At 36.6% G+C, this 72,089-nt stretch overlaps 2 protein-coding genes across 3 annotated transcripts; both read right to left on the minus strand.

The window, feature by feature from the left end:
- Nucleotides 1-1,930: 1,930 nt before the first annotated feature.
- LOC120771258 (serine protease grass-like) lies at nucleotides 1,931-4,025 on the minus strand. Its single transcript, XM_040099175.1, has 6 exons — nucleotides 3,898-4,025; nucleotides 3,677-3,804; nucleotides 3,257-3,615; nucleotides 2,969-3,156; nucleotides 2,451-2,555; nucleotides 1,931-2,394 (listed from the first exon to the last, which is right to left on the minus strand). The coding sequence occupies exons 1-6, from the start codon at nucleotides 3,968-3,970 to the stop codon at nucleotides 1,997-1,999; spliced, it is 1,251 nt and encodes a 416-aa protein (XP_039955109.1). The 5' UTR covers nucleotides 3,971-4,025; the 3' UTR covers nucleotides 1,931-1,996.
- Nucleotides 4,026-13,182: 9,157 nt separating this feature from the next.
- Nucleotides 13,183-45,254, minus strand: LOC120771294 (tubulin beta-3 chain). Of its 2 annotated transcripts, none has more exons than XM_040099225.1 (4): nucleotides 45,156-45,254; nucleotides 16,675-16,783; nucleotides 15,167-15,411; nucleotides 13,183-15,087 (listed from the first exon to the last, which is right to left on the minus strand). In XM_040099225.1, exons 1-4 carry the CDS (start codon nucleotides 45,240-45,242, stop codon nucleotides 14,134-14,136), a joined length of 1,395 nt encoding a protein of 464 aa, XP_039955159.1. In that variant the 5' UTR covers nucleotides 45,243-45,254; the 3' UTR covers nucleotides 13,183-14,133. The 2 variants fall into 2 exon arrangements, with proteins under 2 accessions (XP_039955159.1, XP_039955160.1); XM_040099226.1 differs by lacking the exon at nucleotides 45,156-45,254 and adding an exon at nucleotides 29,631-30,014.
- Between the last annotated feature and the right edge of the window lie 26,835 nt (nucleotides 45,255-72,089).

Genomic DNA, 72,089 nt, shown 5'->3' on the forward strand with positions numbered 1-72,089 from the left:
TACTCTGAAAGCCAATATTAATTAAATCAAAATAGTGATAAAATCTGAAAGAAAAGAATAATTAAATAAAAATCATAATAATATCTGAAATAAAAGAATAATATTATCTAATTATTTAAAACATAAGGCAAACATTTGTTTTCACATACATATTATATTGGATTGTGCAGGCCGCCGTAAACGCATAAAATACATACTTATGTACATATGTATGTATATAATTATTTTTGCGTATTATGTTGAGCTGCGCAATCCAATTTCAAACAACACACACTTTTTCTCACATACTTACTTAACAATTTAAATTTGCTGCTTCTGATGATATTGCTGCAGCTGCTAATTCCATTGCTATAAAAACAAATGAAGTAATTATTTGCAAATTATTTAAAAAAAATCATTCACTTACCTTCTTGTTGTACGAGCCTCCTTTACGATAGTACGATCACGAATGACATGCGTCTTTCAATCGTTTTTTCATTACCCTTTTTGGGATTTTCTTTTGTCACTATTGACAATAATGTTTTCTCCTTCGCACTCATTCAAATAAATCAATAGATGAAAGAAACTTTTTTTCATCGCATTTAGGTAAACAAAAAATAACCCGAAAATGTGCGTTGGTGTTAGTGTATAGAGAAAAAATGTGTAGTTGTATTGGAATATTTGTCTCAAGCAGGTAGCCGTGGTTCGCAGGGTACTATTTTAGGAACCTCATCTTATATGTATATGTTGGTATGTATTGCAGCATATTCTCTGCCAACCAACCAACCTAACCGACTAACAAAAAACGTCAGAAACACTAAATTTTACGGAAGAAATGGCAGAAGGAAGCTGCACCTAGGTTTTTTTTTTAAATTGATAATGGGCGTGGCGTCGCCCACTTATGGACCAAAAACATATCTCGGGAACTACTCTACCGATTTCAATGAAATTCAGTATATAATATTTTCTTAACACCCTGATGACATGTACGAAATATGGGTGAAATCGGTTCACAACCACGCCTTCTTCCAATATAACGCTATTTTGAATTCCATCTGATGCCTTCTCTGTATAATATATACATTAGGAACCAATGATGATAGCGGAATGTAAATGACGGATAATGAAATCTCGATTATCACTTTATCATGCGAGAGTATAAAATGTTCGGTGACACCCGAACTTAGCCCTTTCTTACTTGTTAAACTGTAAATTTATGCGTTGCGTTTACCCATTTAGTTTACAATTCCTATATGCATTTTTATTATTATTGTATGACTAGAGTAGATGATATTTTAATGAACAAACTTTCAAAAACATTTGATGATATTCCCATATTGACGTTATCGGCTTTGATAAAGCTTTTAAATGAAAGTGGGAAAGGGCAGCATTCCGACGACTTTTTGTAAATCGACGAAATTGTGACTACAGAAGACAATAAAAATGACATTATCATTGTTGAAAATGTTACTGAGGAATTATCTGATAAAGAAACCGTAGACCTAAATAAAGTATGCACCCACGATACGGGTGATACACCGAAGCACTAAACCAACTTCACAGCTTTAAAAAATTCGTTAGTGATGACGTCACTGGATTTTAGTAGCTTAAAAATTTGGAAAGCCATTTTGAAAACTGGTTTATAAAACAGAAACAAGGAAAGTTGAGACAAACTACGGTAAAGGAATTTTTGAAAACATAAATAAATGTGTACAATTTACTATAACTATGAATCACAATAAAAATTATATATGCAAATAAAATGATCAAGAAATGTAATTTATCTAAGAAGTAGTGTGTGTATCAATTTTAGTAAAGTTTTGAATCGTCCACTCCTATAAGCGGACATCCCCCATAGGTTATAGAAGGTTTCACTGTATATGTACGTACTCACAAAAGAGACTAGAAATATGATTAATTATGCATTTACAAGATTTTACTCAAATTTTAATTAATCTTAATTCAATGCTAACTTTTACAATGTTGAAATAATACATTATTTGAATCCGTGTGAATATTAATAATGCATAAAATTAGAATAGAAATAGTGTTGAGCATTGTATGGATTTTCATTGTGAAAATGTGCTTTATAAAGACTGTGAGTTATCCAAGCCATGGAATCCGTTACGTTTTCATACATGAAAGGCTCGCTAGTTAAATCACCACATTCCTTGCCATAACCCAGAGATACCAAACCAATTTGTGTGTAATGTTTTTTGATGAAATTACCACTTAGGAAAGGGGTTTTCCAAAACAGTGGACCTCCAGAATCTCCACGACAAGACACCGTTTGGTTAGCACCAGCTTGAATACAAAGCTTCGAATTGTCAATCCTAAAACGTGGGTATAAGTTCTTGCAAATATCCAACCCTTTAAGTCTCAACTGACCTTTTTGAAGTACGTCAATAGAGCGATCTAAATGCATACATATATTTATAAATATTTAAGAATAGTAAATAAAATTAATTTACCGTGTTCTTGGAGGCCCCAGCCAGCTAATACTAAATTATCGTGTGGAGAAATATAAGAATCCGATGACTTCATGGGCAAGCAAATGGGTGCTATGTGCTGGTAACCTTAAAAGTGTATATAGTAGAAATATATTAATAACTTTGTGGAATGGATTAGACATTGCATTTATGTATATGTTTAAAGTTTTAAATTCAATGAAATTTGGAAATTTTTCGAACTTCAAATTTTTAGATTTGTAGACTGGTTTGCCGAAAATTTTAAACTGCTTGTTGCGAACGAATCATACATACATATCGGATTATCGAGTCTTCACTGTAAGACCCCAAATAATTTCAAAAAAATGTTCGCCGATTTTTGATATATAGTCGTCATTACTTTTATCAGCTTTGAGAATAAAATAGAAAAGAGAAACCATTATTTGAAGAACACAGAGTTTCTCCTTATTTGCTAATTCTAGTTAGTTGAGCCAATACATAAATCGTGAAATCGAATTTCCAGAGATCTCAGATGTACTTACGTCTAAAATCTATGTCCATGTTAAGCTTTATCAGAGCAATGTCCTTATGGTAATCTAACGACTTGTAATCGGGATGAATTATGGGTTTCTGGTGTGGATCGATTTCAAAGTCCACGTGAGTTTGGCAAATGTGGAGTATGCAGTCGTTTTTAGTGGATCTTCTGTGTTCGCCTAAGCGCACAGCTTGTCTGCGTATTTGAAAAAAGATTTAAAGCCAACGGTATTGTTTTCGAATAGATATACCATACACAAATTTGATTTAGTGCATTTTAATATTTAAACACTTACAAATCGTTCGAAATGCAATGGGCCGCTGTGAGGACAAAGCGTTCTGTTATGACCGAACCACCGCACAATGCACCCATCCGTGTATAAAGTAAAATGGCCATCCATGGAAACTCCCCTTGAGTAGCGCTAATACCATTGGCTACACGATCATCATTAATTTTACCGCAATTGGGCTTGTTTAGTAGCGCTAATCCTTCCGGATGAATATTTTTTAAATTCCCAATATTGGTTTCTTTATTAAACGCAATGTGCATATATCGCCGACTTGTCCTTTCTGTTGTAGTTGTCGTTGTTTTTGCTGGCCTTCTATTAGGCCGTTGTTGATGTCTCCTTCGTGGACAACAGATAACAGGACCACTCTGCGTAAGGATATCTAATGTGAGAACACACATTAACATAACATAAATTATTATTCCTTACTAGTATGGAGTGTCTACAATCCTTAGGGTTTAGCATGTCCTTCGTTAATGGAGTATCCTGTAGGGTCGGGCAGTTTTCATATAACTTACAATAGCCAAAATAGTCATTTTCTTTGCACGCATAATTACCTTTGAGAGTATTCCAATTAGTATTTCATATATACTTATGTAGATAGGTATGTATGCATGGTATATGTACATACATTTACTTTATCAACTCACCAGCTATAATGCTAAGATTGCAGTAGAAAGCCGCAGAAAGGCAAGCAAACAATTTAAAGCGAAGCTCGGGCATTGGAACAACCGTACGATTAAAGCTCGTAAGAGAGACTGCTTTCAGTTTAGAAAAGCAAATTATGCTTCTTACTAGAATATTATCAAATTTGGATTAAAGTGGAAAGCTAACGGAAAAGCTAGAAATTGTTATCGCATTAACTAGAATTAAAGAAGTTCCCATGAGTAAAGTTAAATTCTCTGTACCCAACATATATTTTAGTGAAATTAAACTTACAATTTTTCCTGCTAGCGTTCTCTTGAGGTTTGAGATTAAGGAAAAGCGCAATTTTGTCATTGTTTTCAAGGATTTGAGATACCGTGAATTTTTCTGATTGTGAACTCGTACGGCACCCACTTTGCATAGTGCTCTCGCTTACCAAATTATTTATCAACGACAATTTTAGAATCCTTAACATTTTTAGAGTACAACTATCGCGGATCTACTTATGAATTGCGATGTTATTTTCGGCACGTGGTTTAGGTTCATATAATTTGGTGTTAAAGTATACTGTGTCCAGGTTATGTCGAATAATATTTAATTATTCACTGGGGTGTAGCTATGAACCAAAGGCGTTTTAGCTTAACAAAACTCTTGGGTATAAATATAATTTTCAAGAATGTTTAGAATAGGGTATATTTGGAACGAAGTTTGTAACACCCAGAAGGTAACCCAATCAAGCTTATACATTTACTCGTATAATTGATCAACATAACAAGCTGAGTCGATTTAATCATGGCCGCGAAGCTGCTTTTAGCATATACATATGTAGCTGTTACAGAAACTTACTGATCACAACCAAGTTCACGTACAGAAAACTTTTTAGCTGACACGATATGTTTACGAAATTTAATATACCTTCTAGCATCTTCGAACGAATTGTTCAGATCGGACCACTAAAGTAAATAGAGAAAGAAAATATCAAACATCGTAGCTAGAAAGACCTAAGAAACTATTTTTCCATTGGTGTAAACCTTTGGGCATGTAGTTGTCGTTCACCTCTGAAGGGTATTAAAGTTACGGTGCAGCCGAAGTTAACGCTTTCTTCATCTTTATAATTATTATCAAATACTTTTGAAAACTTTCACTGAAACACATACTACACATGCTAATGTATGTATAATTCATAGAATTATTTATGTAAGTGTAGTATTTCCAAAGTATTATTACTATTGGTTTTAAAATTGCGAGTAATCACATAACAAAAAAAACAAAAGGTAATCAATAACTACATACTTACGTATGTACACGATTTGCGAATTTAAAAATTACGGCTTTGGTGATTCATATAAAAAACTAATGACTTTGGAATAATAAATGAGGTATCATTTTATTCAGGGACAGAAAATAAAAGTTACTGCAGAATTTTTGACTAAAAAATAATTATGAAGGAGGCGATCGGATATTACGGGTAATCCAAGTAGAAGTATTTTTTTTTAAATTCATTTTTATGACAGATCAAGTGAGTCGTATTAAGCTGTCGTTATGTTTGATCAGTGTTGTTTGTCATTTCGTCATGAAGAGACTTGCGCCTGAACAACGTTTACAAATCGTTCAACTTTATGACGAATATTTACATTCTGTAAAGAATATGTTTCGTCCGAGTTAGTTTTTATCAGAAGTAAAAATGAGTCAAAAGAATGTATTTTGAGCTGCACCGAAATGTGTACTCTTTATTTATACTCTTAAGACTGACTTATTAAATGGTTCTTGCTTCCATTTATACTACCTAGTATGTTTACTTATTACTAGTTGATAGCTTGTTTAGATACAGTTTATATTATTTATTTAGGTTTGTTTACATATACAGTAGCGGGGTTTTTAAAACACGATTGTAACCGACAAGTGTAATTTTCTGTCGAAAGGATTATTCTTTCAGATAAATTTGTGCTCTGTACACTTTTTATAACTTTTAATTTTTTTCAATAGTTTCGTGCTCGTGCTTCTTTAAAGCTTAAATATGCTAACATTTAAAAAAAAATTCCGAATAGCAAAAAAGTAATATTTTTATTTTTTTTGCAGCGACGGTATGTCCTATGTGAGAAGGAGAACTGGTGAGCGGTTCATGGACGAATGTGTTCAAAGAACTGTTAAGCAGGGAGGCAGCCGAATAGTCTGGGGTTGCTTTCCCTACTATGACCTTGAGCAACTAGCCCTAATAGAAGGAACCGGCAATGGGACTAAGTATCAGGAGTTACTTGAGACAAACTTAATACTTTCAATGGAAAACCATTTTTTACGAGCGGATGTTTTTATTTTTCAGGATGACTCTGCGCCCTGCCACATAGTGCCAAAATAGCCAAAATAGTAAGTATCAATTTTTTTGTACAACTAGAGTTTATTACTACAATTTTAATAACAAATTTTTTACTTGTCTTTTTTTCTTTCTTTAAGGTGAAGAATTATTTATCAAAAATCGGGGTCGCGACTTTGGAGTGGCCAGGTAACAGTACGGATCTCAATCCCATTGAGAACCTTTGGTTTATAATGAATTTAGTAGAATTGGATGAAATTCTAGAAGAAGCGTGGTATAATGGTATTTTAGTAGGAACAATAAAAACATGATAAATTCAATTCCCGAACGTATAAAGCCGTTATAAAAAGTGAAATAGGTTTGACAAAATACTAAAAAGGTGTTTTTGTATAGATAAATGTTAAATAAAAAAAAATTATCACTGTTTATAATGCTAGCTACCAAAATGATACAATAACTAAATAAAAATAATAAAAAAAATTTATAAGTGCAATTCACAATACTGACTTTTTTACGCTTAATACTAATGTACTAAATATATATTACTATTTTAAAATAAAAAATTTAAACATTCCTCTAAAATAAAAAGGAAAAACTATGATTTTTTAGTTGTCCGGATTTCACTGTCCGCTACTGTATATTGTTTGCGTAGAATCTAAGCCTTAGATACATATGCTTTATTTTAAGATAAGGTTGTTGTGGTATTCAAACTCAATGTTGCTTTGATACTTGTTTGTTGTTTTGTACATGGTAGTGTATTTCAATAGTTCCAACACAAGATTGTTTTGATATTTGTTACTATTATAAGGAATACGTTCCTTAACTCCCGCTTCGATCAGCTCATGGTCAACAAAATTGGTCTGCTGAGCATAATATTGGCAACACCATCACCCATCTTGAGACTCAGCATTCACTATTGGATAATATTCGACCGAATAGACCACGTCCAGCACGCAGTGAAGAAAATAAAACAGGAAGCTGAGAGTATACACGAAGACCGTGGAAAGTCGATTCGGCGCCGCTCGCAACAACTCAGACTCACGTATAAAACGACTTGGCGCATTTCAGGTGGAGATCTTAAATTAAAAAGTGAAGCCGTTTGACCTTCCTAAGCGACATCGCTTCGCTCTATTTGCTCTTGAAAAGTTCCAAGAAGATCCGACGTTTTCGAGCCAAATTTTGTTCAGAGATAAGGCCAGTTTCTGGTTCAATAGGTATGTAAACAAACAAAATTGCCCAATTTAGGACGAAGAAAAAAGTGTTTGGTATGGTTTGTAGGCCGGTGGAATCAGCGGCCGTTTTGAGCCGATCGATTGGCCACCAAGACCGTGTGACAGCACACCGCTAGCCTTTTTCCTTTGTGAATATGTAAAGTCTAAAGTCTATGTGGACCATCCCATTCCAAATGCTTGAACGAGTCATTAATAATTGGATTCAACAGGTGGACCATCTGAAGTGTAACCGCAATCCCGCCATTAAACAAAGTCTTAGCAACTACCGGTGCCGTCATGTTTGGTATTGGTAAAGCCTCTGGCCAAAGGGTGAATCTATCAATTATCGTAAGGCAATACCTATTGCCTTCCGACAACGGAAACGGGCCCACTATGTCAATGTGTAAGTGCCCGAAGCTTTGGCTGGGAAGTTCTCGATGCTGTAGTACATTCTTGTTGTGTTGAATGATTTTATTCCGTTGGCATGCAATGCAATTCTTCACAAACAACTTACTGTCACGTTGAATGCCGGGCCAAACAAATTGCTCGACCATCAGCTGTGTAGTAGAACGTATACCAGGATGCGAAAAATTTTGTGTTGCTTGCAGGAATGCTATGCGAAACTTCGATGTTACAAATGGACGTAGGCGACCTGTAGAGACATCGCAAAATACTCTCTTGGAACTGAAAGTAAAACAAATTTCTTTACCTTTAAAGAATGATGGATTACTTGACTTGATTCTCGGCTAACTCGTCGTAATTGGTTGCAGCAGCGGTCAGCGATTGTATTCGTGAAAAGAGATCAACGGCGACATTTTCTTCACCTTTGACATGACGTACATCGGTAGTAATCTGGGATATAAAGTCGAGCTGCCTGGCTTGTCGGTCTGTCGCCTTGTGTGACGACTGACGGAAAGCAGAAATGAGAGATTTATGATCATTATGTCAGCTCTCGATCATAAGTGCTGTACCGAGTTTCAGCAGGTGAAAATTTGCGTGAAAAGAAACCCAGTGGCTGAAGAGAACCGTCAACGATTTTTTTCTTAACAGAACCGGCTGCGAAGTCGGAAGCGTCTACCCAAAGTGATAGTTCTGCACTGGGCAGCGAATGAGCTAGCATAGCGCAATTTGCTAATTAAATTTGCAAGTTTCGAAGTGGCGTTTAGTTGTTTCGGTCCAATGAAGAGTGCTATTGTTGTTTTTTCGGTTCCCTTGGATCATGGCAAAAAGTGGTCCTTGATGTTCCAGCGCGTTTAGCAAGAATGGACGATAAAAGTTCAGCAAAGCTAAAAAACGTTTAAGTTCCTTGGCGACTGTCGGAAGTGCCATCTGCGTTAAGGCTGTACGGCTACGAAGTGGACGGATCCCATCTTTAATTATTGAGTGTCCCAAGAATTCAAGCTCTGAAACTTCAAACTTCGATTTGGAGACGTTGATGCTTAAGTTGAAATCTCTCAAACGGCGAAGATGTGCTTTATGTTCGTCAACGGACGTTGATGCAATAGAAACGTCGTTGCCATCCTCTGATACTAATCTAACTCAGCTGGCTTATTGTGAGCTGCCAGCTGCAACTGGTTGTTGCATTGCTACCAAGTTTAGAGTGGTATCAACAAAGGCTGTGTGGATTTCGGTTAACGAATTTGTTGCGCGACGTAGATCTGGAGCGATGTCGGCCCCTGGAGCGGTCGCGGTTTCCCAAAAGTAAACTGACTTGCTTTGACAAGGTGGCGATTTCAGCTCGTAGTTCAGAAATTTCTGCCGATAGCTGAGATCGCAATCAGCAAATCAGCGATAGGTTGAAGAATTTCGCTTTGATGCGGATTGTGGCTAGACGTTCATCCCACCACACACTTCTTGGACGGCGGTGATGTTAGCCTTTATTTTCACAAGGACATCAACCAGTTGGGCAGCGGCACCCTCTCAATTAAGGGACCGGACATTCTAGATGCTAGCCCTGAAATCTTAATCCTTATTTTGTTTGCCATGGTCGTCATCAAAAGGGGGGTCTCTCATCAGAGGCTGTTGATTATTTTTCCATGGGGGCGTTTTTTACGTGGTGAGTCCCAAACCCAGGGCATAACCCTGAGTATGGATGGTTCGCCTTCTCACTTTAGCTCGACTTCAAATGAATGTACTTTCGCTACCCATACGATACTTGGTCTAATACAGGAAGTCGTGAGCTGTTGTAGCCATATGTAAAATAATCGTTTCTGGCCATTCCCAAGTGAATGGCGATCAGAGAACTTTCCTCACTTGCGTGAACTTCTACACATGACTCCATCCTCCATAAGTGAAAGCAGTAACTTGAAAATATAAGATATCGGCGATTTTTTAGTTAAGTGAGATAGTGAAGACAATGAAACCTTTTGGGTAGATAGGTGTATTACAAATTGATATATTGAAAGAAGTTTATTTTAAAAATTTTTGATTTTTTTTGTGATTCTTTTGAAGTTAGTGTGCGATATGTGTATTTATGTTTACACATATGTAGGTATGAGTATTGTTTGAAATTGCGACACCTGAGCATTAGGACTGGAGCTCAACTTGTTTATTAGATAATCTTACTTATTTTTTCTTTATATACATACGTAAGAAACAATATGCAGGGTTTAAAATAGAGATGTATTTATTTTGACAGTTTTTCTGATTATGAAAAGTCTAAAACTTTGTTTTTTATTAAGTTGCGATGTCAAATGGTCATGAACCCAGAATAATAACGGACTCTACGGTTGTTAAAATCTTATTCGAACTATTTGCAAAATAGATTCTGCATTTACTCAGAATAGGGTAAGCACTACAGTCTGGAAACTTGTTTGGTAAACACTTTCAAAAAATCCTGTCCATGTATGAGCTCTTAATATTAATAGAAAGATCTTATGCTTTTCAGTTTCTTAATTTTTCTTACTATAGAGACGACTAATACATATATTATAGTCCACTATTTGAAAAAAAATATCTCGTATCTTATAATTATAGAAAATTTAATTATTTTTCAAAGTTCAAAGTGCTTTCTCATTTATTCAGTTTGCCAGATCAGCCTTTCAAACTCCTTTTTTTGTTCACAAATTTGACAAAACGGCTTGTGATTCACATAGTACATGAAAAAGTTATGCGTCCTACTAATTTTAATACTCCCTATATCTATCTCCATTAGTTTTAGATGATACGAACAACCGTTAGGTGAACCAAACTATTAAACACTGTAGCAACATGTTGCAAGAGTATAAAAATGTAAAATGGAAAATAAAATCAGTTTCCACACAAATTGCTAAAAAGGGAATTATTTGGACTCCAGGGACTATGCATTTTATCGGCGACATAATGGTAATTTTTTGTAATTCTTATTTCATTCATATTAGGTTTTTAAGAAAATACCTCTTTTTTATAAATTATACGTATTCCCTCGCACTTATATTATCACTCTTCTTCTGAACTTTACTTTTGAACTTTGTCTTTGCTAACTTTTGGTGCAATATTTTACGAATACAAATAATTTGAGCTCTTCTGATATGCAGTATGTTCATATAAGTAAACTCTCGTTAAACGAAAAATTGGAACAATTATGTAATTTCGGAAATTTTGCCTTCGTGATCACTCAAATCAAATCTAACCTTTTAAGGGGTTACTCTCATGTGAACGCATACATTTTAGGCAATTTTTTTTTATGCGACAACAAAATTGAATCATTTTAATTTTTTAATATATTTTTATTTGTATTTTGAAATGTAAAAAAAAATTTGTTTCGTTTTTTACATTTTTAATATATTTTTTTTTTTAATCAAAGTAGTCCCCAACAAAAAAAAGTAGTTCACTGGTCATGGTGATAGCGGCTGTTCATGTTGTCTGAAATAAAAAAATTTAATGGATTATTAAGCAGTAGTTCTGCGGCTATCTTCCCTACCAAATATAATCAATTTCATTAAAAAAAATGCCGAACTTCAAAAATAAGTCACGAAAATCTTGTTTTTTTTCGTTAAAAATCGTTTAAAAAAAATATGAAAATATTTTCGAAAATAAACAATTCTGGTAGGGACGATAACTATAAATGAGTAGAAGAACATATTTATGTAAATTTTAAAGCAATCGGTTGAATACTTTTTTTTTAGGACCATGACAGTTTCAAAAAATGATGATTCGAGAAAAATGCGTTTAGAAACGTAGCAGCTGCAGACTTGTCATGTCACAGTCGCTTATGGCACGTCGGCGACTATGAGCGGTAACTTATCAAATACTATGAATTTCGGTCTGAATTTTTCACAGCATGTTTTCAATAGGTTTTACTGTCAAAATATAAAAAAAAAAATCGATTTTTCGAAGTGATTACATGAGAATACCCCCTTAATACGAAGTAAGATAAAGGTTTATTGACAGCATTGACAACTGAATTATTTTTAAATAATGTCTGCTGCAGATTCATTAGTTCTTTCCATTTAAATAATGAAGCATGTAATAAAAGATATTTCCACAAAAGTATGCGAGGACGGCTGTAAATTCTGTATTAAATATACAAGTTAGCAACAATAACATTTAAAGCAATCAAAAAACACGCGCATCCGTTCTACTCGCAAAAGTGCTGACGATACGTCTAGCGCAGTGTGGCGTGATTCTCTGGAAATCCAGCGGAACGTGGGAACCGATGTCAGCAGAACTGCAAGCGCATTAAGTTACCATAAGAATTACATATGAAATTTGGTTAAGTTTAGAGTTAAGCGAGCGGTTGAACAATAAAGGTCGTAAGACCAGAAAAAGAAGATATTTTTACTTTCGACAAGTAAACCCATAACTTACACATGTATGTATACATATAATTATGCAAAAATCTCCGTGGGAATTATTTTAACGTTGGTCTTAAATATTAAGGATCTATGCTCGGTGGATTAAACACAAAATGGCGCAGGAAGAGTAAAACGTTTCGAAATTTTTATTTTAATCAAAAAGTGCATCCCTAAAAATACCCCTCATGTTCACAACATAACAACACAATCCCTTAATCTCCCTCCTAACTTGTATCTTGTCTTATTTAGTTTCGGAGTTTTCTTCACAAGCTCAACAGACATTTGTGCAAAATAATTGATTAAAAATAGTTTATAATTATATAAAATAGTTTATGGTATTTACCTGTTTTAGGCCACCATATGGCCTTCAGCCACTCAAATTAAATCGTTCATCACTGCTTTGCGAATAATAAATCAAATATTGTATAATTTAGTTGAATTTTATTTGAATAACAAAATTATGATTTTGATTTTTATGCGAAAATACAAATTAATATAAGTCAGAGAAAACTCTTAAATATTGCTAAGAATACCGTGTTTAATTATGCTTCGTGAATATATTTTTTAAACTGGTACAATAACTTTTGTATTTAAAAATTCAGATATTTTTTCGAATATATGTACATACATATATTAGGAGAATTTATATTGGCCCGTTGCTTAGTTGTTTAGAAAATAGTAAGTGGTGTGGTAACGAATTAAGGTTTTGTAAATTCAGATTGTGAAATTTTTATATAGTGAATGCGAGTTTACATAAGCAAGTACCTACATATGTACATATGTATGAGTTTTAAGCCTTTTTTGCAACTATATAGTATATTTCGTCATCTGAAATGCAAAATAACGTAACAACATTTTCGGAAATTTACAGTGGCATGAATTAAAACGACATAAAATGGAACATGAGTGAAACAAATTTTTAATATTGGTTAAAACTGGTTCATATCTGAGCGCAGAACCTGAAAATGTTGGACATATGTAATATTATGTTTGTAATTTGAAGTAGTTAATCATAATCAATAAGACACTCAATTTCGAATTTTTTGATGATACGTTATTTTGAATTTCAGGTGACGATTTGAATTCATCGACGGAAATTTTTTCGATACATGAATTTATATTTCGCAAGGAATAAAAATTGAGTAATTATGCATATTTTAGTCTACGTAAACTTGACCTTAAGAAAATATAGAATAATTAAAACGGGACCCCTTAAGGAAATTCCATACTATAGTAAGATGACTTTTTATTTGCCGTTTGTTAGTACTAAAAATTCTAAATCCATATGAGATTTTGTTTAGAAAAATATGATGTGTTAAAATCGATGTACAAACAGACTGAAGATGGCAAATGAATGAAATGCTTGAAATGGTGTGTAGAATTATGTATATAATAGTATACTGACTATAAAAAATAAATAGTATTTTGGGTAGAAAGATTACGAGTATTTGAATTGTAACCACTATATTGATGATTTCATGAAGAGTTCCAAACCACCAGCAGAGAAATGCGATAGACGTGCCCTAGATTTGTTAATTAACATGGTCGAATATAAGTTACTAATAAGTTCTTTCTAATTAAGACATACATATACATATGCCTGCGTAGGTTGGTGTCGAAAATTTCACGTACATACGCGCTACATAATAAACTAAATTGAAAATGGAACATTGTTTTTATGTGCGAAATACTAATTTAAACTTGATTTTAACTCTTTGTCTTGTAGTTTTAACTTTTCCAGTTTTGAACATGTATACAGCGGAAAAGTGTGCAAAATTTTTAATTCTTCATAATTCAGTGTCTTAAAGAATTTCGCAGCTATCATATCTCTCTCGCCAATCGAAATGCATTCCCGATAGCCATAGACGTTCTCGTAAAGTTAATGCTGTTATTCCCCTCTTTCCCGCCGCACTCCGCACGCTCCTCATTCCTCTGGTGTCAACATTAAATACAATCGCCCTCTACCTCCTCCTGATTCACATCCTGATCGAATTCATCGTCAGCGGTGGCCTCCTGGTATTGTTGGTACTCGGACACCAAATCATTCATATTACTCTCCGCTTCGGTAAACTCCATCTCATCCATACCCTCGCCTGTGTACCAATGCAAGAAAGCTTTACGCCTGAACATTGCCGAAAATTGTTCTGAAATACGCTTGAATAGCTCTTGTATGGCGGTTGTATTACCAATAAAGGTTGAGGACATCTTCAATCCCTTGGGTGGGATGTCACATACCGCCGTCTTTACATTATTCGGTATCCATTCAACAAAGTAGGAGCTATTCTTATTTTGCACCGCTAACATTTGTTCGTCGACCTCCTTCATGGACATACGGCCACGGAAAACGGCAGCGACAGTCAAATATCGGCCATGTCGAGGATCACAGGCGGCCATCATGTTTTTGGCGTCAAACATTTGTTGTGTCAACTCGGGTACGGTCAGAGCACGATATTGTTGAGAACCTCGCGAAGTGAGTGGCGCAAAACCGGGCATAAAGAAATGCAGACGTGGAAAGGGTACCATGTTCACAGCTAGCTTGCGAAGATCAGCATTCAATTGACCAGGGAAGCGTAAGCATGTGGTCACACCAGACATAGTCAGCGATACGAGATGATTGAGATCGCCATAACTTGGATTGGATACCTTTAATGTACGGAAACAAATGTCATAGAGTGCCTCGTTGTCAATGCAATAGGTCTCATCAGTATTTTCCACCAACTGATGTATGGAGAGAGTGGCATTATATGGCTCAACAACAGTGTCGGATACCTTGGGTGAAGGTACTACCGAGTAGGTATTCATTATACGATCCGGATACTCTTCACGTATTTTTGAAATGAGTAATGTGCCCATACCAGAGCCAGTGCCTCCACCCAATGAGTGAGTTAATTGAAAGCCCTAAGGTGAAAAGCAATAATTTTTATAAATAAAACTAACACATATAAACAGGAACGCTTTTTAAGTTAATAACACTTACCTGCAAGCAGTCACAGTTCTCGCATTCTTTACGCACTACATCCAACACATTATCCACCAGTTCCGCACCTTCGGTGTAATGACCTTTGGCCCAATTATTACCGGCTCCCGACTGACCGAATACGAAGTTGTCTGGACGAAAAAGTTGCCCATAGGGGCCGGATCGCACCGATTCCATGGTACCTGGTTCAAGATCGAGAAGAATGGCACGGGGCACATATTTTCCGCCAGAGGAACGCGTCACAGCTGGAAAAGCGCATAAATCATATGCAAGTTAATAAAAAAATTAAAAAGACAAAAGTGTTAAAATGAGAAAATCACATGAAAATCGATAGTATTTATTTGTATGGGTAGAAAATGAAAGGCACTGTTTGGAATAGATAGCAGAGTGTTTTTATGGAATTATGTAGAAATATCTGGCCACGGCATTGGAAATTGTTAAGCCTAGTTTAATACCTCATAGTCGCCCCTTCCACTTTGGCGACGTGCTAATATTCATTTTTTTATTTTTTGTCAGTGGCTGTGTCTTAAATCACAATTGAGGTTTTTAAAATGCATAGCACGTGCGCACATGAGTGCCTTTGCAACCAAAGCGGTAGGCAACATGCTCAGCGTTGACCAAACAAGGAAGTTTGCGACAAACACTGTGGGGACAATGACAGCGATTGAGAGTATCGCCGCTTTCTTAGTCAAAATTGTGACGCCCTTTCCCATCTCGCTGGCCAATGGTGTTGATAGCCAAAAGTGAAAGCTGGAGGCCGACATATAAACTAACGTTCACCCAGTATGGTATAAATTTAATGTAAACATAAACAAAAGCTAGGTTTTTCATTATTTATTTGATCATTTGTGAACCCGTACTTAATAATTCACGCTAATATCCGAACTTTTGTGTGATCCGTATATTAATTTTTAACTTTTGAGATTAATGACACATACAACATAAAAAAATAACAGGAAAAGTATGAGATCTTACGATTGATCTCACATATTTCTCCACACACATACTTGTATTACAAATCTAGCTTACTGTGTGATATATATATTTTTTTTAAATAGTTTCCGAAAATGGCGCTATTCACTGGGATCATTATAAGTTTATAAATTTTTAAATGTTCTGATGAATAGGTAAGTCACTAAAAATATTCACTTCTTTCATTTTGTGAGAGTCATCAATCCGGTCCTTTGTAAAATTAGTTATTAATATAGGAACAAAATACAAAACAAAATGTCGAATATCAGCTACGAAAGATTTTGTCTTCAATGTCATTGTACTGTACTTGGCAACTTTGGAAATGCAAATGTAATCTTCTTCTTTTAACCTCTTACAGCCGTTTCTACGGTGATACTTCGGCAAATTAAACGTTTGAAAAATTGCATTTGTGTGAATGACTATCGCCTCGAACTTAAACTGACCATAACAACCCCGCTAAATATAGAATTTAAAAGTTTCGAGGTGGCCACCTGGGGAAAATCTCATTTTATACATTTATTTAACGGTTTTTTTACCTGAAGCTTCATTGTAATAAACGCTGACCCGCTCCAATTGTAAATCGCTGTCGCCATTGTAAATTCCATTGCTGTCGATTCCATGTTCCTCTGAGATGATCTCCCAAAACTAAAAACACAATAAATTAAATTATGTAATACCGTAATTGTATTTCATAAGAGTCCTTAACCAAATAAAAATTTCCAAAAAATCGAATTTGTTATTTAACAGATTTTCATTTTTAAGGGATTTCATCTTTCAAACATTTTAAGATCGTGCTTGTTTTTGAACTACAATTGATTGTTGATTGTATTCCGGCTTGCAATTATGGGTACAAGTTTCATCAATTGTCATGGAATCATAAATTCAGACTATTTGGATTGAACACTCCCCAGAATCGTCAATTCTTGCTTGTATTTGGTTCATAGTGAGCTCTATCGGGATGAAATGACTCTTACTCATAGGAACGAGAGGAGGTTTTCAAACTGGTATGCAGATAGACACCCATTTTAGAAGCGAGATTTCAGTGCAAGGAAGTGAGGGCTCTAAGAAACAAACCATACTGAATCTGAGGTAAAAGGGACAGAAAAATATGTACTTTTCTTTTTGTTTAATTAAACAATCTATTATTATTTACCGATTTTATTTTATTTAAGATTTCACTCAAGTAGCGAAAAATATATACAATATATTTTACAATTTTAATCTGTCGGTGATATTGTCGCAATTAGCAAAAGTTTGTGTTTAATTCATTAAGTTGTATTAGATGTATTTGGAATGGCTCTTTCGAGCTCAATGACTAAATTTAAAAGTGCGAGAATGTGTGTGTAAATATATTATATATTTACAGCTTGTGGTGCGTTTTAGGCTGTACCTATATTTGGGCATAAATTACACACGTACCCTATTCAGAAAACGAATACGAGTGACGTTCCATATACTCGCTTTACTTGAAGTAACTAGAACACGTTTGCTGATTCATTCTATAAAATGAAATAGAATAATAAAGTACTTACGAGTACTTAAATTTTAAAGATAACCTCTCATTCATGAGCTGAAAATTAACCAACAATGATATCGAATTTGTAAAAGGAGTGTTGTATTGTTACTTTGAAATGGAAGGTGAACGAATAAATGTAACACTCAAGGAAAAAAATTAATTAAAACTAGGATGTATTATTGTGGTGATAAAGTGGAAAGACGTTATGACCCAAAGCATTGCACTGCATTGTGACTTCATGTAATTCTACATAAGAAAGTCATTCGATGTCCCAAAATAAAGCATTGGAGGATCAATGGTTTATGACTCTTCAATACACCTACATACAGATATATACACTATATACATACATATGTATGTAATAAGTATGTACACATGTAATTATGGTTGAAATGACAGTTTATTGCCTGCCTAAGCCTCCACCACACAGCCACACAGTTCTTAACTCTGCGTTGCCCTGATTTAGAGCTAAATTTAAACTAATTGTATCTGCGCACACATCTGTGTGTGTGTGTGCGGTGTCAGCTAAAAATGCTTTCCGGTTGCGCTCGAGTGGAGTTTCCACAACTTAACACTTGGGCACAGCGTCGCCATTTCCCCAAGACACTCTCAACTGGGAATGCGGCAACTTTCCTATGCGTACACCATTGCATTGCATTTGTGTATTCCGAAAATAGCCCCGAAATGTGAAATAAATTTGTTGTCGCCTATTTTAGGCTGCTGCTGAGCGTTCGCATGCGATGCTGCAGAAGCGAACTGTAGAAGCATTCCGCTCCTGGGGAACATTTGTGGCTGACAAATGATATGTGGATACATAATTTCAAAAATATCTCAGGAAAGTACTTTTGTAAGTCAACTCATGCAATGCGGTCTGGGAGTGCAACGCATAACTGTGACAAACACATTTCAGGAGATTTGTAATTAGTGTACGGCGGTTGACACAATATCGAGGAAATTTGGCTAAAAAGCATTTTTAAATATGCATTCAAAAATTTGGTTTTGGGCTTATAATTGTGGTTGTGATGAGTCATCTATTTATGCATCACTAAGTTCATAGTTTTCTTAATAAAAACAAAATTAAATGAAATTTCTATATACTCTCACACTTCGCTTGGTTTCGAAAACTTTATCAAAATTGCAATTAAATACTGAAATAAATTTTATCAATATTGTCGTTATTTCTAGAAAAGCTCTACAGATCTCCCTAATTTTTTTTTTATAAAATGGATTAAGGAAATGACTATGCAAAGTACTACTGTCGCCCATTTCTATGTTTGGTTGGCTTCAGACCGCTCTGCAACCAAAAAATGTAAGGTTGAAAGCAACAACAAAGTTATCCAAACTTTTTCAAAATCGAACTTTTTCTGTTTGCTAATCTATTTGAGTTAAAGTTGTTTGTTCAATTCGTTCGTCTTCCAGTTTGACACAGGAGAGGCAGTTTTATATCAGAAGAAATTCTCTTTAAATCAGGAATTGTTATACTATGTAAATTCACAAAGGGGCATAGCTATTTCCAGAGAATTATTGGGATAGAAAAAAAAATTGAAGAAGAAGATCCATCGAACACACACGGCCAACAGTAGTACTTTACCAGGTACAGATGCAAACAAAATCGCCCGGAATTGCGCAGCTCTGAGTGAACGATCTTTTAGTTTCTCGGTGTACCACTTTAGCCACCAATAATGGAAATATTGCAAAAAAAAACAAGTAAGGAAGGGCTAAGTTCGGGTGTCACCGAACATTTTATACTCTAGCACGATAAAGTGATAATCGAGATTTCATTATCAGTCATTTACATATTTTTCAAATACCGTATTTTTGTAAAGTTTTATTCCGCTATCATCATTGGTTCCTAATGTACTATATAGATATTATACAGAGAAGGCATCAGATGGAATTCAAAATAGCGTTATATTGGAAGAAAGCGTGGTTGTGAACCGATTTCACTTATATTTCGTACATGTCATCAGGGTGTTAAGGAAATATTATATACCGAATTTCATTGAAATCGGTATAGTAGTTCCTGAGATATGGTTTTTGGTCCATAAGTGGGCGAGGCCACGCCCATTTTCAATTTTTAAAAAAAGCCTGGGTGCAGCTGCAATTTCTTCCGCAAAATTTAGTGTTTCTGACGTTTTTTGTTAGTCGGTTAACGCACTTTTAGTGATTTTCAACATAACCTTTGTATGGGAGGTGGGCGTGGTTATTATCCGATTTCTTCCATTTTTGAACTGTATATGGAAATGCCTGAAGAAAACGACTCTGTAGAGTTTGGTTAACATAGCTATAGTAGTTTCCGAGATACGTACAAAAAACTTAGTAGGGGGCGGGGCCACGCCCACTTTTCCAAACAAATTACGTCAAAATATGCTTCGAACTTAACCTTCTTATGGAGCCAATAAATACGTGTACCAGGTTTCATGACGATATCTCAATTTTTACTCAAGTTACAGCTTGCACGGACGGACGGACGTTCAGACAGACATCCGGATTTCAACTCTACTCGTCACCCTGATCACTTTGGTATATATAACCCTATATCTGACTCTTTTAGTTTTAGGACTTACAAACAACCGTTATGTGAACAAAACTATAATACTCTCCTTAGCAACTTTGTTGCGAGAGTATAAAAACATAATCATGTTATTCTATGGGGATTCAATGTGACTCTTTCATGTCACTTTAACTATATAGTTTAATATTTAATTGTGTGTTGCATGTCATGATTTTTTATGCGCAAAGGGTAGTGCTAATAGGTTTCTGAAGAAATATTTTCAATGTCATTTAAGCTTCAGCGAGATATAGTAAGCAGGTACATTTTCGTTTATCCGATATTGTTAGGCTATAATTACTTCAATTAAGGAAACACTAATATCGGATGTAAGCAATTAGCTAGCAATAATAATCATGGTGAATAACTTCTCTAAAACATATGAATAGCTACACTTAACTGTGCTTTTGGGTTAAATTCCAATGGCAATTAATATACTTTAAAGTGTGCTGGCTGTCTGTAATGATGCACTTACCCCGATATGAGTGAGTTCATTCTCAGCTGGATGGGCCATACACACATCTCGATCTTTAGAAATCAGATATGAATGAGCAATTGAAAGATTTTTATACTAATTTGTTACAGTTGAACGTTTTGTGCATTATACCACACATATTATTATTTTATTTATATTCTTTCGTATGTACTATTGATGTACATAGGTATGTTTAGTTCTTTCCTATGTATTTATGTACATATGTTATGTAAGAAGTCATTGTGGCTTCTGGAACATCAGTTAGATGACGGTGCAGCATCTCAATTTCGATGCAACGCTTCGCAGCGTTCAAGAGCTTTAAAATTGAAAGATTTATGTTCATTAAAATGAGAAAGGGTAAACGAAGTGCGGTAATTAGAAATACTGAAAAAAGGGAAACATTTCAAATGCGAGAATGTGATGTTTTTAATTTCAAGAAATGCAGTAATCCTCTCTCTCTCTCTCTCAGTAATGGTAAGTTTATTTATGCTCAAGAATTAATTTAATTTAATATTTACTTATAAAAATAGTACCAGTAGTAGAATGTACCATACTTACAAATTCGAAAATCGTTTTTCCAGTCAATTGATCCACAAAAATGTAGAAATACTGTTTGTTTTCATCACTCGATTGATTTTGTCATATATGTAATTAAGAAGTACGTATGATGATCTCTTTAATTATTATTGTTCTGAAAATTTATTATGCATGCTTGCAGACGACTCTTTTTCTAAGTACAATCTGCCATCAGATACATTAATAACTGGACAAAGCTCATTCGTTTTTCAAATTATTTCGAAATTCGCATGTGTACATTCATACAAACACATCGAATCATATGTACATATGTATACTTTACATATGTATGTCTACTTGGACGGCATTTAGAGAGCAAATGCGTTTGTTTCGTTTTTGGAGAAAGTGTTTATTGCCATAATTAAAACAAAATTACAACGCTGAAAATGAGCAAAGGTTTACTGCCTACTCGTTGTAAACAAATACAAAAACAATATTTAATTAACTGCTTAAAATTTTATGTACTCATTACTATTATAATAATGTTTTAATTCAAACAAGGCTTAAATTCTTAGGGAAAGCAACAAAAACGCCAGTAATGTCAATAAAAATATAGCAACAACATTTATATGGCCAGCGAATAGATCGATGAATATTTGCAATAATTTCATTAAATTTTCTCAGTTTTCTTTCATTATTCATTTCATTTTCCACCTTGACATGGGTATGAATGTAAGGAGGCCTTTATAGCACTTTACCTATACAAAAATACAGGTATCAAGTAGATTGCCAATCCTGACTTTCAAACAATTATATAAGGGACATGTGCTCGTACCCTACTAACTGCTCATGTTTTAATGATTGCCCCCTAACGACTCACTTTCTATTATTTTCACTTTGGTGGGTTTGAAATAAAGGCTAATAAAGTTACCTGTATTGATGAGGCATCATTTTAATACAGTTGTATATAATGTGACATACATATGTATATTGTATGGGTATACTACATATCATAGACTGAATTTATTCTAAACACTTTAGACAGCGCGCAATATGTTATAAGCTTTTTGTAAAACCTCTGTGTCAATAATGCGAGTATTTTTACTTTCTCTCACATTTTACTATGTTTTACTTGACTTTTTGAATTGTTTCAACTTTTCGCTGCTAGCACAAATTTACAGTCACGTTGCATGCATGTTTTTATATACATATGTATGTCGGCGTATTCGTGGATAGACCTTTTTTCCACAGACGGTCATTGGCCGTTGTCTTGGGTTGCTGGTCGTTTCTTGGCGATGTCTACAGCGCTGGCCTGGCCACAGCAGCGCCCGTTGCTGTGTTAATTTTAATTAGAGGGAACAGTGAAGCATAAAATAAAGAAATTGCGACGATTGTACCATACTTTAGAAAGGTTCTGAAATAATGTACATCACTGAAGCATACGCACACAAGTGTGCGTCAGTGATTTCCCACCCAAATAGATCGCACTCAAGTGGCGTTAAGAAGCGGAAAGAAGGACAGTAAATATTATACTATCAAACGATTTCTTCCGCGCGAAAGCTACATACCATTCATATCTATCGGCGCTTGTAGGTAAGTATGAATCAATACGTTCGTCTTCCAAATATACTGCTTCTTATTTGCAATTAGCCATTAATTTAATTTTTGGATATTTGAAATTTCCCTTTTGTAAGAGGGCCAAGACACTTTAGTAGGTAATTGCTTTCGGAAGAATTGAAAGTTTTGAAATATGACAGAAGATTATACAAACGTGGCCACGCAAATCTTACCACTCAAAATTTCCAAGTATTGTACATATTTGACAACACTTTATAGCAGTACTGTTTGTGGTATTGAAATTTTTTATTTAGAAATAAGTTAATGACATCATATTTCAAAAATATTAAAAACAAAACACATTCAGCTATAGATAAATCAGTTGAAAGATAATGAGCTTTACAAAATGAGTTCGAAATGTAAGAGACTGACATGCGATGAAAAAAGTATATTTTTTATTTTTTGAATTTATTACACTATAATTGAAATTAATACTTTGTTTAATTTTTTATTTTAATTGAAACACGAAGTTTAGTATATGTATCACTTTAAAAACAATAAAATTGGCCGCTTTAGTATAAGCACAGAAAGGCTAATTTGTGTTTTACTCATTAAACGTAATAAATTAAAAACTATTATTATAATTAGATAATATAATTTAGTTTACTTATGCTTACTAAGAACATAAAAAAGAACAAAATTGAGGAAAATCCCGAACGAACGAAAAACTCTAAAAAAAAATTTAAAAAACTTAAGTGGTAAGGTTTGCGTGTTATCATGGATATAGTACATATAAGGCTGGAAGTAAATAGTACATCTGCTCTTATCTTATCATCTTAGGGCATAGGAAAACAGTTTTAATTTAAAATTTTATAATAAGTTGCAATTGAGACTGATATGTATACGTGACGGCCTACAAGTATAGTAGTACCGGTTCCGAGTACATAAAAGATTAATTTCACATTTCTTCAGTCGCCGTACTTGAGGCGTACCTCCGTAATTTACATACATATGCACATACTCGAATATACGATAGTTTTGATCACAGTGTTGCCGATAAAGAGATGATACGAAAAAAACAATTTAATTTAATAAATAATATGATGGGATCACCATTTGAGTGCTAATACTTGAGATATGGGAAACAGTACACTGCATATGCATTTCTGTATAGGAGCGTGACTGTGATTATATTGAAAAACTATATTTTATAAAATACAATTTTTAATAATAATTAAACAGTCCAGACTTTGTTCACCATAACAGTCCTTTGATTTTAATGAGCGTTAATTAATTATTTTGATTGATAACTTAGCATTTATGTACACACATACATATGTATCTACTCCGGACAGTTTCGTCTGCAACTACTTTTTCACCATACAATAACAAAAACAATGATTATCTGCATCAGTGTGGGTTCGTACGCCTTTCATTTCAATCTTTTCTTTTAACAAAGACATGAAATATTTCCAAATCAGTGCACAATGTATGGTACTTGCAGCCTAAACTTGTGCAAAACTATTGTACCCATACAGTTACATACATATGTGTGCTTATGTATATGTATGCATTTGTACGGGTATGTACATTCGAATTGCTTTGGTAATGCAACTGTGCCAATATAAAAACGAAAGAAAGAGCGAGCTCGACTGCAAGTAACCTCAAAAATTCCTCAGCTGGAAATATTCGCGCCAGATTAGACATTTTAAAAATGAAATTATAAAAATATACAGCGGCAATTAACTGCTGGTATTTGCAGCATCGTATAATTAATTTTAGTACGATATGTCATATTCATATCCCGTCATAAAATGCAGTTAGACAAACTTCATAAGTCGATCATATGAAAACTTTTTCTGTCAATAATAAATTAGTAATCGGTTATCCCACATTACATTTTTGTGCATATGCACATATGTGTGTATAGTCCACAAATATGTCATATAAAAGCGTAAGGCTGTAGGAGGGCTAACTCAGTTTATAGTTGTAAAGGCTCATGTTTAGGTCAGTGGAAGACCAAGGCATCTGACTTATGTTCGTGATGTTTATATACTTTAGAAGATAAATCCAATGCAACTAGTGAATTAGTTATAAAAATTTACCACATACTCCTTTTTTCGATTGACCACCGATAAACTCCTTCTATTTTTATGAGTGCATTGACGTTTTTCTATAAAAAATATACATATGTATAATACATTATTGAAGAATTATTTATATGTGAACATAACAAACATTTGGAAATATTTCTTTGGAGCCAACATTTTGGGATTGTGCAATGCCATTGTTCATTTTAATACGAGTATATAAAAATGAATGTACCGTGGGTATAAATTATCTGATTACTTCAGGGGTATTCAGACCAGCTTTGTAAATTCTTTAGACGTTACTCGGCAGTTTTTTACGTGCGTTTTGTTTTTGTAAAATTAACAAATTTTATCGAGTATTGAAGTACAAGACTGTCAAGCATGATAGCTTTTTCGTTAAATTGGCTCATCACTCGGATGCTTGCTTTCCGTTGTTGTCTCAAAAGTTAACTTGATTCATTGCGAAAGAATGCATTTGCTGTCCACTACAAAACCGTTTCTAACAACTTTTTCAAAAGTAAGTATTTAATAAAATTGAATCAGCTATTTTGGAACAAAATTTACACTCACTACTGAGTATTTATCAACTAACGAATTACCAGATTAACAAGTTCGTTCTGAATACCCCTTCTATTTACATATGTATTTGTTTATGTTCTCGTTTCAGAAATAATCGTTATATGAGTTGGAGATAATTATTTACATGCAATGTATAAAATTCATATTCGTTGCAACCATAATTCACGGCAATGACAATGAACTCGAAAGAAACACGCGAAGCTCAATAAAACAAAGCACTTTTTTACTATATTTCTTCGATTTGGTGCAGGGTTAACATTATTACACTAACAAACATAAATGTATTTATGATAAAAAGGGTGTTTTTTAAGATACAGAACTCTTACTTTAAATTAAACAATGTTAAATAATTGAAATGGCCAATATTAGTGGTTTTTAGTTCTCAAGACATTTACAGTTTGAATCGAAATTCCTCTCATACCAGTTTCTACCAGTTGTTTGGTTAGTACACTCTTCATATGAACGTATGTAAAGTTTCATAAGAGCATTTTGACAATGGCCATGTCCGTCTGTCTGAATGTACGCAAGCTAGTTCTTTAGCTTTTCGAATATCGATCTGATGCAGTAGAAGTTAACATTTTTCTGTTTAGGAATTGTTTGTTCTTTTGGTTTTTTAGAGTTTCATAGAAATCATTTAGTACGGCTAAGCTCCAATTAGATTTGAAAAAAGTAATCTATATTATGAAAGTGTTTCTAAAAATAAAGCTGTCACTATAAATATATGGTTGTATAAATATATAGTCCATTAGCCGGATTATTCCCAAATTTTAAGGATATGTATGTAAAACGAAATTTTGTAAAGAAGACCTATAAATGAAATCATTAATTAAAAACACTTGTCTATCTACATACACTTATTTTCCGCATGTTTGGATATGCATTGTGTTTATGCTTAAACTTCTCGTAATTTGAGCTCGTCCTGAATAACACGAGGTGATTGTATGGACATTACTTCCGCATGTCGCCTACTGGCCGATGAGTCATTCTGAAACATTTGTGTAAGCAAAGTAGTCAAATACTTTTATTGCACTTGCTTCGTCGTGTCTACTTGAGTCATTTATGTCTGCATTTTATTAACCCAACGGAATATTCTTATCTTTGTGTGTCATTGCATAAGGTTATTAAGAATTTGCATTTCCATATGTGTTCTTACGAAATGTTTTATACATACATGTACACTATATGAAGATTTCAAATGAGGTTAATTGAAAACATACATACAAAAGAACATACATACTTAGAACACAAGTAATACTTACAAAAACCAACGAGTTAAGGTTCAAACTTGCGATACTTCAAGCCTAGACCCCGATATTCTGCGCACTGTTGTGGTAATTTGAAACTGAAGATTGAGCGTGCGTATGTATATACTTATGTATGTACATGTAACTGCACATGTATTTATGTCCTAAGTATATTCTTATGCCAATAAATGCACATACATACAATATACATATCTCCTTCTATTCTGCGATATGGTTTCTCAAATGCAAGCCGTTTCCGATTACTTGGCTGAATATCAAAATATGGATTTTAGGCAACTGAATGTTTAATATATGATAGCACTCACTCACATATGTATGTACATAACAAGCATGCACCTATGTATAGTACATATGTACATACATATGTGCGTTGATTGTGTTTATTAGATAAAGAAATATGAGACAGTTTGCTAGACTAAAGTAAAGTCATCGTATAAGATATGCTGATGCGTCTAGTCTTTAAAGAAAATATATTCATAAATAGTATTGAATTGATATAGTATATTTGTATATAAAGTTCGATATATATGTGAGTACATATGAGTTATTCCAATTAAAATTACCAACTTAGAAACCAACTTAGAAACTAGAAACTAGTACTATCATTTAGTTAGCCTCTATAATTTTAAACAATTTACAGTATTATCCGAGCCAAAGCTCTAACATGTTATATGGGGCACAGATCACAGTGCATCTCTCAAATTTCAATCAATATGATATGTATACAAGGGTAGGCTAATCGATCCCCGTATGCTTTGGAATCTACAGACTTATTTTCATATACATATAATAATGTATATTCATATCAGAATCTTAAACTAGTTATTGACTAGTAAAAGAAATTTTAACATGGTATATAAACCGCCCATAAGCAAAATTTATGAATAAACATATTATTCTTATTCTTACTCGATCTAATCATATTTTTATCACAACATTAACATTTACTATTGTCCACTTCTCTACCTATGTTATTGTATTCATTACTATTTTCTTTAAATAAAATGTGCACCACATAAAATTTTATCGAAAATCGCTAAAAATTACTCATATTTGTAGGCCTTATCAAAACAAAAACAAGAAAAACCTTATCGTTAACGATTGCGCGGAAACTAGAATACCCCAGACAAATGAAAAATTTTTGTCTAAAAGAACATGATTTCGGTTGTTTGTATGGCAGCTATATCCTAAAGTGATCCCATCTGAAATTTTTCAAAAATTCAAAGACTGTAGCGTTGTCTTTTAAAACATTCTATGCCAAATTTCATGAATTTCTCCTCCAATAGTGGCTCAATATGGCGGAACCGCTTCTTGGGGAGAAAAATACTGATGCAAATTTTCAGGACAGACAGATATGGCAAAATCGACTCAGCTCGTAACGCTGATCAATTATAGATTTTCTGGCGTTTCCTTTTAAGTGTTACAAATTTCGTGACAAACTTATACATACATAATAACAATATTAAGCTCCTTGAGAATTGATTAATGAAGTATTTATATAAATACTTAGAATTACAATGAAATGCCGAAATACATATGCATGTATATAATCACTAAGTATTATTTCATGTTGATAATAATTACCTTTATTACCTATCCATACAAACATATTATTACAAATTTACAATATTGTATAGAGCATAAAAAGTGGAAATATGCATCAGGCCGATTGAAATCATTTAAGTACATAAATTGCATACTTATATTTTTTGAGGCATTTACATGCATTTGTATGACATGTTACATACATATGTATATACTACGATAGGTAATTTCCTACTAAATCGATTACACATTTGAATATACACATATGCGTAGATGTACTTCTGCTCTGAAAGTACGTATGACTGTGTGGATTTCCATACAGCCGCCACGGACCTTTCAGTCATGTGTGGGGTAAACACACAATTCTTTAAAGATCGCTCGAATTTTGTGTATGAGTACGTATAAATATGTTTGTGAATCATTTAATATGCGTTTGAAGATCAGTTTATTTATTTGATGTTAGAGAAGCTGGTTATCGCAAGTAACCTAAGCAACGGGGAAATTCAATTTGAGGCCTTCAATTGGCAAACAAAATATTTGCTTTCTCGGCTGCTTTCGTTGGCACCTTAAAAATGAATTTAATATTCTATAAATATAAAACCTCGTTACAATTTTTAGATTCTTTGATTGGATCACTATCTTGAAGTCGAATCTAGCAAAAGTATGTATTACGTTATTAATTATAACTATTATTCCAATTGTTATGATAATGCGAATTAATTAAAAATATTTTTCTTTGGAATTTCAAAAATGTTGCATTGCGATTTTTCAATTATGTACAGGAATCCTTGACATTGATTTTCAGTGGTTGAGATCATCAATCAGCTTCTTTACCAATATTGCAAAGGCATTTACGCACGTTCAACTAAAAATGCAAAGCTCGCCACAAATAAACATATGTACACATGGCATACACTTCGTGGCTACTGATAATTTAAAAAATTACTAAGGAAATCCGCTGACAAAACTGGATTTTCTCCAAATTACCTAAAAGTGCGCAAGCGCGGTTTTGCCTCAGAAATTCTACGATCCGCACCGCAAAAGCACAACGCAACGAAAACTTGACGCAAATAAAAAACATTAAAATAAAGCAACAATCAAAAGCAATAGTAACCAAAAAACAAAGAGAATCGCAGTACAAGCTGCAGCCTGCCACAATGTGCGCGCGCCTAAAATACAGCCAAAATTTATGAAAAGAAGCAAACAACGAAACTTTGCCTGACCGAAATTAAAATGCAATACATTTTTCAACTTTTTTGTTGCTCGTTTTATGATCACCGCTGACAATGCGAAAAAAGGAAACTCGCTCGAGCGTTTGCGAGTTGATAGAGTTGAGCTTGGATCAGTCGAACGGTCGCCAAACGATCGATGATCGAGTTTCGAGAAATTCCCACTTACCTTAGCACCGATTTGATTGCCACATTGACCGGCTTGCAAGTGCACGATTTCCCTCATTTCGTTAAAAGTGTATTTATTTAGCTCCGACAGGAAACTCGCAAATTAACGTTTAAGTGCTGTTTTTATTGCTTTGTGTTCCTGCGCTCAGAAATTCGGATTCGCCTGTGAAAATCCTCGACGCTTTTTAGCAGATTTTTAATTAAATTTTACTCGATTCAAATTTCGGACCACACACACGTTTGGTTTAATTTCAATTAGTATGGATTTGAAGATACACAATTGTTGGTATATCCTGCGCACAAAGAAAACTCCGGTGATACTTTGATATAAATGTTGGAGCAGAGAACGGAACAGTTGTGGGCAAAGCACTTGGTTACAACTCGACGTACGAAACTGAACTGATCATGAGTGGAATGCGCTGTGCCAGCATGAAGCATACGCCGGTTGCCGGCAAAAGTAAATACCATACACGCAGACGGAGTTCGCCGCACGCCACATGTGTCATATAATGGGTGAGTAAATTTCTACACACATAATACTTACATATTCGTATTTGTGTATATTAGCATTTCATGGTGTGCGTGTTATATATATTAATGCATGTTATACACATACATACTAAGAAGTATTGGGTTGGGTGGTGGAGATGAGCGCACTTCGTTGAGACTTTGCACCCATTGAGAGCTAAATATATGCCACCGTCAAGCGAAATTGAAGTTGAGCGAATACTCCCAAGTAAAAGAATGAGTGACAATATTGCACGAGATGCAATCAGCGATCGTACAATACTGACATTAGCACTGAGAAAAATAAAGTTAAGTAACAGTTAATTAAGTAGGTAAGTGAAATGTGTAGCTTCTATCATAAATTAAACAATTTTAGAGTTAAATTTATAGGTAGAAAAAAATATATTATATATTGTGAAGTAGTTCTGAAGCATAAATTGTGACAAAATTAAACCCGGAAATTGTAAATAAAATACAAAATATCCCCACCAGATGTAATCTAATACTTTTATTCCAACGATTTTTCCAGTACTCAAACACTTTTCATTAGCACATTTTGGAATGGACGTTAGCTCATTCAGCGAGTTTTGTTTTATCTGTTCGATCGACTGAAAACGGGTTCCACGGAGCAGCAATTTCAGTTTGGGGAACAAAAAAAAATCACACCGAGCCTTGCTTTCCATCTATGTGGGATCGTAATTCGCACGATCAAGGACATCTACGGTACTCTTTTTGAAACAAATTCAGCTTAATCGGGACAAGTTGAGCAAGAACGCGAATAATACCCAAAATCATTCGAACAGGCTCGCTAGAGATGTCGCGCTCTCTTGCCATCTCTCTAACGCTGGCTTGACGATTTTCAGGAACCATGTCCTTTACTTTTTTAATATTTTGATCAGTTGAAGAGGTCGAAGGTTGTCCAGACCAAGGCATGTCTTCAACGACTCTTGACCGTTTTGAGGGCTTTGAACCACTCGTCGGCTTGTGGTTTTGCTAAAACTGAATAACCGTAATCCTTTTCCAACATTCGCAACGATTCCGCACACGAAATTTGGTTAGAAATATAAAATTTGAGACAAATTCTTTGTTCGATATTTTTATCCACTGTAAAAATCGCAACGCACTACTATTAGTTACAATTTCCGGATGTTTTTTGTGGTTTTTGTAGCTGCAGCATTCTGCCAAGTTGGCAGCCCCGACCGGATAGAAAATGCTAGTCCGTTCCGGTTACGTAGAGCCGATTGTCGTGCGAACGGCACCACATCAGATCACAGGCAAATATTTATTCTACCACACATCAACCCTTGGAAAAAAAGGTACAAAGAGTATGTATGTATATACAAGAAATAAATAAAATACCAAAAAAGAGTTTCTCAAATTGGGAAAGGATTAGCTGAGTAAATAGATGAACATTAGTTTTGAAACAAAGATTCTAATTTCGTCTGACAATCGAGCAAGAGTATTCAGAACTGTTAGAATCTTTATGCCAAATAGTTGTTTACTAATGAATTTATATCAGCCAAAGGTTTTGATTTCTTGTAAGAAGCGAACATGTTTTGGGCGACGGACGTAATAGTGGTATTGGTATAATTCTGATTGTATTTGCAGTACCACCTTAATGCACTACATCATGTAAGTATATACTTAAATTAATTTTCAAAAATAACTTAAGGCATATATTGGTAAATATATATTCGTACATATGTATAGTACAAAGCAGCTCCTTATCCGCACTCACACATATTTAAATGTGCATTTGCATGTGTAGTCATCGAAGGTACATAAATAGCAACTTTGGTTGTTTCTAATGAAAAAGTCGAAAGCTGTACTGATCTTTTAGGCAAATAAAGTATCAAGATTGTCGCTTCTCGAGCCAAAATTAGAAGCAAAGCAAGTATATATGCGTCCCAAAACTTGAGGTGGTTCTGAGTTCAAAGCATCAATGGATTTGTACGACATTTCTTGGTAAGTGAAAGGTAAGTTAACTGTTTGGGTTGAGATTTTAAAGGAAAAAATATATCTACATACATTAATTCAATAAAAAAAGATTTGAGAAAAATTATTTTTCTGAAGTATGTGAGACAGAGTTTTGAAATTTATTTAAAACGGTCAAATAATTGCCTATTGTAAGAAGATGTATAAACATCGAATTAATTACAGCACCACACAAAGTAAGAATAAGAATAAGAAAACAGTTTTCAATTTGCTTTGATGTACTTGTATGTGTAAATAGTGGCCAATAAAATACACAAACATTTTACATATCAATAATTTATTAAGGTCTTGTAGGGTAATATTTTTCAAAATTTTTGTTTTTTGCATTTTCTGTTCCCTTATACCCTTAAAATTATGTAAAAATCCACTTTACCATTGGAAGGTTTCGAAAAAGGCCCAAAAATAATAATATCGCTCGACGTTTGGAGCGCTCAGAGTGCACACATCAAACTTTAAACGTGTTTTTCTCAAACACACACTTTTTTAAACTGCCCGACATGATTCCGGTCGAACTACTCAACCAATTTGCTTAATTTTTTTTAATGTTCACAAAACGACTGGCTATCGTTCCTGCTAGATTCATAATTTTTTATAATTTATTGACAATGTTATGACAAATGTTATGTAAAAAACATGCGGAAAATTAAAAAAAAAACGTTAATTACTTTTTTAGTTATCAAAATTTTTTCATTATTCTACTAGGGACGATAACCATTTACGAACTTTTTAAGAATAAATTGGGTTTTGTGTTTCAGGTGATCCAAACATGAGAAATCGTGTCCGCCAGTGAAAAAACGCATCTCATTCACCCAGCCATTTCTGCGACAGATGTCATTAAAAAATTCCGAAAAAAGTTGTTTATACACTCCACGATATACCTCATGATATGTGAAAAAAGTTAAAAGATACATATAATCCATTTGAGATTCAATATACAATAGATATTTTAAAACGCAGTTCAGTTGTATTACAATGAATACCAATTTCTTCAAATAAACCTTTTACGTCATTACAAAAAAAGAGTTCATCTTCCTTACTGAAGAAACAAGGAAATTCTTCATGTGGTTTTTTTGATGGGATATTCGAACATCAGAAATTTTTAAGGGGTTATTTACTTCTAACTGTAAGCTGAAAGAAGCTTTGAAATTTATTGGTCCAAAAATTATTACACCTATTATGGTATCGCTTAACTGTATTTTAAGACTTAGTATTCTTAAAAATATTTATTTGGAAAGGAACTATAGCTGATCTCCGGGAGCTTCTCTCAAAAAAGACGTTTTGCTCTGACCACCATACCTCTGAACTGAATCCTTTGAAATTAAAAAAAAAACAAACAGTTTTTGTTAAATTAATGTTAAATCTAGGAAAACAAATCGAGGGAATAAGCAAAATAAAATCTTTTGACAGAAAATGGCGATTTCTCAAAAGAAAAAATCGAATTTTGACGAAAGTTTTGGCTATATAAAAATTGTTTATAAAAAATTATCTGTGAGAAAAAATCTTCGCTTAATTATTAAAAAATATATTTAATGTCTCAGAATAAAATGTTTTATAATTATCTCAACGCCTGTTTCAATGAAAACGGGTAGACAATAGTAGTATTGACTGATTACAGTGTCAAGTAGGGCACTTCTAAAGAGTTTCTTATGCAATTACAATTACAATTTTTACAATGCTTTATTTGAAGAGGAGAAGGTAAAGTATTAATACTTGGATGTAAATTTTTTATTCCTAATTTCTTCTTCTTAATTGGCGTAGACACCGCTTACGCGATTATAGCCGAGCTAACACCCGCGCGCCAGTCGTTTCTTCTTTTCGCTACGTGGCGCCAATTGGATATTCCAAGCGAAGCCAGGTTCTTCTCCACTTGGTCCTTCCAACGGAGTGGAGGTCTTCCTCGAATACTTTCAGAGCTGAAGTGTTTTCGTCCATCCGGACAACATGACATAGCCAGCGTAGCCGCTGTCATTTAATTCGCTGAACTATGTCGATGTCGTCGTATATCTCGTACAGCTCATCGTTCCATCGAATGCGATATTCGCCGTGGCCAACGCGCAAAGGACCATAAGTCTTCCGCAGAACTTTTCTCTCGAAAACTCGCAACGTCGACTCATCAGTTGATGTCATCATCCAAGCCTCTGCAGCATATAGCAGGACGGGAATTATGAGTGACTTATAGAGTTTGGTTTTTGTTTGTAAAGAGAGGACTTTGCTTCCCAATTGCCAACTCAGTAAGGAGTAGCACCTGTTGGCAAGAGTTATTCTGCGTTGGATTTCTAGGCTGACATTGTTGGTGGTGTTTACGCTGGTTCCAAGATAGACGAAATTATCTACAACTTCAAAGTTATGACTGTCAACAGTGACGTGAGTGCCAAGTCGCGAGCGCGACGACTGTTTGTTTGATGACAGGAGATATTTCGTCTTGCCCTCGTTCACTTCCAGACCCATTTCTTTTGCTTCCTTGTCCAGCCTGGAGCAAGCAGAACTTACGGCGCGGGTGTTGAGGCCGATGATATCAATATCAATATTCTGACGGAGCTTTTGGTGTTGCTCAACGTCAGCTTACACAGCCGTATTAGGTTTGCGGGGATACCAAATTCAGATATCGCGGCATAAAGGCAGCTCCTTTTCGTGCTGTCGAAAGAAGCTTTGAAATCGACGAAGAGGTGGTGTGTGTCGATTCTCCTTTCACGGGTATTTTCCAAGATTTGGCGCACGGTGAATATTTGGTCGGTTGTTGATTTGCCAGGTCTAAAGCCACACTGATAAGGTCCAATCAGTTTGTTGACGGTGGGCTTTAATCTTTCACACAATACGCTCGCTAGAACCTTATATGCGTTGTTGAGGAGGCTAATCCCACGGTAGTTGGCGCAGATTGTAGGGTCTCCCTTTTTATGGATTGGGCATAGCAGACTTAAATTCCAATCGTTGGGCATGCTTTCGTCCGACCACATTTTACAAAGAAGCTGATACATGCTCCTTATCAGTTCTTCGCCGCCGTGTTTGAATAGCTTAGCCGGCAATCCGTCGGCCCCTGCTGCTTTGTTATTCTTCAGGAGGGCAATTGCTATTCGAACTTCTTCATGGTCGGGTAATGGAACATCTGCTCCATCGTCACCTATTGGGGAATCGGGTTCGCTTTCTCCTGGTGTTGTGCGTTCACTGGCATTCAGCAGGCTGGAGAAGTGTTCACTCCATAATCTAAGTATGCTCTGGGCATCGGTGACTAGATCACCTTTGGGGGTTCTACAAGAGTATGCTCCGGTCTTGAAGCCTTCTGTAAGCCGCCGCATTTTTTTTGTAGAATTTTCGAGCATTACCCCTGTCGGCCAGCTTATCAAGCTCTTCGTACTCACGCATTTCGGCCTCTTTCTTTTTCTGTCTGCAAATGAGTCTCGCTTCCCTCTTCAACTCTCGGTATCTATCCCATCCCGCACGTGTTGTGGTCGATCGTAACGTTGCGAGGTAGGCAGTCTGTTTTCTCTCCGCTGCGACACGGCACTCCTCGTCGTACCAGCTGTTCTTTTGCACTTTCCGAAAACCAATGGTTTCGGTTGCAGCTGTACGTAAGGAGTTTTAAATGCCGTCCCACAGTTCTCTTATACCGAGTTGTTGACGCGTGCTGTCAGAGATCAGGAGTGCAAGCCTCATCGACGTCGAACCTTCCTTGTGTTTGTTGGCGTGCGTTTTTTGCTGCACAGAGGCGTGTGCGAATCTTAGCTGCAACAAGATAGTGGTCCGAGTCGATGTGAGGACCTCGGAGCGCACGAACATCTAAAACACTGGAGACGTGTCTTCCGTCTATCACAACATGATAGATCTGGTTGATAGTTTTTCGATCCGGAGACAGCCAGGTAGCTTGATGAATCTTCTTATGCTGGAATCTAGTACTACAGATAATCATATTTCGGGCCCCGGCGAAGTCGATCAGCCTCAACCCATTTGGAGATATTTCGTCGTGGAGGCTGAATTTACCGACCGTAGTGCCAGAGATACCTTCTTTGCCCACCCTGGCGTTAAAGTCGCCAAGCACGATTTTGACAACGTGGCGGGGGCAGCCCTCATAAGTGCGCTCCAAGCACTCATGAAAGGCATCTTGGTCACATCTTCCTTCTCTTCCGTCGGGGCGTGGGCGCAAATCACCGATATGTTGAAGAACCTCGCTTTGATGTGGATTGTGGCTAGACGTTCATTCACCGGAGTGAATGATAGTACTCGGCGACGCAGTCTTTCTCCCACCACGAATCCCACACCAAATTTGCGCTCCTTTGTATGGCCACTGTAGTAAATGCCACAAGGACCTACTCGTCTCTGTCCTTGTCCCGTCCATCGCATTTATTGGACGGCGGTGATGTCAGCCTTTATTTTTACGAGGACATCAACCAGCTGGGCAGCGGCACCTTCCCAATTAAGGGACCGGACATTCCAGGTGCATGCCCTCAATTCGTAGTCCTTATTTCGTTTGCCGTGGTCGTCATCAAAAGGGGGTCTCTCATCCGAGGCTGTTGTTGCTTTTTCATTGGAGTGTTTTGTACGTGGCGGGTCCCAAACCCAGCGCACAACCCTATGCAGGGGATGTTTCGCCTTTTCACTTTAGCTGGCCTTCAAACGGATGTTCTTAGGCTACCCAGAGGGTACTTGGTCAAAGACCGAAAGTCGTGAGCTGCTTGAGTCATATGTAAAAGAATCGTTTCTGGCCACTCCCAAGTGAATGGCGATCAGAGAACTTTCCTCACTTGCGTTAACTTCTACACATGACTACATCCTTCATTCCTAACATGGTGTAATAATTTCCTGTTTTTTTCGAAAACAATGAGCCGAAATGGCTTTACTGAAATTATGAAGTTTATATGATTTGATAAGAAGAGTGAAATAAATGGGCTTTTACAAACCAATAAATTTGCCATGATATCTACTATTTATTGAAAATTCACAAAATTGTTATGTATAAACCTGGTGCGTATATTGCTGTTGATGAGCAGTTTTTTCCGCCGAATACTAGGTGTAGATTCACCCAATACATGCCAAGCAAACCAGACAATTTTAGAATAAAGTTCTGGTAGCCGTATGACGTCAATAGTAACTACACAATAAATGGGTTTCCCTATTTGGGAAAGGATGAAAGGAGCGATTGTTCAATGCCCCTTGGAGAGTTCGAAATCCAACGCAGAATAACGCTTGCCAACAGGTGCTACTTTGGACTGAGTAGGCAATTGAGAAGTAAAGTCCTCTCCCGACAAAGAAAAACCAAACTCTATACTAATCTCAAATACTAATGAATATTTTGACTTGAAATTTAGCTGAGAAGTCACTAACAATACTATTAACTTATAGAAACTAAAATTTAGGAATTCGAAAAACACGCGAAGTATAAATTAAAAATTAAATTGATCGCAGTCGCTCATTATTCCCGTCCTGCTATCGGGCGCAGAGACATGGACGATGACAACATCTGATGAATCGACGTTACAAGTTTTCGAGAGAAAGGTTTTGCGGAAGATTTATGGATGGAACGATGAGCTGTATGAGATATACGACAACATTGACATAGTTTAGCGAATTAAAGGACAGCGGTTGTGCCGGCTAGGTCATGTCGTACTTACGAATGAAAACACTCCAGCTCTGAAAGTATTCGACACAATACCCGCCGAGGGATGCAGAGGAAGAGCTCCACTCGGTTGGAAAGACTAGGTGGTGAAGGGACTGTGCGCTGTTGTTAATTCGGCTATAATCGCGTAAGCGGTGTCTACGCCAGTAAAGAACACACATGGCCTCAACTTTAGAGCGGGGTTTTAAATAAGAGCAATACAAAAGATTTTTTTTAAATAAAACAAAAACAGTTTGGGATATCAATGAAATTATTTATTCATGTGAAAGGATATTCGTACGTACTCTATGGGTCACCATTGTATCCCGATAATATACAGTTAGGTGCGGTTAATGGGGCGGTGGCGTCATTGGGCCGTACTTTTTCCGTGATTATCAAGACCTGCACGTTACTGAAAATGGGAATCGCTACTGCTCAATGATAACCGAATATTTTTGGCCCGATTTGGATGATATGTACTTGAACAATACGTGGATCCAACAAGACGACGCCAGAAGCCATACAGCGCACGACATAATCGATTTATTGAAAACCAAGTTTTGAACGTGTTATCTCACGAAAGGACCCAGTCAACTGGCCGTCTCGGTCGTTCGATTTGACGCCGTCAGACTACTTCCTGTGAGGCTACGTCAAGTTTGTGATGTATGCCAACAAGCCAGCGAAGAGTGATGAACTTAGTACGAATATCGAAAGTGAAATTCTGCAAATATGCCCGTGGTGGCCACTCAAAAGAAATCGATTTCCAAACATAATAGCATCGAATGTACTTTCACAGGAATAAAGAATTTCATTGATGTCCCAAACCGTTTTTGGCTTAATAAATTTAATTTTTGTTGCGCTCTTATTGAAAACCCCGTTAGAACTCATGTACCAAAAAACTAAAAAAATTTTTTTGAACTTTGTAATCGGATTTTTAAATCTCTTTATTTTAATTTCGTGCCTTGATTTTGCGGCTGTTCGCGTAGTGTTATGCGATTATTATGATGTTAGCGAGAGTAACAATTAATGACGTCTTAAACAAATAAGGATGGACTAAGTTCAGGTGAAACCAAAAATTTCATTCTTTTGTAACTTGCCAGGACCAAAGCTGGAATACCATCAGGTCCTGGCAAAACATTATATGTCCTGGTTGATGTGCTCGTAAAAGTAAAGGCTGACATCACCATCGTCCAAGAAATACCATGAAATTTATTGCAGCGGTCACATAAAGGAGCGCAAATTTATATTATAAATACATATGGTTGAAAGAAAGCTTGCCCGACGATGGGAACCTCAGTGTGCTCTGCCAATTCCACAAAAATTAGACCCCACAATCTGCGCCAATTATCTTAGGATAATCTTCCTTAATATCGTATATAAGGAGTCCACTATCGACCAGATTTTCTTCATGCGTCAAATCTTGGAAAAGACCCGTGAAAGGAAGATCGACACACACCATCTCTGCGTCGATTTTAAAGCCGCACGAAAAGGAACTGCCTCTATGCCGCTATCTCTGAATTTGGTATCCCCGCAAAACAACAGGGTTTGTCCGGAAAGTAATAGGACTGAGTCAATTTAAAAGAAGAAAATGAGTATCAGGATCGGAAATGAGGGGACGCCGGCGTGTGCCACTCGGAAGATTGTCTCTTTGTCTTGGGATCATACTCAGAGATCCATAAGCCTGCTTGATCATATAAAACGTCTCTGTTGCAGATTTACCGAGTTTCACACAGTTTTAATCGCGTACCTCAGAAACACGTTGCGCGAAAATTTTTGTCGTGTCTCTCCAGGTGCTCGGAGACAACTGACCTGCCGCTCGTTTGTTAGCGAGGAACGCAGATGCAGCTGAAGAAAATCAGTCTAATTACTTTCCGGACAAACCCTTCGTTAGGATCGGGAAGAACCTCTCCGAGAACCTCAGGCGAGGTTTCAGACAACGAGCTTCCCTATCGTGTGACTTCTTCAATCTATTGCTGGAGAAAATAGTAATTCTTTGCTACAGAGCTACATAAATAGAGAAGGTAAAATCTTCTATAAGAGTGTGCAGCAGCTGATATCATTGACATTAACCACCGTGCAGTTAGTTCTGCTTTCCCCAGACTGAATAAGGAAGCTAAGCGTTAAAGCGACCTGTCAAATTTTAAACATCTCGTTATATGGGGATGAGTATGTGTTTCTCCCTGTATAATGAAGTGGCAGCAGGATTGGAACTCAATGTTTGGTTTGTTTTGATCTTACGTCACAGATGTCGCTTTCTGTAGTGTACTCTGTCCTAAATTACAGTGTTCTGTCTTTTTGGCCTCTTATAGTTTTCTGAATAACATAATGAAAACGTGGCAATGGTGAGATTCCGCTCAGCGTCAACATCAACTTTCGCAGGGTGTCAAGGGCACGTGTACAAAGTTTCATTGAGATGTTTGATTAAGTTAAAACAAGTGGTTCAATTCCATAAAATTAGATAACAGATTAAATTAATGCCCTGGCACATCCGATTTTATTCCAACCCGCACACTAATGGACAAGCACGCAAACTTCCACATATGTATTGTTTAATGTATGCAAGTATTGTAAGCAGACACATCTACACAGGGGCAATTGAACACTTTTAAGGCAAACAAATACCGACTGACGGTATGAAAATGTGAATGGAAATGCAAACATTGGATTGCAATTTGCAAATTGAAAAACAAAACACCTGGACACGTTACAATCACAACCGCCATGTATTCATTGTGAGGGTAAAAATTGTGTATGTGTTGTGTTGCATTTTGAGAATTTGACCACTTGTGAAAATGTTATTCTGCAGAAAAATGCAACACTGTTTACCATATACACCAGTACCGAACTACATATCCTTAGTGTTATGGCAGCACAAAAAGCACTCTCAGCTACCAATCAGAGCATATGTACTAGATAGCGTGGACCGTGGCTTTATTATTTCATTTGCGACCGAAACTAATCCGCTTGGCCATTTGCGCCAATGTAAAATTTTCTTTAAATCGCACGAAATTTTCACCAGCCGTGTTCGCAAACATCCATTCAAATGTGTCACCTCACCAGTGCGCCGAAACTCCATCCGACATATGCAACATATAAATTTTTGTGGGCGACAGTCGGGTGGGTCAGAAATAAAACGTGTTGCTGTGTTGAAGTTTTTGATTTTCATTTAATTTTGTGTAAGCTTACAACTTTATGTGCGTGACATTTTAAAGTTGACGCCTATCCTCGGGTTATTATAAACTTTAATTGCCACTGATGCTCCCGCTGATTGCTAATTGAAAAATAATATTTATACTTCTATGTATTTCATTTTCACGCTATGCTTAATTTTTGTTGAATTTGTTATTTTTGCAATGTTTTCTTTTTTACCACGCTTATGTGTGTGTGTTGGTTTTATAATTATAATTACATAAATGCACGCCGGCACACACACACTCACTCAGCATCATATACCTTCAGATCATTTGTCGACATTAATTTGCAAATCCATGAGTGCAAAATGATTCTAGCGAAATATTAAAAAAAAATTGCATAACGATATACTGACATATTGCATTTATGACCCAAAGTAGTTGATGGTTTGCATATGTATTAACATTTTGATCTGTGTCGAGTATGATAAACGTTTATTGTCCATGTTTATTATTCATACTGAGAGTGCGATAAGTCGATCCATCTCAATTTCTTTGGAGCAATATATATGTGAAATAGTTATATTATTTATGTTGTATATGTAATTATAATATTTTTATCAGAAACAATAAACGGATTGTGAGTAGCGATTAGTGTATTTCGATAACACTGGTCTACAGTGATTTTGTTGCCCCAGATTTAAGACTTATTATACATACATATATGTGAGCTCAAAATTTATGGAAGTGTCAATGATTTTGTAAGATGGAAAGAAAATGTTTATTTTAAGCCTTTATTTCTATTTGACATTACAAGTATCAGAACGCATGAAACGACAAAAACACTTGTTTTTAGTTTTTCTTTTATAATTTCCCAGTTGCCTCTTTTTCTTTTTAAGCACTAGCAGTAATCTGCCATCAAGCGACGATCCCATTAATATTGATACCTTTCTTCCATCACTTTAAGATCCTGGTGGAATGACTTTCCTACTTTCTTTTAACCCCTTTCTTAAGCGCTTCGAAAAAATCACACAATTAGGCGCATGGGGTCTTGAGTGACCCCAAACAAATATTAGGACATATGTCAAAACGAAATAATATGAAATTAATTTTATAGTAATTAATAAAGTTCTTTATTATTTTTAACTTTAAGAAACAAAAACTTAGCTGACGCTTTTATGACACTTGAAGCATTTTGTTGTTGAAAGAACGACAAAAAATTCTTTCTAGCACATGATGAACAGCGCCCGCGTTTAGCTGTCGATTGCTAGACCGTCTCGTCCACATCATGAACTTCACGGAGCCGTTTCTTTGTTGTCGTTGGTACAGCACGAAGTTGTAGGCGACGTTTTTGGTGATCTGTCACTGGTGCTGCTGCTCCAAAAAATATCCGCCTTATATGCGTGATACCCTTATCAGTATTTGCTTTGTGTATGACAAACGCATTGATGCCGGATACGTTTGCAAGATGAACAAGTAAGGAAAGGCTAAGTTCGGGAGTCACCGAACATTTTATACTCTCGCATGATAAAGTGATAATCGAGATTTCATTATCCGTCATTTACATATTTTTCAAATACCGTATTTGTGTAAAGTCTTATATCCGCATCAGATGGAATTCAAAATAGCGTTATATTGGAAGAAGGCGTGGTTGTGAACCGATTTCACCCATTTCGTACATGTCATCAGGGTGAGTAGTTCCTGAGATATGGTTCTTGGTCCATAAGTGGGCGACGCCACGCCCATTTTCAATTTTTAAAAAAGCCTGGGTGGAGCTTCCTTCTGCCATTTCTTCCGTAAAATTTTGTGTTTCTGACGTTTTTTGTTAGTCGGTTAACGCACTTTTAGTGATTTTCAACATAACCTTTGTATGGGAGGTGGGCGTGGTTATCATCCGATTTCTTCCATTTTTGAACTGTATATGGAAATGCTTGAAAGAAACGACTCTATAGAGTTTGGTTGACATAGCTATAGTAGTTTCCGAGATATGTATAAAAAACTTAGTAGGGGCGGGGCCACTTCCACTTTTCCAAAAAAATTACGTCCAAATATGCCCCTTCCTAGTGCGATCCTTTGTGCCAAATTTCACTTTAATATCTTTATTTATGGCTTAGTTATGACAATTTATAGGTTTTCGGTTTTCGCCATTTTGTGGGCGTGACAGTGGGCCGATTTTGCCCATCTTCGAACTTAACCTTCTTATGGAGCCAAGAAATACGTGTACTAAGTTTCATCATGATATCTCAATTTTTACTCAAGTTACAGCTTGCACGGACGGACGGACAGACGGACGGACGGACGGACAGACAGACATCCGGATTTCAACTCTACTCGTCGGCTCAGTGAATAAAGGCCTAACGAACTAACGCCTAAAAAAAAAAGAAATAATGCCTAAAAATTGCATATAGGAATTAGGCAGTTGTTCATAATGAAAGAATGCCTAACATTTTAAGAATTTCTTCATTAAAATTGTTAGGTGATTCTTCATAATGAAAGAAAGCCTAACAATCAACAAGTAAGGAAGGGCTAAGTTCGGGTGTCACCGAACATTTTATACTCTCGCATGATAAAGTGATAATCGAGATTTCATTATACGTCATTTACATATTTTTCAAATACCGTATTTTTGTAAAGTTTTATTCCGCTATCATCATTGGTTCCTAATGTACTATGTATATATTATGCAGAGAAGGCATCAGATGGAATTCAAAAGAGCGTTATATTGGAAGAAGGCGTGGTTGTGAACCGATTTCACCCATATTTCGTACATGTTATCAGGGTGTTAAGAAAATATTATGCACCGAATTTCATTGAAATCGGTATAGTAGTTCCTGAGTTATGGTTTTTGGTCCATAAGTGGGCGAGGCCACGCCCGTTTTCAATTTTTAAAAAAGCCTTGGTGCAGCTTCCTTCTGCAATTTCTTCCGTAAAATTTAGTGTTTCTGACGTTTTTTGTTAGTCGGTTAACGCACTTTTAGTGATTTTCAACATAACCTTTGTATGGGAGGTGGGCGTGGTTATCATCCGATTTCTTCCATTTTTGAACTGTATATGGAAATTCCTGAAGAAAACGACTCCATAGAGTTTGGTTGACATAGCTATAGTAGTTTCCGAGATATGTACAAAAAACTTAGTAGGGGGGGGGCACGCCCACTTTTCCAAAAAAATTGCATTCAATTATGCCACTCCCTAGTGCGATTCTTCGTGCCAAATTTCACTTTAATATGTTTAATATTATGTGAACAAAACTATAATACTCTCCTTAGCAACATTGTTGCGAGAGTATAAAAAAACAGCCAGAGGCCATCTTTTTGTTCTTCTTCCAACATTATAATTGCTGCAAAGTTGGTCATTACAATCTACACCGCCTTTGGTACTATTGTAATAAGTATTTTTGGTTTCTGAGCGCTGGTTGTTGTTTCGTCAAAGGCGTTATCATAGTGCATGGTGGAAAGTAATACAACAGCTTCCTTTGGCTTAGGAACATATGAAACTATAGTCATTTGATTATGAAATCCGAAAACTGAACTACATGGTGGTCTATTTTTGTTTGGCAAAAATTCGGTTGGAATATCAGGTTTCCTTTTATTCAAAGTGCCAACAATAGTCAATTTGTATTCAGGCTTTAGCAACTCCTTAGCTAGTTTTGTACTTGTGTAACAATTGTTAGTTGTTATGTTTCGACCACTACGCTTTGTTGGTTCAACTAGACGTTTTACAATCTCATCTGGAGAGTTAGATATCTGATATTCTCCATCTGGTTGTTTTTTAGAATAAATTTCAAAATTGCACATGTAATATTATATGTTTTCGAGTCCACCATGTTTTGGACTTTTATTCCATACTTGTTAGGTTTGTTAGGCATGCAAACCTTCTCTATAAGCCGACCACGTAAACCAATCAACTGTTCATCGATAGTTACATTCTCGCCGAGGCAATAAGCAGCTAAAAACTTTCTCTCTATATTTTGACGGCAAAAATATAATCTCTACCATATTAGACTCCAGCCATAATTAGTAAGCCCAAAAATGCATTCATTTCGATATCACCTGATGGGAGTGCATCCCGATCTCTTTCAAACTTTGCCTTTATTTTACCTATATACAAATTAGTATTTGTGACCAAAAGTTAAATAACATCTCTGTCAAAGAATAATTTAAAGCATTCAAGGGGAGATTTGGCATTTCTGGCATACTCTTTCACTCCCGGTAAGTGAAGAATAATATTTTGTGCTCGGGCTCTTACTGCGTTTGACGGTGGTACTTTAGACCATTTCTCTGAGTATGTCGAGATAAAAAATAGTTACCTTCCGATGGTTCGGAGATGTTTTGAATATCTTCGGATTCTTCAATTTCGCTTTCTGAATCATGAGCACTTTCAATAGCAGCATCATTTACCGTTTGGTCTTCCGAATCCGAACCAGCTACATCTTGCTCTATATCAGACACTTCGTCCAGCCATTGCAATATTTGCCTTTCGTTAGACATTTCAAATCGGTAAAAAACTAAAAAAAAAGAATCAAAATAAACTCAAAAACACATAAAACAATTACGCAGTTTATAAATACATACACATAAAGAAAAATAATTAACAATATACTAATATAAACTAAAAGAAAACACAAGAGTTAAAACTTACCTCCTCCAAAAAATGTTACGTAACTGGTCGCATTTTGGTCGCATGGGGTCAGCGTTCTAGAGAGCAGCGATACGTGCGTACGCGTTGATGTTCTGGACGCGACTAATTTGCGTACCCCGCGCGGAGTGAAGAAGCTAGAAAAAGCGCGAGCGCGATCAAACCACTGTAAAACTTTTTTTTTAATTTCAAGTGGCCCTGACCCCATGCGCCTTATTAAGGGTTAAAGGCAAAAAAAGGGTATATTTGTGTTTTTTTTGCGGCGCCATGAGTAATATAATTTTATTAAATTGAATGACATATTATTGTACAACTTTTGAAGTAGTATATTAGAAAAAATTTTCAATGAAAAATATTAATAAATAAGCCTGTGACGGTGAATCTCCAGAAGCGCCTTGAAAAAAAACGGTGAACATTACAACTCGATTGAGTTTTTTTCATTTTTTTCTATTTCTTATTAACAAATTAACCGCGATTTTTGAGGTAAAATAGCGCTTTTTACTTCCAAGTGCTGCAAAAAATGGAAAAAAACTATTTCTAATTACCTCGAGTAATCGCTTGATTCACCGTTACAGGCTTATTTATTAATATTTTTCATTCAAAATCGTTTCTAATATACTTCAAAGGTTGTACAATAATATGTCATTAAATTAAATAAAATTATATTACTCATGTTGCTGTAAAAAACACAAATATATCCTGTTTTGTTGGTTTAAAAACCTTGCCCACTCACACCTCCTGAACTACTACTATACTACTACAACTAAAATTATGGAGAGAACACTTCTCCAGCCTGCTGAATGGCAGTGAAAGTACAACGCCAGGAGAAGACGAAGCTGATTCCCCAATCGATGACGATGCAGCAGACGTTCCATTGCCCGATCATGAAGAAGTTCAAATAGCAATTATCCGTCTGAACAACAACAAAGCGGCGATGCCGGCCTGATGATATTGATATCATCAGCCTCAACACCCGCGCCGTTAGTTCAGCTTTTTCCAGACTGGACAAGAAGGCAAAGCAAATGGAACGAAATATCTCCTGTCATCAAACAAATAGTCGTCGCACGTCACTGTTGACAGTCATAAGTTTGAAGTCGTAGATAGTTTCGTCTATCTTGGAACCAGTATAGGTTAGGTTAGGTTAGGTTAAATGGCCGATCACAGATCACACGTAGACTAATAATGTAGTCCTTTGTGATGCCATTGAAAAAGAACTCCCGTGTTCGGACTTACAAATTGGCGAAGCGCTTTGTAGCCAATACATAATTACACAGACGCTTAACTTCAACACCCGCCAGTTCGGTGGGATGTCCGAAGGTATGCGCCCCCAAGTGTCTAAGTGTTGACCTCCCAAACGCGGGACTCAAGCAGGAAATGCTGGCTTGTTTCTACCGCATCTTCTTCCAAACAGCTTCTACAGTCGGCATCTGATAAGATACCCATTCTTACCGCATGTATGCCAATAGGACAGTGGCCTGTCAAGAGTCCCACTACTAATGAGAGGTTAGCCTTACTGAGGGATAAGAGATCACTACATCTCCTGCGATCTATCTTGGGCCAAAAGGCTTTTGCAACCGCACAAGTGCCGATGCTGGCCCAGGGTTGGATTAGCATCCGCGTGGCCGAGCTATCTAATAGTAGAAAGAGGATACAGGAGCACCGATCCGTTCTCATTCTACGGATAATGATTGTAGGTTGCCCTTCCTTGCTAACTCATCAGCTTTGCAATTGCCTGCAATTCCGCTGTGGCCCGGCACCGATACCAGTCTAATCACAAAAACTCTAGCTGCTGGAGATAGCTACGTTAGACATTCTTCGACCAACCCTGAACGCACTGTGAATCAGTTTAAGGCTAGTATTGACGCTCTGCTATCTGAGTGAATGGTTACTTCTCTGAAGGTGGATGCACTCCGTAGCAGCAAATCTGCTGCTACCTAGATGACTGCGACCTCAGCCTGGAATACACCGCAGTAGTCGGGAAGCTTAAAACAGGAATTTATGGAGAGCTTCCGACAGAAGACCCCTCCACCAACCTTCCCCCCAAGCTTTGACCCATCCGTAAAGAAGCTTGCTGCCTCTCTCCTCCAACAGCTTCTTCCCACCCATATCTCCCTCGCCGGTATATGGGCAGAGAACGAGCCGCCAGAGTTCGATAAGGCGACACCATGATCCAGATGATCCGGTATGCAGTCAAACGCGATCCTTCAAGAATCTAGATTCTCTGAATCTGATAGCCACCTTCGCGGATATGCACCTACCGTCAATGTCCACCGGCGTTATGTTCAAAATTGCATTAAGTGCCATTGTTGGGGTGGATCTTAATGCACCGCATATGCTAATTAGGGCAGCCCGTTGAACGCTTTCGAGTTTCTTGGCAAGTGTGGTCTTCCCTAAAGCCCTCCACCACATAAGGACACCATAGAACAAGATGGGCTTGACTATGGTGTCATAGAGCCAGAGGAACACTTTCGGTGAGAGGCCCCATCTTTTGCCAATAGCTCCTCTACAGAAGTATAAGGCAAATGATGCCTTTTTTGCTCTCTCCTCGATATTCGGCTTCCATGAAAGCTTCTTATCCAGGATGAGATCTAAATATTTCACTGTATCCGCCGGTTGCAGGCGAATACCTCCCATTTGCGGCAGCGGTGCCAACGGGATCTTATGTTTTCTGCTGAATAAAACCATTTCCGTTTAATTGGGGTTAATGGCGAGTTCACTACCGACCGCCCATTTTTTTACAACGCTGAGATATCCCTGCGTCAACTCGTACACGGTGCTAAGGAACTTTCCTTTTACCCTAAGTGCTACATCGTCTGCTTAGGTAATCACCAGACAGCCGCGATCCTCTAGTCTTTTAGCAATTCGTTAACGACTAGGATCCATAGAAGAGGAGAGAGAACCCCACCTTGTGGTGTTCTCCTACTAACGCTTCGCCTCGCACGCGCGCTGCCCCATTCTGTTTCGATCACTCTGTCGCACAGAAGATTGAGAATGAGGTGTTTGAGGTTCGATTCAACCCCAAGACCGTCAAGAGCAGTGACTACTGCCTCAGGCAGGACATTGTTGAAAGCCCACTCGATATCAAGGAAGGTCACAACAGCGAAGTCCTTGGCTTCAATGGCTTTCTCGAGCCATGACACGATAGTATGCAAGGCAGTATTCACTGACCTGCCTTTACGATAAGCATGTTGTTCTCCTGACAGATAGTCTCTCGGAATGCGCCCCCTTAAATACCAGTCTATCAGCCTCTCCAGAGTCTTTAGCAGAAAGGAGGAGAGGCTGATTGGCCTGAAATCCTTGGCCGTGACATGAGAGCCCCTACCAGCCTTCTGGATGAACGTAGTCTTGACTCGCCTCCAGGCCCCCGGGATGTAACCTAATCTGATGCAGTTCGCATAGATAGGTGCCAACCAGCTACATGACACCTTAACAGCCTGTTGCAGCTGCGCTGGCATGATGCCGTCTGGTCCCGGGGACTTGAACGGTTTGAACGAATTAATCGCCCACGTCAAGTGTCGCTCATCCAGAATGCCGACAAAGGCCGCACAATCGTCATCCAGCACCCCGAGAGATCCCCTCGCAGAGGACGTGTTGCTCGGGAAGTGGGCGTCGAGAAGCATCTGAAGTGTTTCTTCACTGCTGTGGGCCCACTTCCTATTTGCGTCCTTGAGATACCCTAGTGACACTGGACTTTTTGCGAGAATACGTCTGAATCTAGAGGACTCGTGACAGCCTTCCACTTTTTCACAGAAGCTCTTTCACGAGATCCTCTTAGCCTTTCTTAACTCGGACTTGTATATTTAAAGTCCTGTTTTATACAAAACCCAGTCATCAGACAACCCACTTCTGCGGGCCCTGTTGAATAAACGCCTACATGACGTCCTAATATCTGAGAGCTCCGTAGTAGACAGGACCTCTCCAGCGCAGCATTGCAAGCCGTGCTGAAGACTTCAACCCACTCCTCCACCGCATCGGTAGTGGCCAACGAGTCCACTCCCGGTGCGCGTGGGAGAGTTTGCCGAAGCCTCCTGCGGTAAACTTCCCAATCCGTGATCATAGGGTTTCTGAAAGATTTCCTAGTCGGACCTTCTCCGCCTAAACTAAACTCGATGTACCTGTGATCTGAAAAGGAGTGATCGTCGAGGACCCTCGAGTTCGAGATCCGCGGTGCAATCCCTTGTGAGGCTAGGGTGAGGTCGATAACCTCCATCCTGCCTGCGGTCACAAAAGTAGGGGAGTTTCCTCTGTTACAGATGCGGAGATTTTCGCTAACAATAAAATCAAAAAGCGACTCACCTCTATTATTGGTATCGAGCTACCCCAGATTTGGTGTCGCGCGTTAGAATCGGAACCGAGGATGATGCTGGTACCAGTCTTAGACGCCTCGGCTAAGGTCCTTCTCAGCAGTAAGGGAGGTGGCTCCACCACATCATCGTGCGGCATGTACGCGGAGATAAGCCAGAAATCTCCGGTGTAGCACTCTAGTTTCGCTGTCACTGAGTAGGCAATAGAGAAGTAAAGTCCTCATTATTCCCCTCCTGATATCGGGTGCAGAGGCTTGGACGATGACAACAACTGATGAGTCGACGTTGCGAGTTTTCGAGAGAAAGCTTCTGCGAAAAATTTATTGGTCCTTTGCGCATTGGACACGGCGAATATCGAATTCGATGAGCTGTATGAGATATACGACGACATTGACATAAATCAGCGAATTAGAAGACAGCAGCTACGCTGGCTATGTCATGTTGTCCGAATGGACGAAAACACTCCAGCTCTGAAAGTATTCGACGCAGTACCCGTCGGGGGAAGCAGAGGAAGGGGAAGACCTCCACTCCGTTGGAAGGACCAGGTGGAGAAGGGACTGTGCGCTGTTGTTAACTCGGCTATAATCGCGTAAGCGGTGTCTACGCTAATAAAGAAAAAGAAGAGGGTAACTTGATAGCTAGCAGCTACTAGCGGTTGGGATACGAACCTATTATAACAAGGAATGAAAAAAGTATGAATCTCAAATCCAGTTTTTCGTCATGTTTTCAAAGAAACAACAGGGGTTATTTGCTTATTAATTTTCGATTTTATGGGCAAAATTATTCAAGTGAAACCCAATAGATAGCTTCGGTGTGTCCCTAAAGTGCAATTATCACAATCCAAATTAATTTTCACAACGCGAATGTTTTGGATGTTGACATATCTTCCAGTACCGTTGTTGTGTTTTAACAATAATGCTTCTGTCACACACAAATTTGGCAAATGAATTTATATTTTCTCAACCAAAATAACATACAAATTCGTTTCGCTTGATTTACCTTGCGTGCGCGCCCACATTATGTACACATAAATACATACATGCATACATACATGCATGTGTATAGACATGTGTAGCTACACATGTATTTAATGGCCCGCAGCAAATGCACTGCTGTGAAATAGCACCGGTTTTGGTTTTGGAATTTCCTTAAAACGCTTATAGATTCGCAGTTAACAGTCAGATAGTCCAATGGAGTGTTAGTTGTTGCTTTTGCTTTGTTTTAAAATGCTCTGCGGGTTTGTTGATGTTTACAAACAGCCCCCTCCGCCGCACACATTCTATTATTAGCCTATCATTTCATTTGTTTAGGCACACATATTGTCGCCTTTAATCCTCAGCACTCAGCGTAAACCATGCGCAGACGCTCCTGAACCAGTGTGCATGCGTACGCTTGATAAGGTAAAAGGGAGCGGAAGGACTCCAAATTGCAGCCCCAGTCGAACACTGCAAACAAGCGTCCATTTTATAAACACACATAGACGCTTTCCACGTGCAGTAAAGCGCATGTGTGTATGCAAACAATCCCCGTTACCTCGCTGTGGTGGTACTACTGTTGACAATGCTATTATTTTTCCAGTTGCAAATCCTGTCCCTTGCGCGTGCTAATTTCACGTTGGTCGGCATTTCGTGCAACTCAGAAACTACCTGACCATATTTAAATATGATATGCGAGGTTTATCAAACATTCCTACTATAGATAATCAGGATAAAACTTTATACAAGTACTGCCCTCGTGGTATTAGCGAAATTGGGCTTTTACTTTTAAAGGAACTATACACAAAATATCTCGACCCTAGTGTATTTTACTAATTTTTTACTGAACATATCGAACAATATGTGAGTTCTAGTAATTGATATTCGGGGAGAATATATTGAAGATGAAAGTATGCCAAAAATGGTTAAAAGCGGGTCAATATTGCCCTTATATTTTCGAACTTCCGGTTGACTTTATATCTCATTTATCGGTCAATAATTTTAATTAAAATATATGTGAAAATCCCATATATGACTTTACTTTGCGAGAGTATAAAATGTTCGGTTAAACCCGAACTTAGCTCTTATTCTTGCTTCTTTGTTTGCAAAAAAATATCTATTATATATTAAATCTACCACCTTTGGTATGATGTATATTAGGTTGGAGCGATTTTATTAATTTTTGATTTCTGTTTCGGTATACCTGTAGAAAGTTGATGTTTTAGGTAAATATTAAACACAAGAAAAATCAGTAATCTCATGCTATGTTTAGAGGTGCTCCCATCGAATCGAAGTTTTTAAAATTTATGCCAAATACTCATAAATTCGCAAACATTTTATAAATGTTATTTGATGTTCTAAGAGATGCTATGTTAATGTAAGATAGAAATAAATGATCATAAAACAAATATATTACTCTCTAACCGTAATATAATAACATAGCTAAGTTCCGCACTTCAATTTCACATTCCACATTCCACACTCCAAAACTTCCCACATTCCATATGTGATGCTAATTTTCCCAGGCACTCACTTTCCACAATCCCAGGCCAACAATATCCAAATAACGGTAGATTTAAGTAAGCAACTTTAGAATCGTAAAGGAGGTGTAGGGAAAGTATCAGCTGATGTTATGTAAACAAAGGCACAGCTGAGAGGTGTCCATGTAGAAATGTCAAGTGTAGTCCGGGGTTGAGTTTCTATTGCAATCCAAGATGGCCGACTTTTAACCGGAAAATGGTTGCATTGTGTTATTTTCTTAAAATTTATGGAAAAGTTTTCCCAAAAATATTGGTTATATATAAAACTTTAATATATTTTCAAAAGAAAATCGTTTTATTTTAATATATACATATGTATTCTTAAAGAAGAGAACAATATGAGCAAATACATGAAAAATTAAGTTTTTTATTTATGCCTCTTTTTAACTGTGGTAAGTTAATAAATGTTCACCACAGAAGAATGTTAGGTGCATATAAGCAACCATGCCAAATAGTGGGGTCTGGAATACTTATTCAGAGCCAAATTTATATTTTTGCAAGACAATTTGTTTGTTTTTATTTAATTATTTTAATCTGCAAGCTTCATAAATTACCTAAACGTTTGGGGATACACTTAAAATACCGAAGCTCAAGATGCCGATCCATCAAAATCCCGACAATATTCAAATATCTTGCCAGTATTGCTATTGAGCATGGCGAAATAGTGTTGCGTAAGCTAATTTAAACTACTTTTTATTAAAGAAATATATTTTCTGTATTTATACTATAAAGATATTGCAAATTCAAAAAATAATTTCTTTAAGAAGCCTATTAATGTAAAAACATAGTTGAGAACTAAAAATTAATATGGTAATTTTTTATGTAAAAAGTTGTTCATAAAATATACAAACATATATTATATTTCCATTTCTAAATGCTGAAAAAACTTACTAAATCGATTAGAGCAAAGAAAATGATACTCACATTCCTACACAAACACTTCATTTGGGAACGGGTAGGATTCCTGATCGCCGGCGTATAGCTAAATTCTATCATATAGAAAGTGTATGTAGTTTGTGATTAAACAAATTTATACTTAAAGTATAGGAAACATGATTTATCTCTCTCTTGATTTATCTTACAATGAACAAGTAAGGAAGGGCTAAGTTCGGGTGTCACCGAACATTTTATACTCTCGCATGATAAAGTGATAATCGAGATCTCATTATCCGTCATTTACATATTTTTCAAATACCGTATTTGTGTAAAGTTTTATTCCGCTATCATCATTGGTTCCTAATGTATATATTATACAGAGAAGGCATCAGATGGAATTCAAAATAGCGTTATATTGGAAGAAGGCGTGGTTGTGAACCGATTTCACCCATATTTCGTACATATCATCAGGGTGATAAGAGAATATTATATACCGAATTTCATTGAAATCGGTTTAGTAGTTCCTGAGATATGGTTTTTGGTCCATAAGTGGGCGACGCCACACCCATTTTCAATTTAAAAAAAAAAAACCTGGGTGCAACTTCCTTCTGCCAATTCTTCCGTAAAATTTAGTGTTTCTGACGTTTTTTGTTAGTCGGTTAACGCACTTTAAGTGATTTTAAACATAACCTTTGTATGGGAGGTGGGCGTGGTTATCATCCGATTTCTTTCATTTTTGAACTGTATATGGAAATTTCTGAAGGAAACGACTCTTTAGAGTTTGGTTGACATAGCTATAGTAGTTTCTGAGATATGTACAAAAAACTTAGTAGGTGGCGGGGCCACACCCACTTTTCCAAAAAAATTACGTCCAAATATGCCCCTCCCTAATGCGATCCTTTGTGCCAAATTTCACTTTAATATCTTTATTTATGGCTTAGTTACGACACTTTATAAGTTTTCGGTTTTCGCCATTTTGTGGGCGTGGCAGTGGGCCTATTTTGCCCATCTTCGAACTTAACCTTATTATGGAGCCAAGAAATACGTGTACCACGTGTTTCATCATGATATCTCAATTTTTACTCAAGTTACAGCTTGCACGGACGGACGGACAGACAGACATCCGGATTTCAACTCTACTTGTCACCCTGATCACTTTGGTATATATAACCCTATATCTGACTCTTTTAGTCTTAGGACTTACAAACAACCGTTATGTGAACAAAACTATAATACTCTCCTTAGCAACTTTGTTGCGAGAGTATAAAAATTTTGTTTTATTGTTCAGGGTAGGTTAAGAACTGTGAATGGCCACTTACCTTACTCCCTTGTACCATGATCTTATGTTTGATGTCGAATAAAGTGGTTTGATTTAACAAAAGGAAAAAACCTAAGTTGATACCTACATACATACATTTAGTCGCGCGCTTATAGCAGTTCACTTGTTCGTCGTTCATTTATTTGTTACATCAAATTTTACAGCTGTAATCGGAATACTTACTGTAATTAGTATTATTCATGTATATTTGATGCTTGTAGTTTAGCTTTTAACTGTAATTAGTACTTATTACTTGTTTTGACTGTAGAAATATGTCTCAAGTTAAAACACGACAAACAACGAGGTGTTCTGTCTTTGTTTTGCCGGAGAAGTTACCTGTTTCTCACTTACCTACGTATTATGATCTGATGACATGTTCATAAAACATGAATTGAAGAACGATAAAACAACAAAGGAGACAACAGTTCTTGAAATATCTGAAAGATTAGCGGTTGACGTTCTAAAAACATTGCAAAAATCTTCACTGCCAACTGTAAGTGTAAAAGGAATTTTACAATTGATTTTTTCCTACCACGGCAAATACAGGAGATTAATGAAACCATGTCAAGGCCGTCAAACTAACATAAAATACCAAGAAAAGATTAGAACATTTTTATCAGAGTCCCATAGATTATTTGATATCTGCAGCTGCAAGTGCAAAGATATCAGGAATTGTTGCTGTTTAAAAGGGTGTCGTGTTGTCAAGGAGGAAGTAAGTTTCTTACTCGACCAAAGATCAACTAGAAAAATGATGATGACAGGCGGTGTTGATATAGTTTCAACTATGAAGAATAAGAAAAAACAAGATAGAAAAGAAAAAGTTTATCGCGTAACACAGAGGCACACTATTTAGTCAAACCGTGTTGTTCTCGTTCTTTGGCTGATGACTTTTGAAAGCAGCAGCTCATGTGATTGGGCGTGATTGTTGTTGTAAGGCATTAGATTTTCTGCACTAATCGAACTTCTTCGTTCACTTAATATAAAGTGTAGGGCTGAGAATGCCCGTTCGACGGACACTTGCGTTGCAGGTGTATATATGCGGAATCTTAAGCTGCAAATCATTAAAAAATTCCAATATACTATTTGAATTTAATGGCAAGCGACCAAATGTTACGTCGAAGTTTTCGATGTCAGCATAAATTTTGATAAGTTTTGCAGAAACAGGATCTTTTTTGCTTTCTGACACTGTCTGCAACAAATATTTCACAACTTAACACACTCAATTCACGATCGCAATTAATATATTTCGTCTGCAAAACAGACGTTTAACGCATACGTCATACGCAAAAGACTTTTTGCTCCACTGAACATGACAAAGCGGTCTTGGAACAACCAGAACAAACCAGAATAGAAAAAAACGGTTTCGCTCTGAGCGCAAGCAAGCTCATTCAAGAACCCATAAAACGGTTGCTCTCTGAGTCTTTTCGTAAAGAGTCAGGGAGAGACACTTATTTGCAGACAACGAGAAACGGTCGACAGTTAGCTCTGATTTTGTGTCATCGTGCAATCTTGCAAGAGCAAAATTATTTATACGACATAATGACCGCTGTCAGTACTGGTATATTTCCTTCTGATTTAGCTAATATGGAAGCTGGAGCCCTTAACCATTCTAGATGGCTAACAACAGCTAATCGAAATCTAAGATTGTATGTCACTTAAACTGACCCAGAAGAAAAGCTAGTTGTATTAGGCACGTATGTTATGAAAGTTTATAAACCAATGTGCTTTACAATAAAATGTAATTCTTCAGGCATTAACGGAGCCAAAAACATATGGCAAACCATTAACCTAAGTTGTTATTTGAATTCCGATATCTAAGCAATCGTTGATAAAGTAATCCAACGAAATGGTTAATTTGATCACCCAGAAAATCTTCTCATTGTCATGCTTGGTGTTGACAGAGAGATTATAAGAGATCTTGCATATCGAAGAATTGTAAAAGCAGGATCAGAGAATGCTCGAAGACTTCGAACGTTTAAAGTACCCACATTCAAATTCGATGCCAAAGATTACACTGAGATTATTATGTGGCAAGACTGTGATATAACTGAGCCACCTCTGACTTTAAATGGTATGTCTGATGAAACCTTGAAAGACGTTGTCAAAAGCGGTCTTGGTACATGTCAGAATATTACAGATTTTCTATGCCACACCCAAGCTGTGGAGCGCTGCATCAAGTTGGTAATAGAAGCATCGAGTGCAGTTTGTGGGGAAAATAAACGAGATGGTTTCATTAGGCCAAGATTGCTATCACGACAACGAATGCCTCATTTCAATACAAAAAAAAGTTTGATGTTTAAATAGTATTTTAAGTAATGTAAGAATTTTTCGTAATAAATGCTTAGAATGTAATTTTTTTGTTTTATTTAAATGTTTGCCTGTACTGGGGCACCTCAAAACATTAAGCCAGCTGTTTGATATTTGGCATGTTTGTTTTATATATCAAAAGGCAACTTTTCATAGCTATGCCGTTAAAAAATAAAAAATAAAATATTCTCTCCACCTTAATGTACATACATATATGCTACTATGAGCAAAAATTTTATTTTGGTAATAATTTCAAAATTATTAATTTATTCTTCAAAATCTATGTCGTCCCCCTTAAGGAAATCTCCCTTGTGACAACGTTTTTCCCAATCCATGAAACAGTTGTTAAAGCCCATTTCGGGAATAGTTTTCAATGCGCGTTGCAATTCACGTTCAATGTTTCAATTGACTCAAAACGGTTTCCCCGGAGCGATCGTCTGAGTTTGCTGAGTAACCAGAGGTCACACGGAACTAAATCAGGCAAATACGGTGATTCCGGCGCGATATTATATATGTACATATAATGGTATATATTGGCAGTCGAAAAAATCTTTTCGTATTTGTAATCAAACTTCAACTTATTTTTTTATATTTATAACAGAAATATCGAAATTTCCAGAACGGAAGGAGCGGGCCATTGTTGTGCTACACGAACTGATACAGCATCGTCTCCGTAAACAAACAAATTTCATTGGTGGCTTGCGTGGTATTCTTCCCTTTTTATATACAAATTTCAAAATTCAGCGAATATTTTCATTATTTTTATGAAGCTTAAATCTCCCCTTTTCAATACTATATGGTATGACACAATGTGATTGGTAGCATTGGAGATACACATTACGACAGCAACGAAATCTATTGACAAAATACGAAAAGACTTTTTCGACCTCCCAATATACGAGTATACGAAAATAGTCATGATGACGAGACAAGTTGAAATCTGGGTGACTGTCTGTCTGTGCAAGCTGCAACTTGAGTAAAAATTGAGATATCTTAATGAAACTTGGTATACGGGTAATTAGTTACGAGTGCGTAGTTAGGCGTAATCGGACAACTGCCACGCACACAATGCGCCATTGATCGAAAACATATTATGTGACATAACTAAGCACCAAATTAAGATACAAAACTGATCGCAGTAGCACGGGGCACCTGTGGGGAAAAAATGTAAAAAGTGGGCGTGGCCCGCTCCTTAATAAGTTTAATTTACATATCTCAAGAACCAATAAAGCTACAACAACCAATTTTTTTCATCATAGTTAGAGAGTGTTCAAAGTGTACGGACGTGCTTTTTTAATTCGCTCCGTGAATTCTGTCTTTACAAAAAAAAGCACTCACGGCAAAATTAAAAAAAAAATATTAAATTGTAAACAAACAGTGCTCACAAATTAATAATAATAAACATAAACCAATAGTGCACGAATCAAAAAGTATAAAACAAAAAAAATCAAACAAACAATAAAGAGTGCTTCAAGGCCTCATCAGCAAGGCCGTAGGCATTTCTTAAATGCCAACAATAATGTTAAAAATAACCACTACTGGAAATAAAAAGTGTAACGATGATGATGAGTCATCCTTCAAAGTCACCAGTCAATCCTAAAAAATTTCAAGGCGGCACACCAAATAAGAATAAAACGGAACTTTTAAATGGCAACAGATTTGCTTTACTAAGCAATGGTTCAGACGACGATGCGAAGGGTACCACCACAGTAGTTAATGCCAAACAACCTCCAATATATTTGAGCGAGCGTAGCGAAATTGTAGGTACTAACAATTTTCTTATAGTGCCTTTGTAACAAAAATTTAGTCCTGCACTGAAAAATTTTTTATTAAAATTGTCAAATTGTCTGTTGTTAAGAAAGACGATTTAAATAAAAAATCCAACAATTGTGGAGGAAACTGGGGGTTGTCCTGTATATAAAGATTTGAAATCGAGGCTGTCACAGAGCATTCAAGCACGTCGTAAGCAAATGTTCCAAATATTACAGAGTAATGAAATTATAGCAGCCTCAGATAAAAGTTCAAATCCTATTACTTTTAAGAATAATACTATGCAAGGAAGCTTTGCGAATGTAGTGAAATGGGGGTATTGAAACAATGATTTTAAATCTTACACAGTGTATGACACAATTTATGTCTACCATGCAAAACATGATTCAAGGTTTAATAAAATCACAAAATCAAGTGCTCCAAAATTTACTAAGTAAGAAATGAGCGTACTAAATATCTGTATATGGAATGCTAACGGTAACATAAATTAAAGATCATTAGATTTCTGTCTGAAAAAATATAGATGTAATGCTTATATCAGAAACTAATCTAACAAATAAAAATAATTTCAATATACCGGGATTTAGACTCTATGTTACAAATTATCCGGACGGAAAAGCGCATGGTGGCACGGTAGTGTTGGTTAGAAATCGGTTAAATCACTATGCTCTAGAATTTTATGCTACACCACAGTTACAAGCTACAACAATATCCCTAAAAAATCGGGGTTGTGACTTACACCTTACGACAATATACTGTCCCCCTCGTTTTATAATTACAGATATGAAAATAAAAAAGTTTTTTGGAACGCTGCACAGTGGCACCGTTCCATACATTTCTTGGAAAAAAATAGAACGAGTGGTCGTACAACAATGAAACTTTGCAGAAACACTTCTCTGGACTAAATTAAGAAATTTTGAAAAAATCTTGGAAAACCGCCCTCTGTCACACCCACCTCCCATATAACTGCAATTGCCAAAATTTTTATTTTTGGTCCTAGGGACTTGAAATTCGGGATACTTCTTAATTGCGTTCTCCTGATGAAAAAAAATTAAACTTAAACGCAAAGTGACGTTATTTATACCTTTACCTTGATAAAAATCCAATATAATATGCAATGTTTTAATTGAATATGTAACAGGCGAAAAATTGTGTTAGTTTTTATTTGTAATATTATGCAAGCACCATATCTTTAACAATGGGATCTAGTTCTAAGGAAATTTTATTCCAATGACGCCTTAAGCTACTTATGTAAGGATCCGAAGTTATAAGAAGTCTGTTGAAGACATCAGTATTTGTGGAAATTAAAATCAATGTTACTAAAAGGGACGGTAATTGGCGGTCGTTTTTTTTTTTTTTAATTGAAAGTACAGACTCGGAACTTTCATTTTTTCATAGTAAGAGGGCTAAGCAAGGCAAAGCACATAAAGTTTTTTTCCATCAAAAAATGAAAAGTTGATATTTTTCAGTATAATTTTTGAAAAATTATAAAAATTAGCTTACTTTGCCAATTAATTAAAAAATAAAAGAAAAGCCATAGCTATAAACTTACACACAAAAAAAAATTCTTTATTTGGACAATAATTTTAATCTGATTTTATTGAATAACTTTCCGTCGACTTCTGTTAGTTTTTTAACTATAAAATTTCACTTTTTATAAAAAACCTTGTTGAATTTTTCTTATCCAAATATTTCTTTACAAAACAAAATCATTAAAGTTTTGAAATTGGAAAGTGGAAAAATCCTATTTTTTCCGCCGAAATGCCACTGTGCGCTGGGTCAAAGATTTCTAGCAGGTATAGATTACAATGCAAAACACCAGCACTGTGGCTCACGCCTTATTAATCTGAAAGGACGATAGGTACTACACTATTATGAATAAGCATAATAACTTGGATATAACATCTCCTGGTAAGCCGACATACTGGCTCAGTGATAAAAAAAATACATGTACAGACTTATCGTCTAATCATTCACCTGTACTAATAAAGTTATACGAACAGGCCATAATATTGGAGACAAAAGTTTCTCTAACGTCTCATAAAACTAACTTACAAACTAACGCTTAAATGCGACGAAGAATGCAACACTGAAAATTATATAAAGAGATAGTGATGAGGAAAAGGCAAATTACTTTGCAAATCACCTAAAAATGGTATTTCAACCAAATTGACCAAAGAACAACTTTAAGTTAAGTCAACTTTGCCAAATACCGCTAACGAGTCGCTTGTGTCTATAAGGACTTTTACCTTTGAAATTACTAGAATCATAAAGGAGCTAAATCCGAAAAAGGCATCAGGACACCAAAAATGATAATTGAGTTACCAAATATTGCTATAAAATTGCTCTCCTTGCTCTTTAATGCAATTTTTGGTTTCGGATAATAACCAATTTCGTGGAAAAAGTCGCAGATCATCTTGATAAATAAACCTAGGAAAGTATAGTGTTAATGCTAAGCATGGCATTGTAGAGCAAGTAAATAGTATTTGGAAGTATGGCATTCAACTGTGGGGTACGACCTGTGCAACCAAGATTGATATAATACAAAGGTTCCAATCTACAATGTTTAGAACAATCATGGGTGCACCATGGTGCATGCATAATGAAAACATTCTCAAAGATCTTGATATTCCTATGGTAAATAAGGTGATAGAGGACAGCAGAATGAGATATATTTCTAAACTTCGCGAACATTCAAACCTATTGGCTAATGTCTTGGTAAATTCCTGCAATCAAACGCGTTTAAAGAGAATTTTGCCTTAGAAAATAATCTGTACCAAATTTCGTGCATATATCTTGTCAAATGTAAAAGTTTTCCAAACCCGCACTAGATTCAGATCATTCAGTTTGTATAGCAGCTACATACATATATGCAATAGTAAGCCGAGCTGAACAATTTCTTCGTATATTATATTATTATCTTAGAAAATAACCTGTACCAACTTTTGTGAAGATACATTGCCAAATGTGAATGTTTTCCATACAATAACTTGATTCCGCTCGTTCAGTTTGCACGGCAGTTATATGTTATAGTGGTCCGATATCGGCAGTTCCGGCAAATGAGCAGCTTCTTGAAGAGAAAATGACGTTTGCAAAATTACAAAACGATACCTTAAAAACTGAGGGACTAGTTCGTATATATACAGACAGACGTACAGACAGACAAACGGACATGGCTAAATCGTCTCAGCTCAACATACTCAACATTTATAAATACATTTTATGGGGTCTCCGACGCTTCCTTCTGGGTGTTACAAACTTCATGGCAAACTTAATATACCCTGTTCAGGGTATACAAATATTAGTATATGGTATGGTATAGAGGTATAGAGGTGGTATAAAATAAAAAAAGTTAACTTCGGTTGTACCGAAGCCATAATACCTTTCACAAATACAAAAGGTTTCTTAAAAGAAATTGATTTTAATTGTCCAGTTTGCATGGCAGCTATATGCTATAGTGGTCCAATCTGAACAATAACTTCAGAAATTGCATGGTTGTATTAGATAATATACCATGTTTCGTGAAGATATCGTAGCTAGCTATAGTCGTTCAGATAAATGAACTAAAACTTGGTAAGAGATGTATAGGTGCAAAATTGCAATATGATATATTAAAAACTTAACTAGATCGTATATATATAAACAAACAGACGGACATGGCTAATTGACTCGGCTCATCATGCTGGTTATTTATTGTATATGCATATTTCGTACGGTCTCAGAAACTTCTGTCTGCTCCGGTCAATGCAGAACATCCTCACTAGAATACGTTTCACATCAGAATAGGATATTAAACATTACCTTAACTCATTCATGACTTCCAAGCAGTTCTTTTGGAATGGAATCCACAAATTGTCAGCGAGATGGGAAAATGTTATAGCTTCAGATGTGGAATACTTTGAATAATACTATTATTGACGTCTTTATTAAATAAACGTTCTAATCTCTAATTTTTAATCGTTTTCAATACAATTTTAGAAGAATTGGAAATGGACGAAAGTTCAATGTTAAGTTTTGTGTGAAAGTTAGGTAAGTTCTCAATTGTGTTATAATTAATAAGTTGTTAAGGGCTTTTCGGTAATAAATTATCTCTCTTGTCTTTTAATCGTTGTTTGAAAGTTATTTGTATATTCTGTGCATCAGGTGGCATTTTAAAAGGTGTGTTCAACTTTATGTTATTGGATTATAAATGTATTTGTTTGTAATTGGTTTCAAATGATTGCAAGGCATGTCGTTTAGCGGCATTTTTTATTTATAATACATAAGCGCAAAATATTGCTTTGGAGATATGTATATACATACATATATATATAAGTATTTCAAAATAATCAGAGTATTAAAAATTATATATCTGGTACAATTTCCGGCAGAAATAAATCGTATAAAATTAAAAGCTTTCAATTGGAAAATTGAAGATGGAGTTTATATTGAGTATAGTCAAATAAATGTCCCTTTGTACAAATCAGCCATAAAATGGTATAAATATGTACGAAGTCTTGTGAAATGCAGAAAGAAGAAAATGAAGAAATTTGAATTATGAAGATCGATATATACAAATTAAAGAGCAAGTTCGAGAAGACACCGATGAAAAATGGATTTATTAGATGAAACCTCTCCTCATTATGAAGACTAAATTTAGACTTGTTCTAATTCTGCTCTTGTTATTTATTAATGACATATCATCTGTTATTAAGTATTCAAGAGTAAAATGAAAAACTTTTTAAATCATATACTTCAAATAGCGAAAGATGTCAGTAGCAAACAGACTTAAACAATCTAGTTTCTTGATGTGTTAGAAATGACATGCCATTGAACCTTAAAAAATGTAAAACGATGTGCTTTTCACGTAGATCTGTATACCCTACTTCATACGTAATACAAAACTTTAGGTTGGAGCAAGTATGCAGTTTTGTTGATCTGGGAGTAACTATGGACCCCAAACTCAATTTTAATCTTCACGCATCTTCCACGGTTTTTAAAGCTAAAGGTGCTCTTAGTTTTGTTAAACGTTGGTCTAAAGAATCTAGAGATCCGCTTACAACAAAAATTCTATTTATATCTTTGGTGAGGACTATATTAGAATATGCTTCTGTGGTTTGGAACCCTAGTTATCAAGTCCATTCGGAGAAATTAGAGTCCGTTTAAAAACAATTCTTACTTTTTGCCTTAAATCTTTTGGACTGGGATTCCAGTTTAAATCTTCCCTCTTATACTAACCGTTTAAAACTTATAAAATATATATAATACTTATAAAATCGTTGGGTATTATTATATTTGTCAAACGAAGGATTAAATTCAAAATATTATTTTTTTTTATTAAATATGCAATTTATATATGTAAATGTTATACTTTTTCAAGAAAAGAAAACGTTACTTTTATTTCACCCGCCTTTAAGCCACCATTATCCGTCGCTGTTAAAAGTTTCAATAAATAATATAAAAGTTTCAAGGTTGAAAAAAGTAGGACTTCACCTGAGATATTCATTGCGGGGAAACTAAAATTTCTTTTAATGTTCTCTGCGCCATTTGACAGTTTTAGATTAAAGGAAAATGGTTTTTATTTTTCTAAAATTTTACAAAGGGTATAGACATCAGTTTAATTATATATGTGTATGCACGTGTGTATTCGCGTATATATTGATATCTACATGCATTTGTATAAGTTCAAGTTGCAGTAACTTTGCTATTTACCGCCTTTTTTTAAGACTAGGCCGACACAACAACATGCCACACCATAAATTTGGACTTGCATACACAAACTCATTTGGAATATATAGAACTATTAGAGAGAAGAGAGTAATAAATTGCCTTTATCGTCTAAAACTCTATCTTTTTTGTATTTTAATACATTGGAATTTTAGATTAGCTTTTACTTACACTTACGCATTTTTCAATACATAATATATAGAAAAACTTCGTAAACACCTATACGTTTCACTGAACGTATTTTGTCCTTAGTTACAGAATTATTATTCTTCTTCTTCTTAATTGGCGTAGACACCGCTTATACGATTTTCGCTACGTGGCGCCAACGGGGTGGAGGTTTTCCTCTTCCTGTGCTTCCACCGGCGGGTACAGCGTCGAATACTTTCAGAGCAGAGAAAGCAGAACTAACGGCGCGGGTGTTGAGGCCGATGATATTGATATGATAAGATGAGCCGAACGCAAAAAAAGTTCGACACAGAGGAACAACACAGAGCAACAAATTCTGAGTGGTATACAACCATTTGTTTCCCAGTTGTCTTTCAAGTAGTCAGGTACACCAACCGCCGAAGATGGATCACTCTTCTTCACGATAATGCGAGCTCTCACACTAAAAACATCGAATTTATGAGTCATTCACCGTATAGGCTTGATATCGACACTTGACGAGGCGGTTGATGGTTGACAATTGGTTCAAACGTATGCAAAAGTGTGTGAATCTTTTGTTTTTGTTATCGAATATGGAAATATAAAATACTATCTACGTATCAACTAAATTTGCTAGGTACAAATCTTTCAGGCACTTCCTCCGGCACCATTAAACCCGGAAATCAGATGATAACCTCATGTAAAAGTTATGTTGCAAGCTACAAAAATTGCGATAGCTCAGAAATATTTCACATGATAATCATATGATTATTTCGACGTTTCTATGCGCCAGTGTGAATATCGCAATACAAACACGCCTACTTCCCCTGTTTATAATTTTAGCTGATTTTTTCATTTTACAGTATATCTGGATAAAACTTTGCACAAATTGTACTTTTTGCTTATGCCATGTCACGTCCAAAAATTGTCAAAATTAGATCATAATGTAAGTTTCTAAGGGCTTTTTACCGTCTAAGGATTTTTTACCGAAAATATCGGTCAATCTGTGTGTGTCTTTTGGCTTTATTGCGTATATATCGATCAACATATAATCTTAGCAAAATCAAATGCACTTTTTGTATAGTTATGGCCATTGCCATTAAAGCCGAAAATGTTTCAAAAACGATCCACGATTATACCACATATCGTAATTTTCGTTCAGTGTGCAGATTTTTTTTTATGAAAAGATATACACACATACATACAAGTAGGAACATGTTCTAGAGTGGACTTGAGTAAACGCAAAAATCATTGTAATCAGTCCCAATCTTCTTCTGGTTGATGTTTTGCAAGTTAGCACCTTTAGTTGAGTTTATATCTCAAATATATATTACATTTGAGTTAACTCGGCTGATTTAAATATAAATATCTTAAACACAATGTAAATTGTAATTTAAATTAGTGGCCTATTACATAAGGTAATAAGATACCATTATGATTGTAATCCATTGACGTTGTCGTCGAACAATGAATGTTGGGTTTTTTCGTTTTAATCTGATAAATAAAACCATCTCGATTAAATTTCGTCCTAATAATGACTCATTAGCATATAGTAAATCAAATTTAACAAGTAAGGAAGGGCTAAGTTCGGGTGTCACCGAACATTTTATACTCTCGCATGGTAAAGTGATAATCGAGATTTCATAATACGTCATTTACATATTTTTCAAATACCGTAATTTTGTAAAGTTTTATTCCGCTATCATCATTGGATGGAATTCAAAATAGTTTTATATTGGAAGAAGGCGTGGTTGTGAACCGATTCCACCCATATTTCGTACATGTCATCAGGGTGTTAAATATTATACATATATCGAATTTCATTGAAATCGGTCTAGTAGCTCCTGAGATATGGTTCTTGGTCCATAAGTGGACGGCGCCACGCCCATTTTCAATTTTTAAAAAAAGTCTGGGTGCAGCTTCCTTCTGCCACTTCTTCCGTAAAATTTAGTGTTTCTGACGTTTTTTATTAGTCGGTTAACGCACTTTTAGTGATTTTGAACATAACCTTTGTATGGGAGGTGGGCGTGGTTATTATCCGATTTCCATTTTTGAACTGTATATGGAAATACCTGAAGAAAACGACTCTGTAGAGTTTGGTTGACATAGCTATAGTAGTTTCCGAGATATGTACAAAAAACTTAGTAGGGGGCGGGGCCAAGCCCACTTTTCCAAAAAAATTACGTCCAAATATGCCCCTCCCTAATGCGATCCCTTGTGCCAAATTTCAGTTTAATATCTTTATTTATGGCTTAGTTATGACACTTTATAGGTTTTCGGTTTCCGCCATTTTGTGGGCGTGGCAGTGGGCCGATTTTGCCCATCTTCGAACTTAATCTTCTTATGGAGCCAAGGAATACGTGTACCAAGTTTCATCATGATATCTCAATTTTTACTCAAGTTACAGCTTGCACGGACGGACGGACGGACAGACGGACGGACGGACAGACAGACATCCGGATTTCGACTCTACTCGTCGCCCTGATCACTTTGGTATATATAACCCTATATCTGACTCTTTTAGTTTTAGGACTTACAAACAACCGTTATGTGAGCAAAACTATAATACTCTCGTTAGCAACATTGTTGCGAGAGTATAAAAATAATTAACCTACACAAATGAATGGTAGTTTAGATGACAACAAAACATCTCGTACATATTTTTTCTCAAGAAGAGGGTGGGTCAACGTGGTGGGCCTTTTTATTGGTTTTAAATTGTCACGCAAAATATAGTTGCATATCTCAAATAATAATTTTAAATTGTTGATAAGTATGCACTTATATATTCGTACAACAGATGTACAGGCGTAGTAGTGAAAATTAATATGCGCGACGAAATTAAGCTCGAAAAACTTGATGCGGTAGTTAAATTTATGACAGATTTCTTCTGCCTTTCATATAAAAGAGTGGCGTACATTTTCCCCAGTACAAATCAAATGATTCGCTCTTCGCTCTTTTTTGCGTTTTCGCGCTGATTGCGTTTGTCATTTGCGAAAAGACGATGTGATTCATGTGAAGCTGGCAGGTGAAATGCAACATTCTGCACTGGGGTGGTGGAGCAGGCGAAATCGGTTAGAAGTAATTACGCGTGTTGGGCAAACGACATTGACAGGATCTGCACACGCGGTTGCATTTCCAGTTGGCAAAATTTTAAATAATTTCGCACAGTTTTTTACTTGTATATATTACATAACTTCTTTTCTTGAGGTCAATTAGGTTTTTTATCCAAAAAGCAGTGTCTCTATGCTGTATTCTGCGCCCCTTATTTGGCTATGGGGGAGGGAATTGGAGCGTTTGTATGATCTGGGGGATTTGCAGTAATGTTCGGTGCGTCTGCTGCAATTTATGTGAATAAATGACAAAAGTGTCGTTATTTATGATCAAAGAACCACCATACTGCGCTATTTCCTCGGCAGCAACAACGTCAGCGGCCAGGCTATATTGCCTCCTTGCTGGAAGTTTGAGTAGCCGCGATTTAGCAGCATTGGCCCAAACAATTGCTAATACTTGCACAATATTAGCTGTCGCAGCCGCCTGTGTCACATTACTTTGGCAATATGGCCTGGCTCTGTGGATCTGCGCGCAAGTGTTGAAGCGACCGTAATGCTTTATGGCTCCATATTGACAACGTGTTCCGAATGGCCGTAAGCACAACAACACACCACGCATTTAGGCCAAAACCCATATTTCTCACACCACACGTGTGGATGTTTGTATGTATGTAAATGCTGAACCCCGAACTCGTGGAGGTGTTTTTGCGTGCCTGTGAAAGACCTGGCTTGTGGCACCAACAAAGGGAACTCTCTCGCATTTTGGGGAAATTTGAATTTTTATTGCTAATCGATTTCAGAAGGCGTTACATAAAAATTATTATTCAATTTCGATGTTAACAGCTCACTGCCAGCCACGAGTTGGTGACAAATGAAGGAAGAGCGCCGCTTTGCTTGGCGTAACGTTTGGAGTAATATGGGTGTGCGGACAAGCGTGTGAAAACAATAAAACGCGCTGTACCAGCGACATGTGCCAATAAAAATTTCCTTTGGCTTCCACTTTCAAAGCTTTTTTTGTGACAGTTGCTATTGTGTTTCTGCTTTGCTTGATGGCACTCTAAATGCTGTTGCGTATGGAAATTTTGGCATATTGAAACAATTTGGAAACTGTTGACCCTCGGTTGTGGCTTCTGGCTTTTGGCATGTCGCCTTTGCTGTGTGTCATCCGTTTTTTATTTCATTGCGCAATTTTATTACACCACATATTTTGCGGGATAGATTTATGTGAATTTGCTTCGTGCAAAAAAAAAGCGTCAGGTCAGTTTCACACAATTTTGCAAACAAGGATTAACAACGAAGCTGATAAATTGTTGCATTTTACCCTATGCCAGTGTGGCAAGAAACTAATTCATATTGCAATACAAACTACAGTTCAGTGGAGAGTCCCACATATATTATTCCACTAAATTGAAGAACCGATAAAGCCCTCTGGTACTACCATAATTCGTTCTGTAATAGATAAAAATAATCATGTAGAGAGGCCAAGCAATGATTATTTCTAGTGAAGTTTAAAAAAAAAAAAAATAGTCTGCAATTTTTCTTACGGATGACGACTTTACAGCGTTTTATTTTCTACATTGATCTAAAAATTAAAATCTAAAAAAAATTGGAGGATGGGGTCATGTGTAGAAGTTCACGCAAGTGAGGAAAGTTCTCTGATCGCCATTCACTTGGGAGTGGCCAGAAACGATTCTTTTACATATGACTCAAGCAGCTCACGACTTCTGGTCTTTGACCAAGTATCCTCTGGGTAGCCTAAGAACATCCGTTCGAAAGTGAGCTAAAGTGAGAAGGCGAAACATCCCCTGCATAGGGTTGTGCGCTGGGTTTGGGACCCGCCACGAAAAAAAACACCCCCAATGAAAGGAAGCAACAAGCCCCGGATGAGAAACCCCTCTTTTGATGACGACCATGGCAAACGAAATAAGGACTACGAATTGAGGGCATGCACCTGGAATGTCCGGTCCCTTAATTGGGAAGGTGCCGCTGCCCAGCTGGTTGATGTCCTCGTAAAAATAAAGGCTGACATCACCGCCGTCCAATAAATGCGATGGACGGGACAAGGACAGAGACGAGTAGGTCCTTGTGGCATTTACTACAGTGGCCATATAAAGGAGCGCAAGTTTGGTGTGGGATTCGTGGTGGGAGAGAGACTCCGTCGCCGAGTACTATCATTCACTCCGGTGAATGAACGTCTAGCCACAATCCGCATCAAAGCGAGGTTCTTCAACATATCGCTGATCTGCGCCCACGCTCCGACGGATGAGAAGGACGATGTGACCAAAGATGCCTTTATGAGTGCTTGGAACGCACTTATGAGAGATGCCCCCGCCACGATGTCAAAATCGTGCTTGGCGACTTTAACGCCAGGGTGGGCAAAGAAGGTATCTCTGGCACTACGGTCGGTAAATTCAGCCTCCACGACGAAACATCCCCAAATGGGTTGAGGCTGATCGACTTCGCCGGGGCCCGAAATATGATTATCTGTAGTACTAGATTCCAGCATAAGAAGATTCATCAAGCTACCTGGCTGTCTCCGGATCGAAAAACTATCAACCAGATCGATCATGTTGTGATAGACGGAAGACACGTCTCCAGTGTTTTAGATGTTCGTGCGCTCCGAGGTCCTCACATCGACTCGGACCACTATCTTGTTGCAGCTAAGATTCGCACACGCCTCTGTGCAGCAAAAAACGCACGCCAACAAACACAAGGAAGGTTCGACGTCGAGAAGCTGCAATCACAACAGACAGCCGAACGATTTTCTACTAGGCTTGCACTCCTGATCTCTGACAGCACGCGTCAACAACTCGGTATAAGAGAACTGTGGGACGGCATTTCAAACTCCTTACGCTGCAACCGAAACCATTGGTTTTCGGAAAGTGCAAAAGAACAGCTGGTACGACGAGGAGTGCCGTGTCGCAGCGGAGAGAAAACAGACTGCCTACCTCGCAACGTTACGATCGACCACAACACGTGCGGGATGGGATAGATACCGAGAGTTGAAGAGGGAAGCGAGACTCATTTGCAGACAGAAAAAGAAAGAGGCCGAAATGCGTGAGTACGAAGAGCTTGATAAGCTGGCCGACAGGGGTAATGCTCGAAAATTCTACAAAAAAATGCGGCGGCTTACAGAAGGTTTCAAGACCGGAGCATACTCTATTAGAACCCCCAAAGGTGATCTAGTCACCGATGCCCAGAGCATACTTAGATTATGGAGTGAACACTTCTCCAGCCTGCTGAATGCCAGTGAACGCACAACACCAGGAGAAAGCGAACCCGATTCCCCAATAAGTGGCACTCACGTCACTGTTGACAGTCATAACTTTGAAGTTGTAGATAATTTCGTCTATTTAGGATACAGTATTAACACCACCAACAATGTCAGCCTGGAAATCCAACGCAGGATTGCTCTTGCCAACAGGTGCTACTTCGGACTGAGTAGGCAATTGAAAAGTAAAGTCCTCTCTCGACGAACAAAAGCCAAACTCTATAAGTCGCTCATAATTCCCGTTCTGCTATATGGTGCAGAGGCTTGGACGTTGTCAACAACTGATGAGTCGACGTTGCGAGTTTTCGGGAGGAAAGTTCTGCGAAAGATTTATGGTCCTTTGCGCGTTGGCCACGGCGAATATCGCATTCGATGGAACGATGAGCTGTACGAGATATACGACGACATTGACATAGTTCAGCGAATTAAAAGACAGCGGCTACGCTGGCTAGGTCATATTGTCCGAATGGACGAAAACACTCGAGCTCTGAAAGTATTCGACGATGTACCCGCCGGGGGAAGCAGAGGAAGAGGAAGACCTCCACTCCGTTGGAAGGACCAAGTGGAGAAGGACCTGGCTACGCTTGGAATATCCAATTGGCACCACGTAGCGAAAAGGAAAAACGACTGGCACGCTGTTGTTAACTCGGCTACAATCGCGTAAGCGGTGTCTACGCCAATTAAGAAGAAGAAGATCTAAAAATGGTAAACTTCCATATGATTGAGATTTTATAATTGCCAATCAAAATTTTTAACCTTATTTAGAGCCCCCCTCTCGAATTAGGGTGCTATTTGTTACGGCATGGTTATAATTTTAGGAACGTAATACCACCGGATAAGTATGAGCTTATTATATGAATATTGGAACTGAGAAAGGAGACTTTCAAAGCTAACAAATGCTGTTTTTCTGCACTTTCACTATGGAAGCTTACTGTTGTATATAATTTAAATGTTGGTGTCGTCTCCCAGTGTATTGTTGTAATTTGTTATTAAAGCTTATTGCTTAAAAAAATATTTAGATAACCTGACATTAATATGCAATACTATATCCGTCCACCGTGAAGTATTAAGAAGAAAGTTTTTAAATTCGATCATTCTTTTAATTCCCAAAATATAACGTTGAATAATATATTTTCAACTAGCTGACTCCGCAGCCGTTGTCCTGCGTCCAATTACATATATTCTTTGAAATGAAAAAAAGTTGAAATTATATTGTGTTGAAAATGATTTATTTTCGATTTTTCTACATTTTTTAATGTAGCGCAGCTTAATAAACATAATTTTTTTGATTTCTGTTCTGGTGCGTAAAATTACAAAGAAGATGGGTTTCCAACTTGTCAACCC

The sequence above is a fragment of the Bactrocera tryoni genome, chromosome 3 (assembly GCF_016617805.1).
Source record: "Bactrocera tryoni isolate S06 chromosome 3, CSIRO_BtryS06_freeze2, whole genome shotgun sequence".
Classification (NCBI taxonomy): domain Eukaryota; kingdom Metazoa; phylum Arthropoda; class Insecta; order Diptera; family Tephritidae; genus Bactrocera; species Bactrocera tryoni.

Excerpts from the sequence above, each read along its gene's own strand:
- LOC120771258 (XM_040099175.1), bottom strand. The coding sequence starts at position 3,970 with ATGCCCGAGCTTCGCTTTAAATTGTTTGCTTGCCTTTCTGCGGCTTTC. Across the intron at positions 3,805-3,897 it reads CAATCTTAGCATTATAGCTG|GTAATTATGCGTGCAAAGAA; the intron begins GTGAGTTGATAA and ends ATACTCTCAAAG. Across the intron at positions 3,616-3,676 it reads ATTGTAGACACTCCATACTA|AGTGGTCCTGTTATCTGTTG; the intron begins GTAAGGAATAAT and ends ATCCTTACGCAG.
- LOC120771294 (XM_040099225.1), bottom strand. The coding sequence starts at position 45,242 with ATGATGCTGCTATTGAAAGTGCTCATGATTCAGAAAGCGAAATTGAAG. Across the intron at positions 16,784-45,155 it reads CATCTCCGAACCATCGGAAG|TTTTGGGAGATCATCTCAGA; the intron begins GTAACTATTTTT and ends TTGTGTTTTTAG. Across the intron at positions 15,088-15,166 it reads AGAACTGTGACTGCTTGCAG|GGCTTTCAATTAACTCACTC; the intron begins GTAAGTGTTATT and ends TTTTCACCTTAG.